This window comes from Protopterus annectens, chromosome 3.part0 (assembly GCF_019279795.1).
Source record: "Protopterus annectens isolate FY-2018-M chromosome 3.part0, PAN1.0, whole genome shotgun sequence".
In the NCBI taxonomy this organism is placed as follows: Eukaryota; Metazoa; Chordata; order Ceratodontiformes; family Protopteridae; genus Protopterus; species Protopterus annectens.
The window spans coordinates 531,533,392-531,605,480 of NC_056731.1; the positions used below are offsets into that span (position 1 = coordinate 531,533,392).

Here is a 72,089-nt window from a genome sequence, read left to right on the forward strand (position 1 = left end):
GAATTTATTTTTTGAAAAGACATACTATCCCTGGGAATTAATGCATCTCTCATGGCAAAAATGACTACAAAGGCCAACCTCACTCAGTACATTCACCTTCAATTGTTTTTTTTGTGTGTTTGTTTTCCATATTTCTGTTTCAAGTTTAAACTTGTCATAGAATCATGTTAACTTACATCGCTGTGTACTATAACGTACACCTCTTTTATTAATGTATTTTATTCCAGAAATTATTGACATGAAGACCCCAGACAATGATGTTGTTTACCCTTGTGCAAGACATACTTGTAAATAGTTTGCATGCATTTCCAAAAAAAAAAAAAAATAATGACGGAGAGGATACATTGGAGGAGCAGTGACTGGGCTGTAGCCATCTTTGCAGATGTTTGTTTTGCTCACTATTCAATTTACAGGAGACTTTTGCACAAAAACTTGATAGATAAATGCGTGTCCCATTTATAAACTGAAATGTATAAATGCCTATAGTAATGCTGTTATCATACCTACTTATGCATTATTTAATTCAAAAGCTGAATACGACAATTTCTGTTTTAATAGTGAATCAGAATATATTGATAAAAAAATAAACTATAGAGTAAAACAACACAAAAACACACTTGCACGCATACATAAAACAGAAAACAATTCAAAACACAAGTCAGGTGAGTTCACCATATTACAGATCAATAAGCTATGCAGTAATTTCTACACTCACAGCAAAACAGTGAAATAAGTAACATTTACTTCCACTTATGCAGTCGAAGAGACATTAATGAATCACAACATTTGGCAATACACCATAGATGTTGTAGAATACTGTCTACAAACTTTTTTCATTCTTGATAGTTCCCTCCATTGGGGATCTGGCTTCTATTTTTATAATACATACTTCACTAAGAACAATTAGAAAGTGAAGTTTGATCACTGGAATTCACCTTACATTTCCTTAAGTATAAATTCTGGTTATGATACATTACATTGAGACAGCACAGCATTATCAAGACAGCAATAGATGTACCATCTGTCCTAAAGGGACCTGATATTATCTTCAGCCAAAAACATGTAGTGCATCTCTTTTTTTTTTTTTTTTTGAAAAAGTCATAGTTGACATTATCCTTTTCATTCTCCCTCAACAAATAGGTTATGGATCCAATCCTAGATCCAACTCTGCCACATACTTCAGACTTTGGATCCAACTCTCAAGCTCCCAGGACTTCTTTGAAACCATCTCCTACAGTTGCAATACTATCAGATCCGACTACTTCTGATCCAAAAATATGTACACTGGATCCAAAATTTTTGGATCCTAAACCATTGCATCAGATTACCATATCAGCAAGACCTACAACTCAGATTACGGATCCCAAACCCTTGCATCTGAAGCCTGCTACATCATACACTCCTACAGGTTGTACCCCTGATTTTCTTTCAGATCCGATCTCCTGTAGGCTCCATTCCTCTTTCATGCAAACTCACAAAAAGCACTCCAGACCCCCAGACAACCACATCAGCTATGAGGTCCTGCAGAAGTCTTTCCAAAGCAGATGTGGACTGGATGATGCAAAAGTTCCTCACAGCTCAAATCCAGATGGGGATTATCTTGGCTCCATCCCTTACTGGACCCATGAGTCTTCCTTCCACTACTCACACATTTGTAATGCCTTCTATGATCCATCCTTCAGTTTCAGAACCCCAGGATCCAAAAGATCTGTGAGCTCCAGAGTCAGATCTGAAGAGAATTACTTCCTCAACTCCAACAGCATCCCTGATTTGTTCTACTTCTATGCCTTCAGATCGGAATGGGTCCCGGAGCCAAAGCGTCAGATCCATGGGGCTAGGATCAACTGCATTGTTGTCAGATCCATCCCTGCCCCTTGGAGCCTTGCAGCTGGACAGCTTGGGTCTCATTTCCTCCTTTAGGCATGGATCGAATCACAGTCATGATCTACCTGTATTGGAACACTCTGCTCAGGTTCTGATGGTCATGGCTTCTCTGGATCCATCTGCTTTCAAGGTTGTGGAAAGGGCTTTTTCGCTTTTTAGAGATCCAGTCTCTCTCCCTTTGGATCCTTCCCTTATTCCCTTTTCGGTTCTGAGCTACGAGTCCATCAGACCTATTCCACAGTGATAGCCAGTTCCATCTAGCTTCCAGTTGATTCTCATTGAGAAACTCCTCTCATTGGACACCTTCCCAAACATCCCCCTGAGGAGATACATTGGAAGAGAATGTAACAGAGGAGGCATACAGATTCCTCACTGGAGTCTCAGTGAAAATACTGATTTCGAAGAAGGGTCTCCCAGATCGCCACCTGAAGACATCTCCTTTGGAGACATGTTAGAAACCCCTAAACAAAAAAGTGGCTAGTCTTCTGATAATCCTTCTCCACAGGAATCAGTATTTCTGGAGGCCTTTGGTTCCGGCTCATCTAAGTATTTGGTGAACTCCCCGTGGATGATCTAGTCAGCCATGGAAGGAGCCGAATTTCACTGAGCCAATAGCATGTCGTCCCGACAAGTTCTTGGTCCCCTAAAAGATAAACCCCACTGCAGCAAAGGAATCCCCTTATTTGCAATGGTAGTGGAGGCAGCAACTAAAAACAGCTAGCAGAACAGAGCTCTTCTGTCCACCTCCCAGAGAGTCTACAGCCCTGGACAGATTTGGAAAGTGAGTTTTTGCCTCAGCTACCTTTGCTCTGAGGTCTCAACTATCTGACATAGTTTACAAGACTATAGAGAGATTTGACCAAAGAACTGTCAAATTCGTTCTTTCTGAGTTTGATTTCAAAGGATCATCTTCTCAGTTGGCCACTCTTTTGTCAGTGTCCAACTCATCCATAAGGCTGAACTCTCACGCAGCTGAAGGATCCTCACAGGCAGCTGGATCAGGCATTGCCATAAGGAGACATGCCTGGATGCAGCCATGTGACTTTGTGGTCTTTCAATACATCTTTCATCAATGCTCCCCTTGAAGGAATATCTTTGTTTGGTCCATCTGTGAACGAAACACTTACCCACAGTAAACAAGAAGAAGACATTGGCTGCCATAGGAATCAAGTTTTCTACCTCTTAATGAAATTTCTCTAGAAATCAGTGAGGTGGTCAGAAAATGTGGTTCCATAAATCTCCTGGACTTTTCCAGGATTCTCATGGAGACAACTCCTTCAGAGACAGAGGAGGCAGTTTTAACAGTAAATGCCACCTTTGAGGCAGGGAAGGCCCACAAAATCAAGGTCTCCTTTATTCTTTTCTGGATAAATTCTTTCAGCACCCCTGAAGTGCTGCCCAACTACCCACCTCTGGAGACATTTAGGGGACACTTCTCTGCTATAACAAAAGATACCTGGGTACTAGGAATAATATTTAGAGGTTACTTCACACCATTTTCCCAGCTCCCAATCTACAAAAGAAAAGGTTCCCAATGTTCCACCCAGTCAGAGGAAGGCAGCAGCACAAGAAATTCAAAAGCTGCTAGACAAAAGAGCCATCCAGGAGGTCCCACCAGACAAACAGGATTCAGAACTTACTCATGTTTCTTTTTAGTGCCCAAAAAGACAGGGGACCCGAGACCAATATTGGATCTAAGCAAACTAAATCAGCACATGAAAAAATCAAAGTTCTGAATGGTCACAGTCCAGTCTATTCTGCCATTTCTACGCAAGGATTATTGGATGTACTCCATAGATCTTCAGGATGAGTACTATCACATCAAAATAGACAGGTGCTCCTGAAGACACTTACACTTTTGGCTGGGAGCCAGTCATCACCAATTCAGAGCCCTGCCCTTTGGACTCACCACAGTCCCCAGGGTGTTCAGCAAATGTATGACAGTGGTGGCAGCTCACTTGAGGCTAAAAGGACTTCAAGTGTTTTCATACCCAGACAACTGGCTTTTCACTGCACCTATCACGCATCTCCTACAACAATCCAGGGACTATCTGCACCAGATTTGTCACTCACTAGGAATAACAGTGAAGTATCAAATCCGACACTAGTACAGATCCCAGAGTTTATTGGTGCACATCTGAATGGGACAATACAAAATGCCTCTTTACCTACTCATCTCAGACACACAGATCTTAGGTTCATCAGACTGTATCCCATCCATCTCCTCCACCCAGATTAATTCTTCAAGCTTTAGGGTCTGTGGAACCAGAGATAGTTCTACTTCCTTTAGCATGCTACTCATGCCTTCACTGGACTCTAGCTGTTCAATGGTCTATTTTTCAATAGGCCCCATTTTTTCCAATCAGGTTTACAGAAATATGCAAAATATGACATTCACACTAGTGGATCCAGTCAGACAATATTTACCTAGATTGACCCTTTGTTTTACCACCCCCAATGGCCACAGTGACTAAGGACACCTCCCAAATGAGGTGGGGGCATTATTTGTGAAGGAAGGTCCAAGGCACATGGTCCCACCAGACACCAATTCACATATCAACAACCTGGAGATGACAGCAGTCCTTTTAGCTTTGTAGACATTTCAAAATACTCTTCCTCTAGGGACTGTTGCAATTCAAACTGACAACATGTCTGTAGTCTGGATCATCAACAAGCAAGAGAGATCTCAGTATTACCCCCTCTGCTGAGAAGCTATAAAAGAATGTGGCAACGGGCAGTCTCCTCCAACCACTTTCTAGTTGCAATCCACATTCTAGGGCAATCCAGCATACTAGCGAACAAACTCAGCAGGTCCATTCTAATACCTCACGAGTGGTCTCTCAAACATTCAGTGGAGGAGAAACTTTTCCATCACTGGGGCAATCCTTGCTGTAACCTCTGTGTCTTCCCACAGCAACAAGGGCATCAGGTATTTTGCCCAGATCCCCCATTAGGAGGAGTCACCAAGAGATGATGTAGTCTCATTTACACTTATCGTCCACTTCCTTTGATCCCCAAATTTCTACAGAAAGCAATTCAGCTGAAAAGGCCAGTCATCATCATTGCTCCATCTGGCCTTTTCAGGTGTGGTTCCCCTTCCTTAGGTCTCATCTTCATTATCCTCCCTGGACACTGGACTCAACTTCACATTTGCTCTCACACTCCTCAGGGATGTGTTCTCCCAATATCCTAGCACTCAAACTAACTGCATGGTTTCTCCAGTTCCAATAAGAGCCAGATAGCCAGGCTTTCTTCCCCAGCCCAGTGCATACCATGTTATTATCCTCACAAAAAAGACTCCACCAAAAAGGTTTACAAGAGCAAATGGAAAAGATTTTCCCTTTGGGCATTAAGAAAGAACAATGACCCTTTTACTGCCTAAGTCTCTGCTGTTATTTATTTTTCTGGCTGCGCTTTTCAAAGAAGGAGCTAGTTTTTCTACAATTAAACTACAGTTGGCATCCATATCAAACTTTCATACAGGAGATAAAAATTATTTTGTTTGTTTTTGTCCAAGTTAAGCTTTCATGAAAGGCACCTTCCTTCTTAGACCCCCCCAGTAAAGGATCCTTCATCTCCCTGGGATATGACTGTGGTACTACAAGGTCCGACTCAAAACCCTTTGAATTTTCAGCAAAAACAAGTTAAAGTACCTGTCATGGAAAACAGCCTTTTTAATAGCTATCACTTCTGCAAAAAGAATTTCAGAACTGAAGGCTATTTCATCCAAGACTCTGTACATTATTTTCCATAAATACAGGGTTACTTTAACAACAGACTATTCCTTTTACACCTTCTGAGTGGCTTCTGAATCTAACACTAACCAATCCATCCATTTACTGGTTTTCTTTCCATTTTTTTTTTAACAAAGAAGAATATATGCTACATCTTCTGAATGTGCACAGAATTATATTTCTATCGACACAGAACTAAAGAAATCAGAAAATCAGATCAGCTGTTTGTATCCTTGTCATCAAATCGACCGAGTTATCTGGTATCTAAAAATTACATTTGCTAAATAGATAACTAACTGCATTTCTTGGATCTATTCCCAAAAAGGCAGTTCTCTAACACCACCTCCTAAAGCCCACTCAGCTAGATCCATGGCCACGTCATCTGCCTTTAGGTCAAGAATTTCTATTGATGATATTTGCACAACGCTCACATGGTCCAATGTTCATATCTTTGTTACTCATTACAAATTGGACCCAATATCCAGAAGCAGTGCTACCTCCCGTTCAGTGGTTCTCCAGAATATCCTTCCATGAAGGCCACCCAAAATTTACATAGCTGCAGACTCTGTTCCATTCACTGAGGGAGAATGAAAAGGACATCATCAAATGTAAAAAGTATGTACTCACCATAACTAGGAATCTGTGCTGTCCATTTTCATTCTTCCTCAGCTTACCCATCCACCCTTCTTCAACTTACCTATCCATCCTTCTTTCTAGAATCTTCTGGAGTGACCTGTTGGTTTTCTTATTGGAACCTATAGTTCCGAGTTTCAACCCTATTCTTTTATCTATCCATTTCATTAACATATTAATGGGGAATGTATGGAAACAAAATCAAGCTGGGGTATTGGGGATGGACTACGACATTATGGGTAGAAGGAGGAGCTTGAGAGTTGGCTTCCAAGTCTGAAGTATGTGGCCGAGTCGTATCTGTAACCCATTCATTGAGGAAGAATGAAAATGGACAACACAGATGCCTAGTTATGGTCAGTACATCACTTTTAATTCTGTGACTGTATACCAGAGGGGTTAGACTCTATTCTCAGAAGGATTGTCCTTTCTTCCACTAGAATTTAGTCTTTTCACATAAACTGTGTTGGAGACCTTAAAATTATTCTCACTGAAATGACTGTAGTACAGCTGTTTCCTTAAAAAAACACCACAGATAATAGAATCTATTCACAGAAAGACAGTACTTTTCTCCACTAGAATCACACCTTTTCACATAAAGCAGCCATGGCAATCTCTTTTCAGCCAAAAGAAAGCAGTGCAGTTTTCTCTAAAAAAAACAAACAAAAAAAATCTATCACTGTACACTAGATAGACTCTATTCCTAGAAAAGACAGTCATTTCCTCCATTTGAATTTAGCTTGTTCACATAAACTGTGCTGAAAGGACCTGAAATTATGCTGAGCCAAAAGATGAAGTGCATTTCTTCCTCCCCCACCAAAATAGTAATTTCTGCCACTGTACGCTACAGGGGTTAGAAATGAATCCCAGAAAGACTGTGTTGAATGAACCTGAAATTATGCTCACAAAAGATGAAGTGCAGCTCTTTCCCCCAAAAAATTGGTCATTCCTGCCATTGTACAGTAGAGGTGATAGAATCGATTCCCAGAAAGACGGTCCTTTTCACCACTAGAAGTTGGCGTTTTTAAATTAACTGAGCTAAAGGGACTTTAAATTATACTCAGCCAAAAGATGAAGTCCAGCTCTTCCTAAAAACAAACAAAAAACCAAAACAAAAAAAGGTAATTTCTGCCACTATGCACTACACAGGATAGAATCTATTCCCAGAAAGACAGTCCTTTCTTTGTTATTTCTGCCACTGTATATAAGAGGGGTTAGAATCTACTCTCAGAAAGATGTCCCTTATGGTCCTTAGCTCCATTAAAATTTAGCCTCTTCACATAAAGCAGGCTAGATTCCATTGGTTGAAATGACTTGAGTCCTTCAGCAATGGCAATCTATGTTGAAGAGACCTGATGCTATGGTGAGCCAAAAAATGAAGTGCATCCTTTTCCCCCCAAAAATGGTCATTTCTGCCACTGTACACTACAGGGAATAGAACTGATTTCCAAAGAGGCAGCCCTTATCTCCACTAGAATTTAGCCTTCTCATATAAACTGTGCCAAAGGAACATGAATTTATTCTTAGCTAAATGATGAAGTACAGCTTTTTCCTTAAAAAAAAAAAAAGTTACTTCTGTCACTGAACATCAGAGGAGATAGAATCTATTCACAGAAAATGGTCCTTTCCTCTGCTAGAATTTAGCCTTTTCACTTGAAAAGATATGGGTCCTTTAGTCATGGCAATCTGTGCATAACAGACCTGAAATTATGCTGAACCAAAAAGAATGCTGCACAGCTATTTCATAAAAAAGGGTCATTCCTGCCACTATCTACTAGATGGGCTAAACCTACTCTTTTCCCAGGAAGAAGGTTCTTTGATCCACTACAATTTAGTCTTTTAGATTCCCTTGGCTGAAAGGACCTGGGTCCTTCAGCCATGGCAGTCTGTGCATAAGGGACCTGAAATTATACTGAACCAAAAGAATGTAGTGCCGTCTTTGCTAAACCTAAGGTTCAGTCCTGTCACTGTACACAACAGATGTTAGAATGTATTCCCAGAAAGGCAATCCTTTCCTCCACTAGACATTAGCATTTTCAGATGAACTGTGCTAAAAGTACCTAAAATTACATTTAGCCAAAAAATGAAGCATGGCGGTTTCAAAACAAAAGCAGACACGATCTCTTCTGCCAGTGTACACTAGAGAGGATAGAAAATATTCTCAGAAAGACAGTCCTTTCCTCCACTAGAATTTAGTCTGTTCACATAACATAAAGCAGGCTAGACTCCATTGGTTGAAAGGACCTGAGTCCTTCATTCATGGCAATCTGTGCTGAAGAGATCTGAAATTATGCTCAGCCAAGAGTGTAGTCTAGCCCTTTCCTAAAAATATGGTCATTCCTGCCACTGTACACCAAAGGGGTTAGAATCTTTTCCCAGAAAGAAGGTCCATTTCCCCACTAGAATTTAGTTATGTCACAGAGAGCAAGCTAGATTCAGTTGGCTAAAAGGACTCAGTCCCTTAATAATTGGAATCTAAGCTGAAAGTACTTGATAGTGTGCTAAGCAAAAAGAATGTATTGGAGTTCCTTCCTGAAGAAAAACAGTCATTCCTGTCACAGTACACCAAAGGGGCTAGAAACTATTTCCAGAAAGTAGGCCCTTTTCCCCACTAAAATTTAACCATGTCACACACACACACGCACACAAAAAAGGCTAGATTCTTCTGATTGAAAGGACCAGGTCCCTTCAGTTATGGGACTCTAGTCTGTAGCGACCTGACAATGTGCTCATCCAAAATAATATAATCCATCACATTCTTTAAAAAAAGAAATCATAATTCCTGCCACCGTATATCAAACAGTTAGACTCTATTTCCAGAAAGGAGGTCCTTTTCCCCAGTAGAATTTAGCCATTTCATCAAGAACAGGGTAGATCCACTTGGCTGCCAAGGAATCTGCACTGAAGAGACTTAGTAGTGCACTTCCAAAAGCAGACTATGTATTTTACGACACAGACTCTGCTTATAGAATTCACATTCTTTTACAAAGTTATTCCCCTGTCCTTGCTTTAACGATTGCAGCATGTTTTACATAAAATATTAACTCGAGTCACTCTCTCAGGTGAGGAGGATAAAGTGCAAGCTAGAATCTTTTTTTAATTGTTTTTTTTCACAATGTAATTTACTCTGGTTTACAGGAAAACAGGTTAGGAATTATTCCTTTAAATAAACTGTGACATAGTTATTAAGAGGTTAAAATATGTTTTCTAAACCATAGTCCCTTCTCCCCAACAATCTAGGGCTTTGTATTTGAACATTACCCCACCGCGATTTTAGCTCAGGAATGGGCATGGTCTGCATGATTGACAGGGCAGTCCTTTGTGATGTTGCATGGTAATCATGGGTGAGTGACAAGCCAGGCAGATTATCAAGTGGCCTGGTGAATATTCATCATATGATCATACTTTGGTACATACCACTCAACCTGGTAGAGCAAGAAATCTGGACAAAGCCACCAGTAATGGGGGGACAAAGTCCCCAAAATATGGACACTTTTTAGATATTGCTCTTATAAACTTAGAAAATTGCTAGAATAACAGGTTTTGCATCGGCATGAATTTTACATAGGGTCTGAAACTCAAATGTCTGTTGTTATTTTCTGACACTAACCCCAAATAATTTTCCAATGATTTGCCAGAAAACCACTGTGACGACCGTGCCCTGGCCCAGCAATCTAGGAGCCTCAATCCTCACCACTAACACCAGGGAGGTTGTGTCATGGACGAGGAAAGGATAACTAATACACACAGTAAAGTACAATTTCCCTTAATGCACACAGAGATCACAGTCAGTCTGGGGCTGGTTGCTCCCTTGCTCTCCAGGTCCCCAATAAGACTCCCCACTGCCACAGCTATAGGGTCCAGATCTCAGCCTAGCTGGCAAGCTAACCTCCAGTACCCTCTCTGTCCAACCAATGCTTTGTGTCCCTGCCCAGGTAGCTGACACACCACACACACACTTTGAGAAGAGGTTATACAACCACACAGACCATCCTGGGAAAAAGGCTGGCACAGGTTCTCCAGCTGTGCCCCTTTACCCAGGCTATATGGTAGTAATTACTGCCACCACCAGCTAATAAATATCAGCTACTCAAAGGCTCTTAAAAAAGCGTCCAATTATTACTGTGCAATACTGTTATCCAATGGTAGTATGACTAACAGTCAAGGCTTACCCTAGAGTGGCTTACTACAACAACCTCTATAAATATGCAATGCACTCTAGAGCTAATCTCTACACAAATCAGCCACAGGTAGAAGGTTTTAAAAATATTTAATAATAATTAATTAAAACAAGACAAAACTACTACACCACAAATATATCTAAGAGTTCAGAGATCACACAGAAACTTAAAATAATGCAGTAGGACAGGTCTGATTTGAAAGAAAAATACCTAATTAATCTTTACTAGCTTTAACTATTCCTACAAGAAATCACAGTGCTAAAACTTACATGTGAGCATAGGGCAGTATGCTGGTAAGTTGGATATCAAGATCAAAATGCTCTCAGGTCTCTTGTGAGAAACAGTATTTAAACATTACTAACAAACACGTCTCCAAGGCCCTCCCAAAACATTTTTGACACTTAGGTTTTCCCAGTATTCATATTGCATCATCTTAACACCTGGTCTGAATTCTCAGGCCACAAACTGCATTATTTAGCAATCTAACACCTCCTCAAAAACTTACAATACAAGGCATTTCACATGTATATTCTAACAGACACTAGAGCAATAAAGCACATTCCACATCTAAATTCTGGTCATAAACTTTAGCATTATAACAATAGACATGAAACCTTCATCCAGGCACTGGAGCAGAATTCTAATATGAAAGGATCACAACATGCTTCATTGGGCCAGTAGAGTGCAATGTTGTCACATATTTGCAGTTCCACATTTCACAGTAATCTTTTAATCACTCAACAAAACATGCCTGTATTTTACATTTGTTTACAAATGCCAGAATATATCAAATTCTCTTTGACTAGGCTGGCAACCTTCGCCCATCTCTCCCCAATCGTCACAACCACAATTGTATGACAAACAGAACAAAAGTATGAGGCAAAAATCTGCACACTTGAGAGGTATGCTTTGGCGTTCTTGAAATATGGCCATTGCAAGGGTTTTTTTCAGTATGTAGTTAAACTCAGGTACTATATGTACAGGAATTGCCTTTTTTGGGGGGGGGGGGTCAATGCTTCTGTAATATAGTGTTCAGCAGTAAGGGGGGGGGGGTGCTTGCCACGTTGCAACATGAAAGTGCAGTTTTGTATCAGATGTCACAACTGCTTAGGTTCGTGCCTCCTGTGAGTTGTATTCAGGTGTAGTCAGAAGCGTGAGGCATTTAGTGTTTGCAATGTACAGTATTGCATAACATAGGTGCAGAGTGAACTGTGCTAGAAAGGCAGCTGAATTATTGTTAAAGTGTAGTTTTTATAATACACTGCATTGCGTTTCTGTTTTTTTTATTTTTTCTTCATATGTTTAGTCAGAGTAATACTAGCAAAAAAAAAAACAATATAAGCCGCGGTGGTGCAGCAGTAGCGTTGTTGCCTCACAGCAAGAGGTTCTCCTAGTCGATTCTCGGCTGGAGTGCCTTCTGTGTGGAATCCGCATGTCATCGAGTGGCCTCCGGAAAACATGCGTGAATAGGGTACCTTCGCTGAAGATTGGGCGTTGGGCTGGCAACTTAGCACCATTAAAATCTACTGCCAATCATTAGCGCACCATTAAAATCTACTGCCAATCATTAGCGGACCAGAGTTCCACTGTGGCGACCCCTAACCGGGAAAAGCCGATAATACATATTAGTAAAACAATCATAGGCAGAGTAGCGGGCGGAGTTTGGGCGGTCCTTGCTACTACGCATCTGGTGGGATGGTGTTCTAATACAAAACCCAATCTAGTGTATGACGTGAAATAAACTGAGTGACATCTTCACAAACGAAGTTCAAAGCATAATCAAAACGCATATTTACATTCACTGACGTGCAGTATATTTTTATGATCTAATATAATTCAATATTTTTTCAACATGGTTACCCGTCAAAAAAAATCAACGTACGACAGACCGTTCCGCTATAAGACAGTCACTTGACAAGCACACTTTCAACAATTACTAACAAAAAGCAAACTACTAAAACTTTCAAACTGTGTTTAAACTCAAGATAAAAAGAGTAAAAACTAATAGTAATACAAGTAAATGATAAAATCAGTATAAGAAGATCGAGGGGGGGGGGCACACATGCATTTCATCACTACTTAGCGACGGAAGTTAGTATCGCACAGAACCGGAAGTCGGTTGATCTTTTCGGTTGCCGATAGCCATAATGGTAGGTGTTTTTAGTGCTCCTCTCAATTTGGGTTTTTATAAATGCTTTCAGTTTTAGGTTATTTTTGCCTGTTAGATAACTCAGGACGCGTCTGACATGATTGTGGAATTAAATTACACATTACTTAGTCGTAATGTGTTTTCTTAGCGTCGCTATTACTTTTTATTTAGAACCATTGTATTTCATTGGTTGTGGAAACGTGGTGTATTGCTGAGGAGGTTTAATGTGAAGTAAAGTATGCTTGAGGCGTGAGACGGATATGTGAATTTTAATTATGCTGAAGGAATGCTTGCAGAGTTTAATAAAATGCATAGCTTTTAATAGCCGTGATCGTGATATATTTTAACAGTTTATTTTATGATTGCTGTTTAGTTGCTTGCTTGCGGGATGGGGTTCGTTATTAATGTTCCTGGGTTAATTTTAAGGAATACTGTAAGTGCTGTCATTTTTTTAATGCTAATGTGTAATAAGTTGTTTCATGCCTCTTAAGTGTCCCTGATTTTGGCTCTGAATGCTGCTCTGTCCTTCCCAATCCCTTCCTAAGCCGGCGATTTGTATGGAGAAACGGTGGTGGAATGAGAATAGAAAAGCTTTGTTTTGAAAAGTGCATCTTAATTTTTATAGTAGTTTGTCAGTTTCTCAAATTAACGGTACCATTTTAATATATTTTGATATGTCCCTCATGAATCCAGAGACGCGTCCAAAAGTAATCTGGGACATTTTTATTACTATTGATTTGAGACTTTGGTAGAGTAATAAAAAGTGAATTAACACGAATGATCTGAAGTACAGTAGAATGACTGTTATTAGTGTGATTAACTACATTTTTTTCCAAAAGTCGCCAGTTTTGGGTGGGATTAAAAGGGACAGAGCTAAAACTTGAGTCCTTGAAAATATGGGACAGTTATTTGTAATTCATAAGGAGAGGTTGGGGTATGACTTGAAATGTAATACGCAGTTTTTAATGCCTTCACTGATGATCATTGTCTGTTGCTGAACCATTGTTCATGCAGAATGTGGTATTCACATTAAAATGTCTAAATTATGCATTAGTACAGAGTTTTGTCTGGTTATGCATAACTTGGAAACTCTTTTTTTTAAATACTTTTGATCATTATGATGAATTTTGTACAAGTAGTAGTTAAACTTTTTTACAAGCAGTTTGTGTGTTTTGCTGGAAAGCAATACCTCATGGAAGTAACGTACAAATGTTTTCACACAGCTTGGGGCAGTTTTTCGGTGACCGAGACTCGCAAACTACTGGTGCATGCACTGCACAGTTTATACCAGCCTGCAGATTAGTACTCCACTTTAGACTGTCCTGAATATCTGTAAATACTATGTTCAATTTTTTGGAGTAAAACCACGTCCAAAAAAATCACTCCACTATTCGAATAGCCTTTATCAATGCAACAATTTGTAATGGCCACAAAGTAACACATTACTGAATGTCAAGTGGAAGCAGGAGGTTTGGGGTTAAGGTCTATGCTTTTAATATTAAAATATTGCAACCAGTCTGCTGGTAGAGTCGTTTAGGGTCTTTGATTCCAGTGAGTGACAGATGGGAGGTGCTTGGGGAAAGGATTGAGTGCTATGTCTAGTCTTTCTCTTGGGGGTGGAATTTTTCTTCCTTTGTTGCAGATCTTTAGACTGGGGTTTCTATATGCGATACACTGTGCAACAGAGTTTCACAATGGTTGACGTATGATTGGATAAAAGCAGCAGGTTACAGCCAGACTGACATGAGTGGCTAGAAGTGGCAGTTTACAGCCAACTAGGCTGATTACACATTCTGCGTGCATGAATTTGGGCATGTCTTAAATGGCTGATTTGCATTCAGAGAAATTAATCTGGAGATTACTAGTGATCCTGAGTGTTGGGGGGGGCTTTTTTTAAGATCACGACAGGTGGTCTAAACAATTGGGAACTGCTGCTGTAGGAAATACTGTAGTCTTTTAATGGTGACGGTTGTTTGCTAAATTTTTGGCTTATAGTGAGCATGTTTATTTTTAGTGTCTGAGGTGGGACTGTTTGAGGGGGCGGGCTTTTTTTAAGATCACGACAGGTGGTCTAAACAATTGGGAACTGCTGCTGTAGGAAATACTGTATTCTTTTAATGGTGACAGTTATTTGCTAAATTTTTGGCTTGTAGTGAGCATGTTTATTTTTAGTGTCTGAGGTGGGACTGTTTGAGGGAGCCAGCAATCACTCTAGTTGTCATAAAGGTTATGATTTAAAACAAAACTACTAAAGTTGTTCAGGGGAAGTTTAGTTTTTTCTGAATCGGTGTAGCTTGTCAGTAAATTGAAAGATAAAATCCCGAGTGTGAAAAAGTTGGGAAGAAAAATTAATTTCCTCAGGTTTGATTTTTGTGGCTCTCATTATGACTTTCTGCAGGTACTGGGGAGCAACTGACACTTGGTTTAACTTGCTTGGAGGGTGTCTTTCACAAGAGTGAATGCTGAGGAGAGACTGGCGGTTGAGTAGGTGATAAAGTTCAGCTTTGTAAGTACTGTAGGTGTTTTAGCAGTTGCATTCAGGATGGTTACAGTCTTAAAAGTCCAGATCTGTCACTTGCAGGAAAACAGAGTTGTATCATAGGTTCATACTAGGCTTTCTGCCCAAGGGCATTTATAAGCCTAGCCCATAGTTATGTGGCTTTCGCCACCCCTTTAGTTTGAACAAAAACTATGCCTATCCTCTTGCTGTGCCTCTGTCAAGCAGTGACACTGAAGTAATCCCTGGGGTATATCTGCGATCTCCCATCCATTGGTCAAGATTCCTTTTGAACAAGGCCAGCGAGGTGCTCTGCCTCACATGTACCGGGATTTTGTTCCACAGCACATGGAGTCTCTGGGTGATGAATCTGTCCTTCCAGCACGTTCTGTTTATAACAGTGTCAAGGTTTAAGTCTCCCACCCTTGTGGTTCTGAGGGATCTAGATTTTTTGAGGTGAAGCATATTCATCAAATCTGGGTTTGACATGGCCTTATATGTCAGGCACAGGTCACCTCTGAGCAAGCGGTGTGAGACTGAATAGAGCTGGAGTTCTTTCAGTCGGGCAGCATAAGACATATTTTTGAGACCCTTTATCCTTTTGGTGAGGAACTTTTGGGGCCTTTCAAGCTGCAGCAGGTGTCTGGTCAGATACATTCCGAACGGGGCATTGTACTCAATCATAGGTCTAATGAGTGATGAGTACAGGGGGACGATGACCTCCCTTGATCTAGATGTGAATTCCTTCATGATCAGGTGGGTGATATAGAAGGTTTTCCTAACTACTTTAGCAACATGAGTGTCAAACGACCTTGTTTTTCCCGAAGGGTATGACTATGCATTTTTTGGCGTTTAACTTCAGGCCATGGCTCTGGCACCAGTTATCCGTTTCTGTGAGGCCCTTCTGGAGGATATCTGTGTCAGATGTGTTTTCGACTATGCCGCCCAGTTTGCAGTCATCTGCAAACTTTGTCAGCCATAACCCTCCTGTGTTTGCTTGTACTTCAGAAAAGTAGATGCCGAACAAGAGTGGACCCAGGACTGAGCCCTGTGGGACACCACTTGTGACAGGCTTAGAGTCTGACATGGCTCCAGCAACTCTGACCCTGTGGGTTCTGTCACTTAGCCAGTTTGCAACCCATCTTGTGATGTATGGGTTTACATTCAAGCTGATGAGTTTTTCGATGATACCTGAGTGGGGTATTGTGTCGAAGGCCTTTGCCAGGTCGAGGTAGGCTGTATGGACTGCCTTTCCCTCATCAATGGCCTTGGTGACTGTCTCGAAAAAGTCAACCAAGTTTGAGGCAGGATCTGCCTTTGACAAAGCCAAACTGGGTTGGATCCAAAGTCTGCAAGTTCCCTATGTCTTTATTTATGAGTTCCATTATGATCCTCTCCATGGCTTTGCAGATAAGGCTTGTCAAGCTAATGGGGCGGTAATTTCCAGGGTCTGTGGAGGCACCGCCCTTATGAAGTGGGACCACAGTCACCGTGCGCCACTCCTTGGGTACGTATCCTGAGGTGAGGCTAAGATTAAACAGCTGTCCTAACTGGGTTTAATTCCTCGTTGAGTTCGTGAAGCACACAGCCGGGGACACCATCCGGTCCCATGGATGCTGTGTTTTTTGCCTTAGTGAGGGCAGTTCTTACCTGGGCGTTGGAGATGTTTGGGGGGCTACAATCCTCTGGAATAGATAGTATCCTTCCACTTCCCTTGCAGCATCCATTGTGGTGCCTGTTCCAGGGACTTTGACATGATTAGTGCACAACTTCTTTGATGTGCTATAGTGTAGTTGTGAAGAAAAGTCTAAAGCTATAACACTAAGATTGTAGGACAAAGCTTTGGTCATGATTTCATTCTTGTGTGGGTATGAGCTGTGGCAGAGGTCAGACGGATTGGCGTCATGGATAGAAACATGTTCCCTTTGCAGATAGTGGGTGCTTTCCAGGGGTGGTGTACCAGGCATTGCCCACTGAGAGGAGAGCAAAGGGCTGATACCGGACATGGCAGAAGGACTTCACCTTTTGGCTTTTATGTGGATGTTTGGGGATCGTAAAGGATAAGTAGTCATTGTTAATAAAGGTAATATAGATGTATTGACTTAAACTAGAAATCTTTATCAAATTTTTCTGTAGGGGGTTGTGCAAACTGTGCATGTATACTGTGTAGTATATGCTACCTTAGGAAGCTGGAAAATAGAACAAGACAAACCATTTGGTATGAGGATATTCCACGTGGGGGGGGGGGTGTTAATCGTCTTTGATAGCTGGTTTAAAAATTGTGATACAGAAACCTAAACTGCAGTGGGAGGTAAATTTAAATAGCGAGGCAACCAAATACAATTTGCTACACCAGTAAATAAATTCAGTGAAAAGTAGTATACATTAGTGGACATAGGCTCTATGTAGGAAGCAACAAGCTAAAATGAACAAAAGCAAAGTTAGAGGGAGACATAAAGCACCTCACTGATCTGTTCTAAACACCATTCTGTTGGTCTGCAGTTGGGGGGGGGCATTAACTTGTTAAACTACACCCGAGTTTTATGCAGATCACTTGTAAAACACTAAACAGTATCTCTACAGTACTAGATATGCTGATTACTATCCTGGTATGAGAGAGAGAGAATGTGTTGGTGTCCAAAAGGCATGTTTTTAATGCGCTGATATTAGTTGACAAAATATGTGGCGGATCCAGTCTCTTGCTAAATATGCAAGAGTATGAAATTGTTATACAAATCTGCAAACTTGTTCATAGAGTAGTCTTGTGCTGAAGCATTCCCATTAGTCAGACACCACCCACTGAAAAAATAATGGGCTGATGTCTGACCCTGGTCAGATTGCTCTGCCGTGTGCAAATATCCATTAAAGTTGCGACCGGCAAACATTTGGGCTTAACATTTGCCAAAGAGCACAGCTTTTGTGGGGTGTAGATGCATTTTATGGTAGAGAAATGCATGCATGTCTACATGCAGGTTCGTGCAGTTATGTTGCAGTTTAGAACCACTGCATAGAGATATATTCTCACTGTATGCTAATTCAAAAGAAAAACATTTGCAGTAGTGTCTGAATACTACTGGGAATCGGGTGCTTTAGGTAAGCCACTGGGTATACTGGCTTATGTATGTATTGGACTGGTAATGTCTGCAGCCTGAAGTACAGAATAAGGAAAATGTGATTGAAGCACTCTGTAGAGCCGGGTTAAAGTTTTGTGGTTAGCAGAAAGCAAGTTAAATTTCTGGCAGTGTTGTATTTATTACACATGCTGTAGTAGCACATCTATTCCTGATGGTCACTGTCATTTCTTGGTGTAGAATGATTTTCTATTGATATGTTTGCCCCACTAATCCAGAAATGGTATATCTGGGCTGGTTTGACATTTCCTTTGCATCAGTGTATTTGTAAGCTGTGTCAGTGTGAAAAGTTGTGTAGTCTTCATGCATACATATATTTTTGGTGTGTGTGTGTGTGTGTGTGTATATATATATATATATATATATATATATATATATATATATATATATATATATATATATATATATATATATAATGTATATATTTGTGGATTTTTATAGCTTTGCTATTTGCAGCCTATTAAGCCGACTGACTGTTGTGCTGTGTCAATAGTTGGTATGCAATGACTGCATAAACTAATATTCTTAGGTTGTGTATGCACTTAGTCGATGTACTGAGTGCGCAAAGGGACCTTTGAAACACTTTTAAGACAGATTTTCAGTGTAGTAAACCAAAACTTCATTTACAAAAAAGTAGTTGGGTGTTTGTAGTTTGTGTCTTAGGTGGGGAGCATTAATTCATGTTCATTAATGTTAATCTAGTGCTTTTATAATTTTGTAGTTGAACTGAAATTTGTCTTGGGTGGGCAACGTGAATTAATGTTAACCCAGTGCTTTTATCTTATAGATGAACAGGTATTTGTAGGGAATCTGATTTTTGAGCTTGAATGTTGCCTTTAACATTAATAAGACCAGGGTTGTAAGAAGCCTAATTTCCCCCATTCACACTATCCTGTACGTGGTTGGCATTGGGATAATGGTGGCTTGCAAAGTGTGGTCATTAGAGCAGTGTGTGTGTGTTGTGAAAGTATGTACATTTTGTGGTGAATTTTGTCAACCCCCCCCCCCTCCCAAAAAAAAAAAAATTGCCAATTACAGACTTAAAGTGGTGGACATTTGAGTTACCCCACACAAATGTGCAGTATTTTTCTCCTTGTGATCAAAGAGGAAGTTGCAGAGATTTTGTGTTTCTGAGATTGTTTAAGCAGAGGTGATGGGCTTGTCTGACCCTGCACTGCCCAGTAATCAAGGGGCTAGGGGATGTACACATTGGGAGGGTGACAACAAGTACACACACAGACCACGGTCAGTCTGGGGCTAGTTTCAAAATCCAAATAATTTTCTTGGGGCACAAAACATAAGAAGCTTGACCTTTTATTAAACCCACTGAACAAAAACAATAAAATACCCAGTAAGCGCTTTCACATTCTCTCAAATGCTTCATCATACTGTTAAAATAAAAGCTAAGCCATTTCTACATTTAAATACCTTAGCTGTTACTTCATCAGCTAATCATTATTGTTCCTTACTTGATGACATCAGTGCTTTAATTGATTAAAAAATTAACTAAAAAATTGCTGGCTGAAATTCAAAAACCTGTGTTATTCTTTATATTAAAAACAAATATTTCATTTATAATAGATTCTTCAACCTCATGCAGCTTAAAAACATATATACATATCTCAAGCTATATGTTCCACTAGTTAAAATGTTTATGTATAAATGTAAACTATAAAAATATATATGTTTATTAATAGATTTGTGAGCCGTCCTGAAAAACGCTAGACTAATAGCTTATAAACAATGTTAATGCTTGTTGTCCTTTGCTATCAAGAACAGTTTCATGGACACCCTGTCATTCAAACCCGATAGTCTATCTGCTTGTAGCCTCATGATCTACCTAGTCTCTCTTTGTTCAATGTAGTTTCTATGATCACCTAGCCTAATGTTCTTGTATACAAACCCAATCACAGTAAATTTAAAACCATGTGTACTCCATACATTTATAACATTCCTAGCTAGGGCATTGCTGTCATCTTCCTGTTTATAGCATAGACATGTTCTCTAACTCTTTCTCGAAGGGTCCTATTTGTCTTTCCTACATAAAAATGACTACATTTTGTGCAGACCGCTAGGTGTATTAAATTCCGTGACTTGGCAGTCTGCATAAATTGAAAAATTATACGGTCTTCCACTGTCAGGATGGACAAAACTATTGCTATTAGATATGTAACTGCACTGGTTACATGTCCTATAAGCATGGGTCCCTTTTCTGTCGGATGTTAATACCAATTTATTATTTCTCTCATAACATAAGTCGTTTGAGTGATTTTTGTAGTCTTGTAAGTAAATCTAGGTTTATCACCCACAAGTCGCTGTATATCATCATCTATTGTGAGAATATTCCAATTTCTGTGGAAGATCTTATTTGTATACGGTATTTCTGGCTGTTGTGGCCTGAATAAGGTTCTTCTTTCATTTTGATGATCTGTCGGTCTACCTCCTGTATATGTAGGGTTTTTCACTTACTCTATCTACAACCTCTTCCTGATGCAAACTCCTTTCTTCTGATGTATACCCTCTCTTTGAATTCATTAGATGAGGTCTCTAGGTTTCATAGTCTCATCTGTGGCGAGTCTAGAGACCCTAAGTGCTTGACCCTTTACTATATTGCGATAGATATGTGGGGGGTACATACTAGTGCGGTGTAGCAAATGATTTATTCTACATTCTTTTCTGAATAACTGTGTAAAGTATGACATCCAAAAAAATTCTATTTCGTGTAGTGACAATTTCCCTGTGAAAGGAATATATATATATTTGTGGATTTTTATAACTTTGCTATTTGCAGCCTATTAAGCCGACTGACTGTTGTGCTCTGTCAATAGTTGGTATGCAATGACTGCATAGACTAATATTCTTAGGTTGTGTATGTACTTAGTCGATGTACTGAGTGCGCAAAGGGACCTTTGAAACACTTTTAAGACAGATTTTCAGTGTAGTAGACCAAAACTTCATTCACAAAAAAGTAGTTGGGTGTTTGTAGTTTGTGTCTTAGGTGGGGAGCATGAATTAATGTGTTAATCTAGTGCTTTCATAATTTTGTAGTTGAACTGAAATTTATAGGGGATCTTTGTCTTGGTGCTTTTATCATCTTATAGATGAACAGGTACTTATCTGATTTTTGAGCTTGAATGTGGTGAATGTTGCCTTTAACGTTAATAAGACCAAGGTTGTAAGAGGCATAATTTCCCCCATCCACACTTTCCTGTACATGGTTGGCATTGGGATAATGGTGGTTTGCTGGGTGTGGTCATTAGAGCAGTGTGTGCGTGTGTTGTGAAAATGTGCACATGTCAACCCCACCCCCCCCCCAAAAAAAAAAAGAAGAAAATTGCCAGTTACAGACGTAAAGTGGACATTGAGTTACCCCACACAGGTGTGTAGTATTTTTCTCCTTGTGATCAAAGAGCAAGATGCAGAGAGATTGTGTTTCATGGATTGTTTAAGCAGAGCTGATGGGCTTGTGTGACCCTGCACTGCCCAGTAATCAAGGGGCTAGGGGACATACACACTGGGAGCATGACAAGTACACACACACCACGGTCAGTTTGGGGCTGGTTTTGCCCTCTTTCTCTAGATCCCCAATAAGACTCCCCACTGGCACAGCTATAGGGTTGAGATCTCAGCTGAGTGGTAAAGACAAAACCTCCCAGCACCCTCTCTGTCCAACCAGTGCTTTGTGCCCCTGCCCAAGTAGCTGACACATTTTGAGATTGTGTGTGTGTGTATAGGTGTGTGTATATATATATATATATATATATATATATATATATATATATATATATATATATATATATATATATATATATATATATATATATATATATATATATATATATATATATATAAGTACCTGGGAAATGTTGGCACATGTTTACTAGCTATCCCCCCTTCTGCACAGACTATAAGGTAGTTATCACTGCCATAGGCCCTTAAATGGTGTCCAATCCTACTGTGTAATATTACTAATAATCCAAATGGTAGTTTTGACCAAGTGCCAGGCTGTTAGGAGTGGCCTGTACAATGTCACCAAATACATATGCAAGTACACTAAGAGCTTAAGTGTCTCACGAATATCAACCACAAAGATAGGTTTAAGTATATTTAATAAGTAAAACAAGAAGATAGTACTCTGAAAACAAACTGTTACTTCAGAGTTCAAAACGCAGCAAATATTTTTAAACCTTGCAGAGCAGTATCAAACACAGAAAACCTCTAAACTAATCTTTATTACCACATAAGTGGCAGCCCCCTTAATACAGAAGAGGAGATAACAGATCTGGGGACCCAGGTAGATAGTAATCTCTCCTTTGACAATTATATTGCCAAAGTAGTTAGGATTTCCTATGTGGCCCATCTAATTACTAAAGGGTCGCATCTAGAAATAAGTTATAGTGCCTCTCTACTCATCACTCATCAGACCCATCATAGAGTACAATGCCTCTTTTGGGATGTACCTCACAAGACACTTCAGCTGGAGAGACCCCAAAAGTACCTCACAAAGAGGATTACTGGCCCCAGACATATGTCCTATGCAGCCCGACTGAAAAAACTCTGGCTGTACTCGGTGGCATATCGCTTACTCAGAGGTGATCTCTGCCTGACTTACAAAGCCATGTCCAACTCAGAATTGATGGACATGCTCCACCTAAAGAAATCCATGTCACTGCGAGCCACGTACTCTAGTGAGCTAAACCTCACCACAACAATAAATAGAACATGCTGGAGGGATAAATTCCTGTCACAGACACTCCCCATGCTTTGGAACAAAATTCCAAACTACATTAGGTAGAGCCCCTCACTAACATTCTAAGAGAAACCTTGATGAGTGGATGTGTATACACCCCTGGGATCACTTCATTGGCTCTGCTTGACTAATTAATCAGTGGGACAGCAAAAGCTAACGCACTCTGGCTAGGCTTATAAATGCCCTCGGGCAGATAGCTTTCTACCTACCTATGAACCTATTCCTAACTGTATCTAAAAGAAAGTACTGTACCTTAGATACTATTAGCAAGGCAAGTGCAGTTGATGGTTGTTCTTGCTAGGCCCAAGACAAAAATGCACAGTCTCTCTGGGTTCCCGAATTAATGTCAAACATTACTGCTGGGTCAGCTTGGATGACATCACTTTGTCACCTGACTTCAGTTCCCAGGCTAAACAGAAGCTTAACAGAATTTATCGTCTTGTGTGAGAAATGCATATCTCTCAGATCTTGGAAGTCATAAAACAATAAAACGCTTTTACATTTGAAACCTAGAAATTACTTCTCCCAAGACGACACAAAAAAACTTCCAGCTCTAGACATTGTCTGCTACTTAAATGAAACAGAGAGAACAGCTTTTGTTTATGGCCCAGCTATAAAGTAACTTTAACCTCAACTATTCTTACGTTTTGAAAATTAATCTTCTATGTTCCAGCAGGGCACACTGGCTACATCTTGGCTCAGTACACAACATACAGTTCTGTAGAAGTTATCAGTATTCACAGATGACATAGAATTATTTACAAAATTTTAGGTAGCTTGGCTGGCAGCATGACAGCTTGCTCCCCACATTTGGTTGTAGCTGTATTATACTAATATGAGCGTAGTCTACTCATTGAACCAAACAAGAAATTAAATGAAATTCAGGTCAGTCTGTAGCTTCGAAGGCTACTTGCTGAAGTTAATGTATTGGATTTCTCTCTGCATAAAGTGATAGTTTGACCTTAGTGTCTGTGTCCTCCACTCTGTTTATGTATTTAGTAAATTGTTGTCACGTTTTTACAAAATTGTCTAATTGGGTGTTCTCCCAATTATTAGCAAGTCCGTGTCTTTATTGTAAAGCTAGGTGGTGGTAAGCTGTTGTCATTGAGAATCTGTTTAGTAACTTGCTGTTCCCTTAAAATGCCTTGATTGCTGCACATATCTCTTGGTTGTAGGAAGTAATCATTTTTTGCATGGTTATTTAATTCAAGTTCAAGGCTTTAACAGGAAATGGTTACAGACTCCGCCTCCTCGCATTCTTATTCTACTAGCAAGTTGTGATGCTGTGAAATTTATTTGCAGTGTTAGCAGTGAATGTTAATATTAATTGAATTGCTTTTTCTTCTAGCAGTCCTAAAGGAAGATGCACACCCCATGTCCTTAAGTTCTGTTTTGCCTCCCTAGCCCCAGTTTCTTTTTCTTACAGCATTTGAATAAAGTGTCTTGTTGCAGCACAGTATTAGTTTATTGATTTTTGTTTTTTGCAGGTGTTCAAACGCTTTGTCCAGATAGGCCGTGTTGCCTACATTGCTTATGGTCCTCATGCAGGCAAGCTGGTGGCTATTGTGGATGTTATTGACCAAAACAGGGTAAGTCAGTATATGGTATGGTGTGCTTGTGTAACACAGTGAGTGGTTCTTTCTGTTTGCAGGTTCCTCAGGATGGGCCACAAAGGAGTTTGTCTAAATGTTTTCTGGCGCTTATCTTTAGAGATGTGTATTTGATTTAATAAGGCTAATTTTCTTTATTTTAGAATCCGTGATAGTGGTTGTACAATTTGTCTAGAGTTTTTGATCTTGGCTATGGAGATCGGTGCTAAGGTCTGCTTTTAAGAAGGTTAAAGTAGGAAGCGCAGACTGAAAAGGGTAGCAAGGATTCATGCATGAGGTTTTTTTTAGAAAATTGGTCTGTTTCCAAATGTTGATATCCTGTTTGCAGATCTCTTAACTGTTTGAAATTGGCAGCTTAAGCAGTTTCTAACTTTGTAATGTTTTGTAGGCACTGGTTGATGGTCCTTGCTCTGGTGTAAGAAGACAAGCAATGCCGTTTAAATGCATGCAGCTGACAGACTTTGTCATTGATGTGCCACATAGGTATGTGTCTGGCTATAATTTGTAGATTTGTTATGCATTTATTACATCCTGCAGTCTCTCGTTCCTGACCTTGGTGTTGTGCAGTAACAATGGCTACATTTAGGTAAAGCTCTGATACCTGTACTGTACATAAGTTAGACTTTTTTTTTTCACATTTATAGTATTCATTGAAAAGTAAAAGATCTTGTTCATGTGCTTGCAGCCCTCAAAAGTTCCTAGAAAGACTTAAACCTTGACACGGTTATAAATAGAACGGGCTGGAGGGACAGATTCATCACCCAGAGACTCCCTGTGCTGTGGAACAAAATCCCGGTACATGTGAGGCAGAGCACCTCGCTGGCCTTGTTCAAGAGGAATCTTGACCAATGGATGGGAGATCGCAGATATACCCCAGGGATTACTTCAGTGTCACTGCTTGACAGAGGCACAGCAAAATGATAGGCATAGTTTTTATTCAAACTAAAGGGGTGGCGAAAGCCGCATAACTATGGGCTAGGCTTATAAATGCCCTAGGGCAGATAGCCTAGTATGAACCTATGAACCATGAAGGAGCCTGTAGCACCAATATTCTGAAATGCATGTTGTGTTTTTGTATGTAATGAGTATTAGAAATAGAAGTTGGTTTACACTGAAGTGATTGGTAGCATTTCAAAAATCTGCCTTTAAACCTAAACATAATCTGCCTTTAAACCTAAACATAATCCTAAAAGGAGACTTTCCTTTCTTATTTGGATCACTAAAATCCATTCAAATTAAATGTTGTAGAAAAGGTCTTGAAGGTGTTGGGTGTCCTGTGGTTGGTAGGTATTAGTATGGTGGTACAGAGGCACTTTCTGCCCCCTACCATTTGAAAAACCTTTAACACTGACTGACTAATAGAGAGCTTGAAAATCAGCAGCACTGCACTGAATTTGTGCCTTCACTTAATCCTAATCTAACCTGCTTACATTCACACACATACTCTTGCCAGATAAATCTTTGGAATTGTTTTCCTTACCTACACCTATTCAGTATTCCTTTCATCCAAAATAGTAAGATTTCAGGGTGTGGGTGGGGTGCACAAACACGCTGCTGCTTTTAAATGGGTAGTTTTTGTGAGAATTTCGTCAAGTCTCTGAAGGCTTTTTATTTGACACTTTTCCTAAAAGTTCAAACAACATCAAAAAGGAACATTAGCTGGAACACCACTGATAAGACATGTAATTCTTTTATTACGTTCTGGTACCGTGGCTTTTTGCCTTCTATTGAACAATTTAAATCTTCCAAATATGTCCCTTTTTTATATACAGTTCTTTCCATCAGTTATTCAGTTAATTTCAAATACAATTAAATGGTTAAATGCCTAACTACGAAACCAGCCTTAAAGGTTCTAACAGACTGATGGAATACTTAAGTCACAATCATTACATCCATATTATGCATTTTCTTCAATCCATGACAAATATACAAACGAATAATACTGCGTTTTCATAAATGTTTTAAATACATCTACTATTTTCATATTATAAAAGCATTTAATATCAAACTATATTCTACATATATTTTTTGTCAGCATTATATATATTTTTCATGTAACAAAATCTAAACTTAAAAATGCTTCGATGCACATATGACAGTTGATGAGGTTTTTCTGTTGGTGAAATGTCTTGTAACAGATTACTTGTAAAACAAATTGCGCTATCATTTCTACCAACCATACCAATGAACACATTTGTGGTTTAACTATTAGTATAATTTCTTCTCATTTTCTCCATGTTCTTTTATACAAAAAATTTATAACAAATCTGCAAATACAAAGATACTCATCCGTGCAGTGTTGCTGGGATATCCCCATAACACTAAACTATACAAGGAATATCAGTACAATATGCATTCTCCAAATGTGTCCATTCGTATGATGAGTGTTTTATCTACTACACTAAAAGTTATAATATTGTGCTACAATGCTTTCAAATTTCCCTCAATTTAACATTCTAAATATTGATAGCTTTAACAATAATATGCCCTTGTGTGCATTCTTGGTATGACCTAGATTTTTATACTTTTACTAAACTACTCTAAATATTCAAATTATATCCTCGGGGAATGAATTTGGAAAATAAAGTATGAAAAATAGTGCTCATTCGATTCTCCGTATTTTATTTTGTACCGTTTTATTTTTGTATTTGTAGATTTGTTATAATTTTTTTGTATAGAAGAACATGGAGAAAATGAGAAGAAATTATACTAATAGTTAAATCACAAATGTGTTCATTGGTATGGTTGGTAGAAATTATACCACAGTTTGTTTTTACAGATCTGTTACAAGATATTTCACTAACTCATTAAATGTCATATGTGCATTGAAGCATATTTTGAGTTTAGATTTTTTTACATAAGAAAAGTGTGTGTGTGTGTGTGTGTGTGTGTGTGTGTGTGTGTGTGTGTGTATATATATATATATATATATATATATATATATATATATATATATATATATATATATATATATATATATATATATATATATATATATATATATATATATAATGTGTATGTATGTATATATAATATAATGCTGATAGAACAGACCTAAATTATATATAGAATATAGTTTACTATTTTCATATTAAAGCATTTAATATCAGATGTATTTTAAATATTTATGGAAGTGCAGTATTATTCATGTTTTTATACTTGTCATGGATTGAAGAAAATGCATAGTATGGATGTAATGATTGTGACTTAAGTATTCCATCAGTCTGTTTGAACCTTTAAGGCTGGTTTTGTAGTTGGGTATAATTTAATTGTATTTGAAATGGAGTAATTGGAAAGAATTGTATATCAAGGGACATATTTAGAAGATTAAACTGTTCCAACAGAAGGCAAGAAGCCAAGGTGGTCCAGCAGAAGGTGAGAAGCCAAGGTGGTCCAACTCGTGTTCCTTTTTGACGTGGTTTGAAGTTTCTGTTATTTGTTTGTGTGAAGTTTTCTGAAGTCTCTGAATAGACTCTTGACTGTTGGCATATGAAATGTAGTCCACTTACATGTGTAAGATGTGAAATTTTTTTTCACCCTCATTATTACTTGAGTGACCTATTCATTTAGTGTAGCTAAGCATTTTTCGAACTCCACCTTGTGGCTTGTGCAAACCAGTTAACTAGTTGTCCCCTGTTTTTCTTGTATAGCATAGCTGGTGCATTGTATTTGTTTTTCTTTAATTTTGATTCCTTGTAATCTTCTGTACTGAATTTGTCAGCAAACCGGAGCCTTTTTTATTGTAAGCTCTACCCTCATCCTGGCTGTAATGTAGATACATTTTTGGGGGTGGGGTGGGGGGGGTGTGCCTAGCTTCTTGGGTTTGCTCTGAATTTGTCATGCAGTTGAGTAAGATTTGGAGAATTACTAGTGAACTTTTTCAAATATTGGCAGTCCTGACACTTTCATAAATGGCAGTGTTTTAGTGGAAAAAAAAATAATGTAATGCCGCATACATGTTGATGGAGCAGAAGGCTTCCTGAAGACTTAACTATGCAAATGGATGGTTTTGTTGTAGCTTTTGTCATGAATACATAATTGGGAACATGCCATGTATTTGTATTGCCAGTGATCCCTCTCAAAAGTAATGTCCTAGCATTTATTCCTTTGTGGTGGATGTTTTTTCTTCTGGGGGGTGTATGAGATTGGACAGTGTAATGCTGTAGTAATAAGGCAGACTTGAGCTGTGTGCTTTGTACATGTGACTGAACTCTCACTGTATGTTTTCTGGTTTAGGCTGCCGGCTGCTGCTGATGTAGTAATGTTTAAGTGAAGTATGAGGTGCTAAAGGACTGAGCAAAGTCATATTGACATTGCATTTTAAATCTGTAATTCCCCCAACAAAAAGTAATTGATATCAAAACAATAGAAATACTACGATTTTCGGTATAATGCAGTGCCATTGATTTCCCAACCACCTTTCAGCTTGGGAGGAGACCACACATCTACATCATCGGTACTGACTTCTGAACTGGTTTCAGTTGTACAAGGCTTCATAATCTTCAGTATTGGTTATGTATATTGTTTTTACTCGCAGCTGTTACTGGAAAAAGCACACCATCTTAAAATTTGCATTCCTGCACCAAAGGGACAGCTATACAGGAATGTCTAACATTAAGTTAGTGGTTGTGTAACATTACAGTGAAAATTAAATGGAAACAGAGCATTGTAGGAGGAAATTATTGCAGAAACGGATAATTAAGACCCTTGCATAGTGAAAGCTTCGACATGGTCTGATGTATGAGAATTTTTCAAAAAGTGTTCCAAGATTTTTTTTTCTGCAAGTCTCATCTTGACAACTAGAATTGCAGCAAATTAAAACTACAGTTTTTGTTGGAATCTGTCTGCAACGGGGTTGTAATCTCAAAGCTGTGAGAGGTTTTCAGATATGCATTTTTCTAAAGCTTGCAGTGAAGATGTCAAAACAAATGGTTGTGTAGATTTTATAAATTTGTTGTGATGTATGACAGCATTTTAACATAATTTGGATTTTTTTTAGAATATGGAAAATAAGCTTTTACCAGTGTTAGATGTTGAGTGTCAGTGATAAATGTAACTTGTCAAATGGCATAATTTGTGTTTTTCATACCAAGTTGCATATGAATTCCTTCTTAAACAATGAAACAAACTTACAGTCTTTGGTTGTGCTCTTGTTATGAACCTTTAACTACCACCATGTGATGGGATGTGCCCGGATTTAAATTAATGCACCCAAGTCTAATAGAAAATGAGAAATGTATTTTCCCAGGAGTCTGCACAAGTAATTTGTTTACATATTTTAGTGCAGCTATACAAAGAAATAACAGTAAGGTGTTCAGCCATCATTCAGATGGCACCTTGATGCCTGGTGCCAATGCTGCCATTCTTGAGGTATTGATGTTTGTAAATAGTATCTCTAGCTGTGGAAATTCACAAAGCTGTATAGCACAACCTCCTCTCTTGTCATTTAGTGTGTTCCTTGTTTTTATGCATGTGTTCCTTGTTTTTATGCATGTGTGGTGCACTAAGTCCAATAGGTCATTACTACAGGAAATGCCTAAATGACAGTTCAACTTTGCAGGCGGTCTTTAAGATTTTGTGATCGTATTTTGACTGTTGCATACTGAAGTAGTCTCGTCTTGCAATTAAAGCTTTGCTTGTCCACTGTTAAGATTTTTACATTGCTATGCCAGTATTAATATTTGTAACACTGGGGACAAGTAAAGCCATGTGCTTGTTACCAAATGACATCATCTCTGTGCTCCCTTAGTCTAGCTGCCAAGTCCATTAATGCTTAAGGAAAACCTTTTATGATTTTATAACTGCATAGGAAATGCTGTCACTATGCCATATCTTGTGGCTGAGGACTTGATCCCTCGTAACATTGATGTGTTGCTAGTAAGTTTTGTGTAGTAATGTTGATGATGAATAAAAGCTGTAGAGCTCAGGATGTGTGCATAAGCATCTAATTTATTGTGATGCTTTTTTCACCTTGTGTGGTTGTAAAGTGCAAAAGTAGGTAAATAACCAACTGCCCATGGAGCTCAAGCCCTGAATACAGCTGAGATCACCAACAATACTGTAGTGGCATCTGCGCTGTGCAAGCTTTCTGTGAAAGCTGCCTTCTATGAGCAGCATCTCAAAACACCCAGTGACCAGTCTCACTGGGCTGATAATGGAGCAGTCTTGCCAACTTGCCAATAGTGAGGAAAAGGGGTCAGCAGTAGAGAGATGGGCAGTAAATGCAGCCAGCCACACCCCCTCCTTCCAGGAGTGAATCCAGGAATTAATGCATATTTGAGATGCGAGTATGGTAAGATACCTCTGCTTGCAGGTTTGTGTGATGTAAGGGAAGTTTTAAATGTTGGGTTTTTCCTAGATTGAAATGGTGATGACAGAGTAATATCTTAAGCTACAAGTGAGACTGGGAAAAATTGACTAGAGTAATTGAGTTGGCACAACCCCTGGAGAAACAGATCGGGCAATATATTGAATAAGTGTTTAAGTTTAACACTGCCACACAGAAGGGATGACATTGGAGTGGATGGGAAGTTGGTCAACTGAGTGGAAGAGGTATCGAGGGTACCTTTTTAAGCACCAAGTGTGGCGCTATATGGTGTTTGGGGAAGTAGTGTGTTCTTGTTTTTTGGCAGGCATAACACTAGAGCTTCAGAACGAAATAACTGTCTGCTGATTAATTGCTGGGGGAGGGTTAAGGGAGGAGTTAATAGACGTTTGCTGAGGAGGGTTAATCAAGATGCTTGTAACAACTGTGCAGTTTTTTTGTGGGATTAAGAGAAAATCTGAAGTAGTTAGGTTATCAACCTATCAGATCTGAACCGACAGCTTCCAACAGCTAATATCCGAGCTCCAAGCTCCTCCCCCTTACCCATAATCCCCTGCTATCCCTTCCTGACCCCAGATCTAGTTTGCCGCGAATCTCTCAGCAGTTGATCGAGCTTCCAGGTTGCCGAATTTGAGAGAAAAATCTCCTTTTTCCAGGTTTTAAACAGATTTTTGTGTGTGTGATTTAGCATAGTTCCCCAGTAGCATTAACGTTTTCTCTACCTGGTGCTTAGTTATCTTTTTAGTGTTACTCCCTCCCCCTCATGTGCACGTTAGGGTGTGTGGTTTTGGGGCCTAGCGGGTGTGTGGTGTGTGTTTTTTTTTTTTTTTTTTTTTAAGGTATGGCGGAGGCACCCAAAACATTCTTTTCAAAGTGTACCGAGCGTGGCCATAAGCTGTCCCCAGCGGATGGCCACACTCTGCGCGTTTTATGCCTTGGGGTTGAACATCTTTCCACCGGCTGCACTATTTGCACAGTGTTCAACCCCAGGGCCCTCAAGGACCGGTGGTTGAAGCCGATTCTGGTGGGACTTCTGCCCCTGGACCCGGCTTTGTGCTCCGGTCCTTCCGTGGCACCTGCCACGGCTGCGCCACCTGCTATTCCCCTTCCCCTGGACAGGACTCGACCTCCCACCTTGGGCCAGGAGGAGAGGGAAGCTAATAAGGAGAAACGCCAGGGAAAGCACCACAATCGATGGGTCGAAGCTTCTGCATCTGCCCCGCCAGCCAAACTGGTTTCTCCTTCCCGGCTCCCTTCACCTCACTTTTCGCCGGGGCGTTAGGGGGAGACCCGGTCACAGTCGAGGTGGCACTCCTCGCCCGATGCAGACTTGGACCGGATGATGCGTAGGTTCCTCCAGGCCCAGCGTCTGAGCCGGGGGACTATCGGCGCCGATAGTACCTTCGAGTCTGTCGGGTCCCTTTTTCTCCAGATTCGAGCTTTTGGAGCCGAGAGCGGGGCTTCGGATCCGGAGGTATCGGTATGGCTTCGGCTCTCTCGGTCTGAGCGTACTGGCCCTTCGGATCAGACTGCGTCGGTGCCGGCTCCGATCCGCATGTCTGATCCGAGGGAGGGTCTGCTCTCGGATCCTAGGGAGCAGCTCTCCTTCGGCATTCGATGTCGTGGAGAGGGTTTTGTCGAGGGATTCCAGGCCCCCGGCTTCAGCTACAGCTCCACCCTGCACTCCCTCAGACGGGTCCGCCTTCCATCACTCGGCCCTAGGGACAGCCTGCACAGACGTCCCAGATACATCCCTTGCTGGAACAGGATGTGGTTGGTGAGTCCTCTTCAGACAGCCCCCCCCCCCCCCCCCGAGGAGGTCCCTCGCAAGTGCAAGAGGAGCCATTTGGACTCCCCCGAGTCCTTGACAGAGGACGCAGACTTGGAGGAAGGGGAAGGTTCCCCAAGGTCACCCCCGAAGACGTCTCCTTCAGAGACACCATGGAGATGCTACAGATCAGAGGGGGTTGGTCTGCCCCAAAACCTTCTCCTGACGAGTCTGTGTTTCTGGAGGCATTTAAAGCAGGCCTGTCTACCTCTTGGGAGTCCCCTCCCGCCGATCCCCTGGTAGACCTGATTTACTACCAGGGCATGGAAGGAACCGGACACTGTGGCGATTCCAAAGAGGCCGGACAAAATTCTCAGCCCCCCTTCAGACAAGTCATGTTGGAGCAAGGGAGCCCTGGTAGATGCCGTGTTGGTGGCGACCGCCACCATAAGGGAACTGGCCCAGGAGAGTTCCTTGGTCCATCCTCCAGATGAGTCTCGGGCGATGGACTGTATGGGGAAGCGGGTGTTCGCTTCAGCCACCTTTTTTCTGTGAGGTCGCTGAAATATATGGCACACATGATACGGCTCCAACGGGATATTATCAAAGAATACGCTGGGTCGCCCCCAGAGTCCATGTCGGCAGAGGACAAGAAAGTGTACTCGACCCGAATGGCCACACTCAAATCTATCTCCAATACATCTATGCGGTTACTATCCCATGCCACGGAAGGAGCTGCTAAAGCTAGCGGAGTGGGTGTCTGGCGACAGTCGTGGCTCCGTCATTGTGATTTCGCGGAGTCCTTTAAGGCGTAGTTCGCAAATGCCCCGTTTGATGGTTCTTCCCTTTTTTGGCAAGACCATACTCTACACACTGGTCCAGAGTGAGAAAGATTGGAAGACGTCTGCCGTCGGAGTCCGCTTCTCTGCTCCCCAGAGGTCCTTCTCCAGGAACCAAAAGGGACAAGATGTGGTTCCAGAAGTCTCGACATTCCCAGGACAGGGTGGACGCCGCCCTAGAGGCAGAGGGGCCCCGAAGAACTTTGGGTCCAGAGAACCTTTCTCTGATCGGCCCATGCAGCAACCCTGAAGGGTTACCTGACTGCTCCACTTTGGAGGCAGTCTGGGTGCATTTCTCGAGGCACCTGGCAGCTTTGTTGTAGTCCATTACAACAGATAGCTGGGTGCTTCCGATCATATCCAGAGGCTACAAGATCCCCTTTCTCAATCCCCCTCTCAGTTCCTGAAGCCTCCCCGATGTCCCACCCAATCAAAGGGAGGCGGCAGCCGAGGAAATACTCCGGCTGCTAGAAAAAAGAGCAATCCAGCATGTCCCCCCAGACCAGTCCGGATCAGGCTTTTACTCCAGGTTCTTCTTTGTGCCAAAAAAGACTGGGGACCCAAGACCAATCCTCGACCTGTCCTTCCTAAACCTGTCAGTAGCCAAAGAAAAGTTCTGCATGGTCACCCTTCAATCCATTCTTCCCCTTCTGCAGAAGAACGACTGGATGTGCTCATAGACCTCAAGGATGTGTACTACCACATTTTGATGGACAGACTGTCCAGAAGGTTTTTCCGCTTCCGGCTGGGAGCCAGCCATTACCAATTCAGGGTCCTTCCCTTTGGTCTCGCCACAACCCCCAGGGTGTTCACCAAAGTGTTAACTGTTGTAGCAGCCCACCTGAGACTCCAGGGAATTCGTGTCTCTCCGTACCTGGACAACTGGCTCCTGACCGCCCCCACCAGGCATCTACCATGCACTGCCGGGGATTACTTTCTCCATCTAGCTCCCCGGCTGGGGATCACAGTAAACATCGGGAAATCCCCCCCCCCCCCCCTTCCAACTCAAATCCTAGATTTCATCGGAGCCAGATTGAACACAAACCAGCTTCGAGCCTTCTTGATTCTGGACTGGCTACGAACTTAAACTCCATGTACTGGCCCTTCTAAAATCCCCAGCTCTCCCTGCGGAATTGGTCCTGAGGGCTCTAGGCTCGATGGCTGCAACCATCAACCTACTACCCATGGCACGCTTAAACATGAGAGTTCTTCAATGGACTTTGCAAGTCCAGTGGTCCTTCCTGCGACATCCCCTGAGCTTCCCTGGACCTCCAGAATGGGTGCCCTTTGTGTCCCCTCCTCTAGCCACGGTGACCACGGACGCCTCTCATCTCAGTTGGGGGGGCGCTGCTTGGGCAGGACTGTCCAAGGCATGTGGAACCGTTCGGAGACCTCAATGTCTTGGGAGATGAAAGCGGTGCATTTGGCGTTGCAAGCACAGCCTTCTTCCCTTGGGGACAATTGCGATCCAGACGGACATGTCAGTCATCTGGTATATCAACAAACAAGGGGGAACCAGGTCCTATCCACTTTATCGGGGGAACCAGGTCCTATCCACTTTGTCGGGAGGCCATGAGAGTGTGGGAATGGGCGATGTCTACCAACCGCTTTCTCATAGCGACGCACATTCCGGGACGATCAAACATCTTGGCAGAGAGACTTGAGTCGAACCATCCTCTCGCCGTACGAGTGGTGGAGTAGCGAAGCAGATCTTCTCCAAATGGGGTCAACCTTGTTGTGATCTTTTCGCCTCTCCGAACGCAAAGTGCAGCGACTACTTCGCTCTAAATCCCCCAGAGACACTCTGGTGCATGTTTGGCCACCCGGTCTACTTTATGCTTAAAGTTTTACAGAAAGCCAGACGGTTGGGGAGCAGAATAATCCTCATTGCCCCCATTCTGGTCTTGTCAAGCTTGGTTCCCATATCTATGGTCTCATGTAGTGAATCCCCCATGGATTCTAGATCCCATCCCGGATCTGATCTCTCACCCATCAGGCCTGTCAACCCAGAATCTGGACAACCTCAAGCTCACAGCTTGGTTGATCCAGTTCCAGTGATAGCTAGGACTCCCGGTATCTCGTCCCCTGTCAAGGCTATTCTAGTAGCCGCTCACAAGCCATCTACTAGAAGAATTTATAATAGCAAATGGAAGCGTTTTTCTATTTGGGCGGAGCATCAGAACTTGGATCCCTTTACAGCTCCGTTGCCAGCAGTACTACATTTTCTGTCAGGATTATTCGACCAAGGGCTAGCTCTTTTACGGTCAAAGTCCAAAGACCTTCCTAAAAGGCACTTTCCTACTAAGACCTCCGGTTAAAGATGCAGTCCCTCCTTGGAATTTAACTCTTGTACTTCAGTCTCTAACAGCTCCTCCCTTTGAGCCTGCAACTTCAGTGGATCTGAAATACTTATCTTGGAAGACAGTTTTTCTTGCCAGAGGGTCTCAAAGCTTCAAGCCCTTTGCTCCAAGCCACCGTATTTGATTTTCACAAAGATAACAGTCTCGCTCAGGACCAACCCCTCTTTTCTGCCCAAAATTGCTTCGGAGTCTAATATCAACCAATCTATTTATCAGTCTTCTTTCCAAATTATCAGAACAAAGGTGAGTACAAGTTGCATTCTCTAGACGTACATAGGCCACTAAGATTCTATTTGCACAGGACAGCTGATCACAGGAAATCAGACCCGCTTTTTGTATCCTTTGCTAAATCCTCTTTGGGAATACCTGTATCAAGTCGCATTGTCCAGATGGATTTCCCAATGTATGCTTTTGGCATGAGAGTTCTGGCCGGCCTGCACCTCAAGGAGTCCATGCCCATTCTACTGTCTATTTCTACCTCTGCTGCTTTTCGATCTAGGGTGTCGTCGGATGACCTTTGTTCAGCAGCCACTTGGGCTTCATCTCGTACATTTATAAACCATTACAAGTTTGGTATTGTTTCCAGAGGGAGAGCATCCTTTGGCTCTGCAGTGCTCCGGAACATCCTTCACATGAGGACCTCCCAAGAATCAGGTAGATGGGGACTCTGTCCCATAGGTTGGTGGACAAATGAAGTTAGATTAAGAAGTTATGTACTCATTATAACGTTCCATCTCGGTATGTAAACTTCATTTGTCAGCAACTGTCCCTCCCTCTGTCCCCATAACCTATGTGGATGTTCAAAGGACTCCTGCTTTCATGGCAGATTGTCTCTAGGTTAGAGTATGGAGGTGGTTCTTGGTATTGTATGGTTTATGGGTAAGCAAACTCTATCTGAGGTCAGGAAGGGATAGCAGGGGATTATGGGTAATGGGGAGGAGCTTGGAGCTCAGATCTTGGCTGTTGGAAGCTGCCGTCTCTGGTCCGATACGGATCCGATAACCCATAGGTTGCTGACAAATGAAGTTTACCTACTCTGATGGAACATTATGGTGAGTACATAACTTCTTATTTTCTTTGCAATTAAAAAGAAAAAAGTTATTGTGTTACTGGGCATCATGGTGGCATTGACTAAACTCTGCAGAATGCTACACTTCAGTCTGTAAGTGGACTCCAGAGATGCTGATATTTTTCTGTTGTGAGGTGCACTAAAGTGGCTTTGTGTGAAGATTGGATGTGCTATATGGCAGGATGGACTCTGCAGCAGTTTCTTATGGGGGGGGGTTAGTAAGGGAATTTCAGACTGGGGGGTGTCGCAGGACTGGAAAGGACACTCAAATGTAGAGCTGTGTGGTGCAAATGTAGAGCTGTGTGGTGCTGTACCATAATCAAACTTGTTTGTGTAAGTTGGGGGGGGGGGCAGGAAGTTAATGGTTGTGGTTGAGTGGAAGGGAGAGAGTTATGGCAGACTTTAAAATTAAGGGGAGAACAGAATGCTTTTAAGGGGAGAGATAATAGATATACGTAATGGTTTTCAGTGGCTTTGTCATGGGTAGAAGAGAGGTTAGCTGCATAGGGCTAGAATCTCTACATTGATGGGCTCTCCTCATTTTCATACATATGCTTGTAGATTAGTTGTACTGTGCAGAATATGCCAGTGTCAGACTGCTTATATTTGGTAGACTTGCATGAAATGTTGGGAAGATAGTGTAGTGGATGACTTGAAGTACAGAAAGAGGAAATGTCAATTTAAAGCCAAAATTAAAAGGGAATACTTTTTAGGACAAACAAAACTTGTTGCTTGCGTGCAATGTTTTTATGCCATGAAATATTTATACTGTTGGGACAGACCCAGCTGCATTTATCATTTGACTATTTTCTGATGTCTTCCACTCTTGCCCTGTTTCACTGTATTGCAGTGATATATGCATACCCTGTTTTGTGTGTTTAAGGAAAGTGAATTGGTGAGTGTGGTATACTTTGCCTTTAGGTCGACAAATTTGTTTCTCCATGTTGGATTGAAAACCTGTAGGAGGATTGCTACAGTAAGTTGGCTAGGTTTGCCACAAATCACCCAGAGAGGTCACACCACTGCTTGGCACTAAAAAAAACTAAACTGGATTAAATACGCCAAACTTCTTATCGCTCAACCAGCTATCCATCACTCACTCCACTGTTTACCAACATGAAAACTGCTCCGCACTCAAAACTTGGTTAAACCTTACCATAACAGTTGGGCGCTGTGATCATCTGAAACTACTAAAGGTGACCAAGTCTAACAATACTTTACGTTCCCTGTTTGAGACAGATGTCAAAGATTTGGAACTCTTGTCCCAAAGACATACTCAACAGCACCAACCTTCCCATGTTCAAACTTCTCTTCAAGGTACACCTAACTGAAAATTTGTTCTGTTCCTGCTCTAACCCAGGATGACGTGCTACTAAGTCACTCTAACTCCACTACTACATATTAATTTCATCTTCCAAGTCTAACACCTCTCCCTAACACTTGCCCCTTGTATATCTCACTATTGTACTAAACTTGTATGCTATTACTTATAATACATTTATATTCTCCTCCTAATCTACATTGAAACAGACTGTTATCTTTTTTTTTTTTTTTTTTCACTGCTCTGTTTGCCATCAGATGATTTCATATGTGCATGTTCTGTATACTTGCCTCATGTCTGTAATAACGCTGTCTACAACTGGTGCAATGTACAATGTTGCTGTGTTTTGCTTTAATGATATTGGAAGCTTGGAGCTTTTCTCCCTGGGGCTCTGCTGAAAAATGGGTTCCTGACTCAAGTCAGACACTCATTTTTGCTGTGTTTTGGATGCCATCAATTCTCTTTGCCTGTATACATCATCACTATTTGTCAAATTTCTCCTGAAATGTTCCTGTGACTGTTTGTTTTAAAATGTACTTCTGTTATTCTTGGGCTTTGGATGAAATGGATCCACTTTGCAGTTTAACCATGGTACTGGACTGATTAGGTAAGCCCACCTGTGTAGCTGGCAAATCTGCTACACTCACTTGACTAACACTGAGGCCAAACAATTTCTGAGTTTAACTGTCTCAGACTGCAAGGACAAGCCAATGTCCTACAATTGTAGGAAAGCACAATACTCCTGGAAATTGTCCATGTGGAGAATGAGGGCTTCCTGCCATTTCTGATGCCATAATTGTGATCCTTGGATTAGCAGAACTGCAGGTGTAAACGTTGAGGGATATAACTCATTTCTGAAGTAGCTATGAGTACAAGCCCTACTTTGGGGTGCTGCCGTTGGGTGGTAAGGGATTTTGTTGTGCAGTCGGAGACTGTTGCAGTGGTAAGTTGTGGCATTTAACAAAGGGGTGGGTCCATACAACCAAAGCCAGAAAAAGCACCATGCAACTCCAGCAAGGAAGCCAAATAAACACAGTAGTCTAAGCTAGATAAGTAAAAGCAGACTTTTTTAAACAGTAAGGATAGTTTAGCACCAGAGTAATTAATTACAGCATGCATGCATGTTTGTCCCATATAAATTACAAGTTCTATATAAAAGTTCCTTGAATAGCTTCTGAAATTGAATGGTTTAAGATGCAGTTTTCTAATGGTGCTATATGAATTCACCCATATAAGAAACTGTTGTATAACTGATTTCATAAAACAAGAAACTATACTAAACTAAATTAAGAATTTTGTACATCATAAATACGGATAGAGCAAAAACATGTACCATAATCTTTTAAAACAAACTATAAAGGGCTGCTAAGTTACAATACTTGCACAGTTCTGTAAACCTGAACTAGAAAAGGTTGGGGCTCTGTAAATAGAGTATTCAAAGCTGTTAGTAAATTTGAAAAAAGGTGGTCAATACAAAAAATCGTGCAAAATTTTGTGCCATCCTGTAAGATAAATACATCATCCAAAAATTTCAAGTTGAAGGCATGTTTCTCTTCCCAAGGCAGCTGCACTACATTTGCATAACATGGTTGTGCTGCTCCCATGGCCACCCCCTTTAATTTTTTACCTCCTGAAATGAAATTTTACTCTTGTCCAATATTGATATGCTGATTCTGAACTTTGTTTCCTCAAAATTCAAATTGTCACTCTTGACTGTACACATGGTTTCCTTTTTGAAGGCAGAGACCAAAGGAATGGAGGGGGAGATAAGTGTACTTTCCCATTTAAATGGTTTTGTACTGGTGTAATTTGTGCCCTAATCACTGTCAAAATACAAGGGTGTTACATTTTTCAAACTGTCTGCCACTTGCTTCCTTTTTATAGGGCAGGTTAAAGCTTATTCAATGAAAGTGGTTTATATTGAATTCTGGGTGATTCTAGTTTAACACTTTTTTAAAACCATTATTTGGGGAAAGAATTCCATCAAAATTAAAAATTCCTTTAAACACTGTTTAATTCAGTCCCCTTTTGCATTTTCATCTGTTTGTTCTCCCTTTCTTTGGGGGGGGGGTCTGTAAATGATTGAGTAAATGCCGATTGTTTTCTGCTTCGTTGGTCTTAGAAGCCAAATGGTCGACCTGTGGATAATCTAAAGTCAGGGTTAAGTATCCCTCACAACTATCATTAAATGGTCTATCCCAATTATCATTTTGTATTAATGTAGTTTGATTCCATCTGCTTCAACATTATTCAGATTACGGTGTACTAAATTGTTGGAATGCAGGGTTACTTGGGCCACATCTAAATATTTAGCGTTCCTTTCAGTTTAATTTTTCTGTGTAACTGATCTGTCTACTTATTAACATACAAGTCCTGCAAGTTTGACTAAATTCCATGCACTAAATAATTCTGTTAGACTGTGCCTTATTAATAGTTCCATTAATTTGCAGCCTTGTCTGGTGAATAATTCCACCAGTTAAACAACTGTGAGGAGGAATCACATGTTGGGGAAACTTCAAATACCTGGGGCTTTTGGTACCCTTTTAATTCAGTAGAAAACAATTCTCCAACTGCTTTTGGTACCCTTTTAATTCAGTAGAAAACAATTCTCCAACTGTAGACCATGCAATTTCAATAACTTGTGAGTTCATCCTAGTAGGTGAAGAAATTTACTATAGAGAACATTCATAGTAGTAGGGTGACATTGAAAAATTGAACTAGTAATACAACAGGACGTGTCTGTATATAGAATCTAAATATGAATCCTGCCTTATTTCTACATGGGATAAACAGATTGAAGTATGAGCATTGCTAAAAGTAAGCCTTTGAATGCATTATTTTACATTTTTAAACATTGAACTATATTAAAATGTATTTGATATATAGAAGATTCTCCCACATCCCCAGGGATTGGATGGTACCGAGTTTAGAAAATTATTTGGCAACTTTTGTTTAAATACATTATCAGGATTAAATGTTTGTTTGGCTGTAATTGCCAGCATTACTGTGCCTAGCATTTTTGATAGTGAGGAGAGTGCACAGTGTGTGCAGAATTACACATACAGGAAATGGAGGTCAAAAGTGAACACTGAAGATAAAAACTTATCCCAGTGTCTGATTCAGCATGCACTGTTCACAAGCCAAGTACAATGGAGAGTCAGGACCATTATGTGTGGCTGGATCTGGGACCGTAATCTACCTTCACATTTTCAGTAGTTGCCACTTATTGCCATGGACACTTGTTGGCTGATTACAAGCTGCATGTTGGTGTAATATCTGTAAGTGTGTTGTGTATTGCAAGCTGTTTTGCTTAAGATTTCTATCTGGGGTTAGCTTTGCAGTGTAGCAAACCTGCCCTTCACCCCATGGTGTGAGATGGCTGATCCCGCCTTTTTCATGCTCTGGTCAGTGATGACTCACTGGGGAAAACTTCCGTCAGCTGGCCAGATTGAATGTGCTGGGTGTTGCGCTAGAGTAAAGATTGGCAAGCAACATGTTATTCACCTGAGTGTTTCGTAGAACACCAATGCTTTAATCAAGACTTTCTCTTTGTTTCTATTTAAAGAAAATGGGACAGTTTGATTCATTCTCTCTCTCTCTCTCTGTCTCTCTCTCTCTCTCTCTCTCTCTCTCTCTCTCTCTCTCTCTCTCTCTCTCTCTCTCTCTCTCTCTCTCTCTCTCTCTCTCTCTCTCTCTCTCTCTCTCTCTCTCTCTTCTTCTCTCTCTCTCTCTCTCTCTCTCTCTCTCTCTCTCTCTCTCTCTCTCTTCTCTCTCTCTCTCTCTCTCCTCTCTCTCTCTTCTCTCTCTCTCTCTCTCTCTCTCTCTCTCTCTCTCTCTTCTCTCTCTCTCCCCTCTCTCTCTCTCTCTCTCTCTCTCTCTCTCTCTCTCTTCTCTCTCTCTCTCTCTCTCTCTCTCTCCTCTCTCTCTCTCTCTCTCTCTCTCCTCTCTTCTCTCTCTCTCTCTCTCTCTCTCTCTCTCTCTCTCTCTCTCTCTCTCTCTCTCTCTCTCTCTCTCTCTCTCTTCTCTCCTCTCTTCTCTCTCTTCTCTCGCTCTCTCTTCTCTCGCTCTCTCTCTCGCTCTCTCTCTCTCTGTCTCTTTTGGGGTGAGGGGGCAAATCTACAACACTTGAGTACATGCAGGGAGTCCAGCTTCTCCACTAGATCTTGAACTATGTGCCAAATCCTGGGGTCTAACTCTCTCGGGCAGTAATGCTTGGACTCTGCCAAAATCTAGCACTTCTAATGAATGCAGTCGATGTAGTTTTGGCATAAGCCCAAATGTTATAGTAAAATTGGTAGTGCTTCTATAGTAATGCATAACATCAGTTTTGTAATTGGATTCATATTAAATTGATTTAAACGTGTTGTGTTTCAAGGTGACTTGAGTGTTTAGTGGTTCATTTCTCTCGTCTGTTCGCTGTGGTGCTTGCATGGACTTTGCCCCCCCCAAAAAGAAAACTTGCCAGTATGAATACGTGTGTTTCCTTTACCTTTGTGCAATGGGCTGTCCTAAACCATCAAGAGTGGTGACTCGTCTTATCAAATCCATTCAAAAACTGTTCAGCTTCTGTTTTAGGGGGCGAGTACAACTTGATAGCTCAGTTTAAACTTGTGCATGTTGTTCACAGGTAGTCTTTGAATAAACAAGAAAGGGACCTGGAGATCTAATCATAAGCCAGTAGTTGATCTCTGCAGTGGTAGGCAGGGGGTAAAGTTAATTATTGGTTATACAAATACCATGGCTCAAGTAGAATCCCAAGTTTTTTGCTAATATTGAACAGGTCCTGAATTGTAATACTTTCTGCACTTCTTATTCGTAGAAGAGAGTTTGTATATGGAAATGGACAAATCTGTCCCTGATTAGGGTGTACACTAAAGGAAAGGTATGTTTTACAGATTTAAAAAAATGGATTTGGGGTGCACTGGAATATGCCATGCAACTTAAGACATTTGATAAATTGTGTATTTGGTGTTGGTGTCAATGTTTCAAATCACCCGGTGCAAGTATAAAGGAATTCATAATGCTAAGCAGACCAAGTATAAAATAATTCTTAATGCTAAGCAGACTACGAAAGTCTATATGGTGGAATCTTTAAGTTGCAATTGCTGTCTGTAGATAGCAGGTCTTGAGTCTGTCCATAGAATTTGTTGAAGTTGTTATGGCTGTGATACTTGCAAAACCTTATTTTTATAGCTGCTGTCTTATTTCTTAATTTAGCCTGCGTGACTGTTTATAGTGTTGACTTTTTTTTTTTTAGTGCTCGTCAGAAGTATGTCCGCACTGCCTGGGAGAAAGCAAAAATCAGTGAGAAATGGGCCGCAACGAACTGGGCGAAGAAAATTGAAGCCCGCCAAAAGGTACCTTGCTTGTGCTTTTAACTGATTAGATTTTTCTGGTATGGTAAACATAATATTGAGTCCTTGTTTTTCATCCCCAGAGGGCAAAAATGACTGATTTTGATCGTTACAAGGTTATGAAAGCCAAGAAAATGGTAAGTGCTAACCAGTTTTGTCTGTCTTGTTAGTTTATTTAGGATTAGTTTATTTAGGATTAGTAAGAGGTTTGTAGAATGTTGGGCACATGTTAAAATTAATTTCATTTAATAGGCCAAGCAGGTAGTGCTGCGCCTAGAATGCATTTAATTTGTGAGAATATTCAGGAGCTGATTTTCGCTGAGGCACAAAGTAATTTCAGTAAGTAGAACATCTGTTCTAATTTCAAAACTGTATTTGCTGTTTCAGGTAGAAAAAGGACTTGCCATTCTCATTCCCCATTTCCCACTGGAGTCCAGATGATATGTACATGAAATTGACCTTTTTATTATGAAATTAACTGTCATGTTTGAGAATTTGTCCCTCCTTGAGATTTGCTAAATTGTTTTAGAAGCCATTCAGTCACACAGGATGTTGACTACGCAATATTGACAGTATTTATAAAGGTGCAACAAGAAATGTTTCTTGCCTATTCCCCTGCTGGTGCCAGGACAGGCAGAGGTGCTTTGTACTTGCTATCCTTTCTGCCTCTTTAGTTCTGTTCACTGCCCCTCATTTGTTGCCAGGTTCATTGAGGCTAGATGCAAACCTGCAGGTGTTCATTTACCTATACAGGTGTATCTAAATGTGATGTGGTTTTTAGCTTCGGGATTGCAACATAATGGACTTTTGACACCTTTTTATGTCGACAGTGGTGGTGCTAGTGCTATCTGTTTCCAGGGTTGCCTTTATCCCTTGAGCTGGGGGTAATGTGTGTGTATATGTATGCATATGTGTGTGTGTGTGTGTGTGTGTGTGTATATATACAGTGGGGTTCATGTTGTTGAAAGATAACGTAATCGAACGCTCAAAGCATAGAAACGGCCGCACATCAAAGATTTTATTGTGGGGGGGTTGTGCCCCCCACTAAATATGTATTCCACCTCCAAGATCGCACTACAGTGAGGAAAGGGCAAATATCCCAATCTTCACTGTACTATGATCCCACAATGCGATCTTCGAAATGCGGCCGTTTCGAAGTTCTGAGCATTCAATTACGTTATCTTTCAGTAACTTAGTAGGAACCCTATACTGTGTGTGTGTGGTATAAATGTATGTTTTAAAATGAGCAGTGTTTCATTTATGGCGGTAATGTCATTGAAGTGGGTTGCAAGGAAGGTTCAGTCAAGTTTGAGTTGCTTTTGGCATTGATGCACAGGAGAGTGTAGAGGTGTGGGGGAAAGGTTTGGATGTTGAGTGACAGGAGGGACCTGGATTGAACTGAATGTTTGCTCTAAAAGTATGAGCAAGATAGTGGTATTTAGAAATTGAGGTGGAGTTGATTGGGTTGGTAGGATTGGAGGAGATGAGGTAATGGGTTGGTAGGATTGGAGGAGATGAGGTAAAGGGAATGCAGAGGTGAAGTTGAGTGGTGGGTGGAGAGTGTTTCTGGTGGTTTGCTTCAGGGCTTTTGATAGTGAAGGTAAGGTTGAGAGATGGGAAAAGATGGTTATAGATAGTGTGGGTCAGAGGGTGGAGTAAGATGGTGAGGTGAATTCTGGCAAGGTAGTGGTAGGAAGGAAGTTCTGGAAGTGGTAGCATCCCAAGATGTTGGGATAGAACTAGAATATGGGGAAGTGGGGGGCTGTAAGTATTGGTATTTAAGGGTGGGTGGTGAAACTGGATCAAATTTGAGTGGTATCGTACTAAAATAGTAAAAATGGATGACCAGCTGGCTTAGTGGTTTAAGGTCTTCGCCTCCCATGTACAAGGTTCAATCCTGACCTCTGACCAATGCCTGTTTGGAGTTTGCATGTTCTCCCTGTGTCCCTGTGTGGTTTCTCCCATGTCCGAAAACCATGCTGAGTGTTTCCCTGTCAAACTCACCAATGAAGGGAGCTGTGGGCCGCAGCACAGACTCTACATGGCCCCCTATAGGGGGAAGAGTTGTACAGACCAACCGCTTTGGGCATCTGCTGTGGTGTGCAGTATCCTCAAGATAGGAAAACACAGATCACAGACTGCGTGCCGTAGCAGGACTAGCCACTCGACAGTGTAAAATGTCTCTAGGTGATTTGATCACGTTGACCAATGTCTCCAAAAATGGGCATGGGTAGTTACTGGTGATAAGTGGGTTGAGGACCCAGTCTACTGATCCTACTAACCCACGCCAGGGACCCGTCCTAACGATAGGAGGGGTATATGTGCCCTTGTTGGCCAGTGTGTGCCCACCATACAGCCCAGTAGCCCTGGGTCAATAAGCTACTGGCTGGCTGGTGTCTAGTTGGCCCATCCTGGTTTACCTGGGATAGCTCTGTGCAAAAGCTTGACGTAAAACCAACCAACCTGCCAAACATGAACTGAGAATTGCTACGCTTAATGTAGGCTCACTGACAGGACGCAGCTTGGAAGTGGATGAGGTGATACGGAGGAGGATGGACATCTCATGTATCCAGGAGACCAGATGGAATGGCAGTGCAGCAAAGCCACTTGGATTGGAATCCAGTCTACTACTCAGGTGGAGGGCAGGCTAGAAATGGTGTAGGAATTGTGGTGAGAGAGTGAGAAGGCAGTAAGAAATCATCAGAATTAATGACAGACTCATGGCAGTCAGACTCCAGTGTAATGATTAATAATCTCAACTTATGCCCCACAGCAGGGTTGTGATAGTGAGGAAAAGAGTGCATCCAGGCAGCAGTTGCAGGACCGACTACATAAAGCAGGACAGCATGAATTAGTGTTAATAATGAGTGACTTTAATGCACATATCGGACAGACAGAACAGGATATGAGGACTGCCTGGATCCACTTGGGTGAGGCAACGGGAACAAAAGCCATTCTAGACTTCAGTCTGGCAAATGGCTTGGTAGTAGCCAATACATGGCTTGGTAGTAGCCAATACATAGTTCAGGAAGAGTCACAAGATCACATACAGTAGTAGTCAGCATGCAGCTCTGATAGATTTCCTCTTAGTAAGTAAAAGGCACTGGGGCAGAATAAGATTGCAAAGTCAGCCCCAGTGAAACAGTCATCCCACAGCATAAACCACTAGTTGCCACAATCGGCTGCAAACAGTGGTAAGAGAAGGCTCCAAGGTCAACAGAGACCAGGTGAAGACCTGGAAGTTGACTGGAGAGAAAGTACAACAGTTGAAGGAATTACTCCGGCCTCAACACCCCAAGAAGAGGAGGAAATAGGTGAAGTTGGAGAGTGGCAGCACCTAAAGACAGCATGTGTTAGGACTACAGAAATATATGTGGCCGAGCCAGGTATGGAAATAAGGGGGCAAAAAGAAACTATATCCGGTTGCAAGGCAAAGACGGAAAGGTAAAGAAGATAGTCTGACACCCTTCATAAGGGATGCAAGCAACAACCTGCTCACCAGCCCAGAGGACATCAAAGGCAAATATGGGGTATTTCCAGCAGCTTCTGAATGAAGAAAACCCCCACAGAAGCTGTACTGCCCCAGAAACAGAAGAAAACCCCACAGAAACGGCCTACAATGAGAGAAGGAGTCCACCCTAGAAGTAAGAACAGCACTAAGGAAGAAGTCAGGGAAAGCAGCAGGCTCAGATGAGGTCACAGCAGATATGATAAAGATGATGGGCGAGATAGGGGAGAAATGGCTCCCGAGGGTACTAATAGTGTGGAGATAAAGGCGTATCCCAGATGACTGGAGAATAAGCGTACTCGTACCATTGTACGAGATCAAAGAGGACATCCACAACTGTGGGCAACACAGTCATCAAATATCACATTGCATGAAAGTGCTGGAGAGGGTGATAAACAGATACGCAGAGTAGTAGAATGTAAGATGGGCGATTTTTAGCAGTTTGGATTCAGATCCGGATGCAGCACAATTGACCCGATGTTTGTATTGAGGCCGATACTTGAGAAGAAGCTAGAGATGAGGCGATAGTCCAACTGGGCATTCCTAGACTTGGAGAAAGCATATGACAAGGTCCCAAAAAAGCTGATCTGAGCAGTACTGCGGTGGTTTGAAGTCCCAGAAACATTATTAGAATTAGTGCAGGCTATGTACAAAGACCCAATGACTCGAGTCCGAATGGTGTTTGGCCTCACAGAGGGGTTCCCAGTGGGTGTGGGTGTACATCAGGGTTCAGCTGTTCATACTGGTGATGGACTACGTTAGTAAACTGGTTGGAGCAGACGGATCAACAAAGCGATGATGTGGCAGTACAGGCAGACTCTGAGCTAGAGCTTCAGCAAAGGATAGGAGAATGGAATGCAAATCTGAAGGCACATGGGATGAAACTAGGCACAGCTAAGGCGGCAGTAATGGCAGCAAATTGGGGAAATCAGAAGAAGCTGAGAATAGAGATAGAAGGGAAGATGATGGAACAGGTAAACGGTTTCAAGTATCTGGGAGGAGTAGTTTTAGGAGAAGAGTGGTCTGAATGAAGAGGTCAAAGCTAGAATCAAGAGGGGCTGCAGCCAACTGGCATAGAGTATTGGGGGTAGTCTATGACAGAAGAATGCCAAAGAAGCTGAAAAGTAAGGAGTACAAGACAGTGGTGTGACCAGTACTACTGTATTGTACAGAAACCTGGGCAATAAAGGCAGAGCAGTTGAAGCTAGAGGTGATGGAAATGAAATGCCTGAGAAAGGTGATAGGATGCACACTGTAGGACAGATGAAAAAATGTGTACATGAGAGCAGAAGCCAGAGTAGCTCCAATTGCAGAAAAGATATTAAAGAGAACAGATTACAGTGGTTTGGGCGCATGTAGAAAAGCAGAAGACAATCTGGTGAGGAAGATTTGAGAGAGACAGGATAAAAGTAAGAAGAAGCGAGGACATCCAGAAAAAGGTGACCCCATATAGAAAAATGGGGAAAAGGGGGGCTGCTGCTGATGATATCATACTAAAATAGTTGAAGTTGGTTGTAAGTATTTAATGAAGTGTGTACTGTAATTGGTGGTCTGAGGTGGTTGAGAGGAGCATGGAGGTGTACCTTTGGAGAGGCTGGGGAACTGATGAAAGGGTGGCACAGTGGGCTACACCTCCACAAGCAGGAATCATTATGAAGGTTTGCCTGGTGGTTGCAGGGAATGTAGAGGTAGAACATCCTAAGCACAGAAATGAACAGATAAAAATGAAAAACTGTCCCACTTGGGTGTTTAAAGATCAGAAACTAGTGTGTAAATCGCTTCTGATTAAAACGGGCAGACTGAGAAGATGCACAGTGTTTCCATGGGTAAGGAATATGAGCTATTAAACTGCTCTCTGAGATGAGAGGCGAGCAAGTTGTTTGTACAGACTTGCTTTAAATCATGGGATAGTATTTCGGTAACTTTTTGTAGGTGAATACATGCCGTGACGGACTTGCCCGGGCATCGACTTTGCCTCTACTTTATTTTGGGTGATATGTCACGGCTTTTAAGTTTTTTAAAAGGGGAGGGAGAGTATGACCAACATGGGATCCCTGAAATCACCCAGGTAGATGTACTGGGGACTTTGTCCTAGTGATTTAGAAGATTGAACCAGACCATGTTGGATTCAGATGGTGCATACTTAAGAGCTGCATGTTTGTAGTTCATCCTTTACAGAATTCCTGATTTGGTGGAAAGTGTGGCTGGTGTCCCTGAATTGGTGGAAAGTGTGGCTGGTGTCCCTGAATTGGTGGAAAGTGTGGCTGGTGTCCCTGAATTGGTGGAAAGTGTGGCTGGTGTCCCTGAATTGGTGGAAAGTGTGGCTGGTGTCCCTGAATTGGTGGAAAGTGTGGCTGGTGTCCCTGAATTGGTGGAAAGTGTGGCTGGTGTCCCTGAATTGGTGGAAAGTGTGGCTGGTGTCCCTGAATTGGTGGAAAGTGTGGCTGGTGTCCCTGATTTGGTGGAAAGTGTGGCTGGTGTCCCTGATTTGGTGGAAAGTGTGGCTGGTGTCCCTGATTTGGTGGAAAGTGTGGCTGGTGTCCCTGATTTGGTGGAAAGTGTGGCTGGTGTCCCTGATTTGGTGGAAAGTGTGGCTGGTGTCCCTGATTTGGTGGAAAGTGTGGCTGGTGTCCCTGATTTGGTGGAAAGTGTGGCTGGTGTCCCTGATTTGGTGGAAAGTGTGGCTGGTGTCCCTGAATTGGTGGAAAGGGTGGCTGGTGTCCCTGAATTGGTGGAAAGGGTGGCTGGTGTCCCTGATTTGGTGGAAAGGGTGGCTGGTGTCCCTGATTTGGTGGAAAGGGTGGCTGGTGTCCCTGATTTGGTGGAAAGGGTGGCTGGTGTCCCTGATTTGGTGGAAAGGGTGGCTGGTGTCCCTGATTTGGTGGAAAGGGTGGCTGGTGTCCCTGATTTGGTGGAAAGGGTGGCTGGTGTCCCTGATTTGGTGGAAAGGGTGGCTGGTGTGTATTCTACATGAAGTGTAATTGAGCTGAGAATGTGTGGTGCTCCACTTGAAGTATGTGTAGTCTTTCACTTCGAGTAAGACAGGAGAAATATGGTGGGATTGATAAAGGGAAGGATTTGAAGCCTTGGGAATTCAGTGTTGAACAGGCCGATAAGTGGCATTGTAGTCTTAATTGTAAGCACAACCATTGCAGACCTGTTCCGGTAGGTGCATAACTTTGTAGTATTGTATGTGGAGTTTTGAACCCAGTTTCGCAGTTTAGATCAATCTCTGTAGTGGCTTGTTTTACTGTTATGCCAAGTAGTCCATTGCTGCAGGGGCTGTAAGCAGTTGGTTTGAATTTGTGTTTAGCTGTCTTTTGGTCCTGTAATGTCATAGCGTAGCCTTCGGAGTTGACACAAGTGAAACGTTTTAGGGGGAGCAGTGAACTGCGGGAGTTGTTGATGCTTTTTTTTTGGCTGTTATTTAATTCCTGGTAAGTTGCATCTTATAGCCAACCAGTACTGCTTTGTTGTCAAAAGACATTCTAAAAATCTTGTGATGTTGCATGTTTTTAAAGTTTTGTGTAAGAGCCTAGAAAATGTCCGCATCCTTAACTCGTTACATCAGTGATGCCTCCAGTTGCATTTGCAGTTAACTCCTACTGACTCCTCTAGGTGTCGGATATTGCTTGTTCATATTTTCATCCATTCCAAAACCATGCTATGTACAAGGTTTTAAAAGATTTCATCTTAAAGCTTGCACAGTAGCAAACTCAACTGCATTAATATTTGACCTCTGTTGCAGCAAAATATTAACTACTGCTTTTATCATATTAATTTGTATAGATTTCTGAACTCCTTAGCCTGGTATGAAAGCTGTCAGCAAGAATATAAAAATGCTGCTTGGTAGTATGTGTGGAAATTGAGTGGTTGCTGAGATGTCACCACAAAAATAGTTTGTGCTGAAGAGTTTGCCATTTATATATTTTTTTCACAATCCCTGTGGTTCCAAAGATACGAACATTTATTTGAAATGTGAGCACAATTTCATTCCGTCAAAAGGCTGAGGCCCATTGGAAATTACAGTGCAAACTCCCTGAGCTCCATTGGAGTGAATGAGTTAACTGTCAATGGTCTATTTTCTCCAAAGAAAACAATGCTTTAGAGTAGACTTCAGATTGATCTGCATCCTGCATTGTACTGAGTTTGGACGAGTTGCATCAGACTTTACAGATTAATCTGTGCTGTGACTCTTCAGTATAGTTCACTGCAAGAACAGTACAGATTCTTGCAACAACTGTTAATGTATGCATCATAGGCTGCCTCTTTAAGAACACTTTTGTATATATTTTGGTCAGGTCAGGTTTTTCATTATTTTTGGCCGTTTCTTTGTGGCTAAGGATTTCCTTTAGCGTGACTGCCAGAATTTGCCCTTTTTTTCCCCCCTCTAAATCGGTAACTTTTTTTTTTTTTTTTTTTCTTTTGTTTGGCCATTTAAGTGTAGATCATTTTAAGAACTATCCTTGCTACCGTTTTTGCATGCACACAAGATGAAATATGACAAACACGACTTCCAGCTAAAACTACACCTCCAAATATAGCCTGCAGCTCTTTCATCCTACCTCTGTTTTCAACTTCCATATTCCAGGGAACCCTTTTTCTTTGAGACATTTCAGTGGTGGGGGTGAAAAAAAAAAAACTTCCCAAGATCTAATGTACATTTTAATGTTGTCATTGTTTAATCGGATGAGACTTTCTATTTAAAAAAAATGCATCTAGGATTGGCTTTAGTGTGGGAATTGACATAAGTTTTGTGCAGATGAATAATTGCTACTGATCACATCTTGCTGTGTTGCTGTTAGTTGCAGGTTACTGATCTTTTGACTGCCTTGCGTCACTTCACTTAAGTGTTTTTCTTATTTTCTTGGTTTTGTAGTACTTTAAATGTTTTAATTATATAAATTTACATGTTGAATATTTTTCTTTTACAGAGAAACCGGATCATTAAACATGAACTTAAAAAGCTTCAGAAGGCTGCAAAGACTGCATAATTGGATAGAGTTTGACAATAAACTTTTGTTTAATATACTTTGATTGTTTTACTTTGATTTCTTTTAGTAAGTTTCTTTGCTAGGTTAATTTTGACCTGTCATTTTCTACTGCATTCTGTACTATAAGTGGTGGCTTGCACTCTGACCTTGTACATATTTATTAGCTTTCTTGTGCAAGGTGTGCTTTGCGTGTTTATAGATCCAGTTTGGCATTTATTTGACAGTGGGTAATATGAAAATGAATAGCAGGGAAAGCAAATTTCTAATTGCTAAAAGGAATAATTGTATGTACCTTTTAATCTAGAATCATGTTTCAGTAATGGCGTTTGTAGTTTTGTAAGTGGAATATCATAACCAGCATGCACAAAAGTGTGTGCGTTTAGTTTCTTCAGTATCCTGAGTAGTCTACAAGCAGGAAAAACTGCAGTGCTTCTATATGGCTTCTTTCCAAATGCCATATTTGGATCCAGGCACGGGTGGAAGTAAACTTCTAGAGAAATTGGACACACAGCTGCAAATTGATAAATGCAGAACAAGAGGTAAAAAAAAAGCAAGATTTGTTTCTGTATGGCTAAAATGTTCAGCATTTTCCGTAACGTTAGAAGGTTGAATCCCATTGAGCAAAAACTACATGCTGTGCTGCATTTTGCTTCTGAATTTTTTTCATTGCCAAGATTGGAGTTGCGGGGGGAGGGGCTCCAGTTTTTTGGCAGAATGGATTTTTGAGCCTCCAGCCAGGATGCGTTTATTCCTGTGTGAAGTTTCAGTGACTTGGGTACAGAAACCCGCAAGTGCGGAGACTCTAACATGGGGGGTTTCCTAAACCCCAACGGCCTCCCTGACATTGCACTTGCTCATCCTCAGCAGCGTCAGAAGCACCCCACTAAAATTCCCACCATGGTGTATGCTGTGAGATGAAACTGCTCACCATATTCATGTGCAAATTTAACTACCCCATTGTAAACTGGGAATCTTATGGATTTTTGAAACTAGATTGGGGATCTTACAGCATATGATAATCTGTGGGAATTCCTGAAATATTCCCCCTCCTCTCTGAGCAATCAAATGTCAAGTTTCTGGTCTAGGACTACATTGATATAGCCTGCCACCAATCAACTTCAGTTCACTGCCTGGATGAGAGTATCTTTCTTTTAGGTACATGTTGAGGATATGCAGCAGGTACTACTGAAGGCAAGAAAGCCTGCTACTAGAAAATCCTTAGCAAATGGAAGTGCGTTTTTATATTTGCCAACAACATAACCAGTGCCTTTTCAGGGCCAGTTCTTAGCGTTTGAGTTACTATTTTATGACTTTTCTTTCTTTAAGGTTCATTTATCTGCCATTTCAGCATGTCTGTCCATGGATCCTCTTCTTTCATTGCATTTTTATGTTGAAAATGTTTTTGAAAGTGGGTTTGCACAAGAGGCCACAAAGTAAACTGGTGAACTCTCCATGTGATCTTAATTGTGTGTTAGAAGTTATCACTTGCTACATTTTGACCCAGCTAAACTGGCTGACTTGAGGTTCTTAACAGAGAAAATGGTTTTACTGATTGCTGTGACCTCTCCAGAAAATGGTTGAGTGGAAGTTCTTGACATAGCTATAGAAGGCCTTGTGGTTCTCTTTACTATCTGCTGCAATTCTGTTTTCATAGCTAGCTTTAGAGGATTTGAGGCATCTCCACTTTTTGTTGAGACTAATAAGGGAGTTTTTTCCAGTCTTGGGAATCGCCTTATTCAACATCAGTTTCCTCCTCCTGTTGTAGAGCTTTATGCTAGGGGATCATCAGATTGGCTTCCCTTTTTTGAAGGAGTGTGTCTTGGTTCTGGTATGGTGAGATTCGTGCATTTGTGTACATGTTCGTACAGTGCATTGGTGTATGATTCAGTAGTCATGCAACTATTCTCCATTTGCATGGGTGCCGTGATGTTAGCCACCTCTGTTCTTAGGAGCCCAAAGTTATCTTTGGAGAAGTTTTTCATGGTGGTTACCTTTGTGGGGGTGGGGTGTGGATTTCCAAGGTGGTTAGTTTGTGGTTGGATCTTACCATGGAGGATTTGACTATTGGTGTAAAGCAACAGTCGCCCATGTTAGTAATGACCAGGTCAAGTATGTCGCTACCTCTAGTGGGGATAAGAACGAGCTGGTCCAGGGCATTGCAATTGATGAATTCCAGGAAACTGGCAAGTGTATTGGTACATGAGTAGTTTTCCCCAGTTAATGGAAGGATAGTTGAAGTTGCCCAGTATGTGTGTGTTAGGTTGGACCCCAACATTCTCCAGGGTGCATAGGAACGTGGAGTGAGTGTCTTGGGACATGGTTGGTGACCTAGAACAGGCTACGGCCTGAATCGCTGTCTTATCCAATATTAGTTGCACCTGAAGTATCTGCATTATGTTGGGCTACCAGTCTGGAGGTGTGCGCCTCCTTTATGAATATGGAAACACCACCACCTTTGGAGCTTAGGTCCAAGTTTTGGGGCCGAAAGGTGTGTAATGAGTTGTAGTCTGGTAGTGCAGGGGTGCTTTCTGCTGCCTTGAGCCAGGTCTCTGTTACAGCAGAAATGTCTATGTTCTGCATTTTAAGGAGTGCTTTGAGTGAGGGCTTTTTGAGATTTAGTCTTCTACTGTTAAGCAGCAGTGATCCTCTGTTAACATTTGATCTGAAGGTAGTTTAATTCATTTGGTCTTCAACCTGTGGGAAGACTAATCCGTATCGGATCCGAGCTGGCAATTATTACTAGCATCAGCTCTGAGCTCCAGACTCCTCCCCTTACCCATAATAGACCTACACTGCCTTCCATCCCCAGATCTCGTTTGCTGCAGTTTGTAAAGCATTGTGTGTCTAGAGCTCCAGCTAGCAAGGTGATTCTGATTGTAAGCTTTTCTAAATTTTCTATTACTTTTAGCTGTTTCAGTTTACTTTAGGTACCCTTTAATTTGTCTGTGGTGCTCTCTTAGTCAAGTGTGGTGAGTGGGTGTGTTAGTCTATAGAAAGAAAGTTTTTGGTCTGTCTCTCTTTACGGCTTCTTTGATAGTATGGCTGAAAGGCTCATTTTTAAGTACTGCACAGTGTGTCGCTATAAACTCTCCCCAGCGGATGGCCACACTCGTGTGTGCTTAGGTGTGGCCCACCTTTAATATGGAGTTCTCCATTTGTGCGGGTTTCAATAACCAAGCTTTGAATGATAGGCCAAGTTGGCCCTCAAAGGTCTTCTGCTTGCCACTGATCCTCCTTCCTCGTCTGTGGCTGCCTCTCCTGCTTCTCTTCCTCTGGCTTCCCCTCCCTCCCAGGTTGGGACTTCAAACTCCTGTATCTAAGCCTGTGGTAGCGGATCAGAGTAGAGGTAGAGAGTGGGGGAGAGAGAGTCGAAGACAAAGGAAAAGAGAGGTCCCCGAACTCTCGTCCCCGAGCAAGTCTGCATGGACCCGTGACACCCCTCGGTTTCGATTTCTGAGGTTCTCTCTGGAGGAGGCACATTCAGTCTCCTGGCCCTCAGTTCCCTGACCGGCCATGTCTGAGTCTGTGGCCTTGTCTCCCTGACCGGCCATGTCTGAGTCTGTGGCCTTGTCTCAGTTGACCCATTCTTTATCAGACATGATCTAGATAAGATGATGCACAGATCCAGATGGGGGTCTTGTCGGTTCCCCTCCTTCAGGAGGGGAGAGCTCACTTCCCCAATCTGACCTTTGGCTTTGGAGTTCTCTGATCAGAGGTTGGCCATGGTCAGGGGGTCGGCGCTAACAGTCCTTGCATTCTCTACATCGACAGCTGCCTGGAGCATCTCTGATCGACCAGTTCGGATCTGAGCCGGAGCTTGGGTGCCTGATTTGAGGAAGTGGAACCTTTTTCCATCGGCTCTGATGTTGTTGGGCCAGGTTCCCTCCCTCTGAGCTCTGTCCACTTCGGGTCCAGCTCCGATTCTCGCATCTGGTCTGGGGAGACCAGCCTCCTTAATTAGCTTCCCAGGAGGTCTGCTGTTCAATGTGGTAGAATGGGTCCTCTCCATTGGATCGAGGCCCCTGACCACCCCCTTGGACTCTGCCCAGACCCCCTTGGCTCTGTCTACGGTCTCCATTGTCTTACCAGAGGGGCAACCTGTGAACGGAGAGCCCCACAGGAGATGTGCCTCGCAAGCATATGTGCAAGAGGAGGCACTTGGACTCCCCTGAGTGTCTAACAGAGGACAGAGATTTAGATGATTGGGAGGGCTCCCCAAGATCACCTCCTGATGTCTCCTTTGGAGACATCATGGAGATCCTACACTGGGGGGGGGGGTTGGTCTGACCCCAAGCCGCTCTCTTGAGTCTGTGTTTCTGGTTGCTTTCAGCACAGGCTTGTCCAGCTTAAAAACCTCAGCTTTGGCCGGCTAAGAACTTGGTTATATTCAACTGGACGTATAAGAGAATTTAAGTACCTTTATCTGCACTTTTTTAAAAAAAAACACAGCATTTAATTTGATTTAAACTGTGTTGTAGGAATATTAACTGAACTGGCAGTTTTAACTCTGCTCTTTTAGTGGCCTTGAAACTGCCTACCCCTCAGCCTGCCTCTGGGCCCATCTCATTTGCTCACTCAACTGAGTGCAGTGAGATCATATTCTGATTTCAGGCACTCCTACTGTGTACAAAGAGAGCATCTGGGAAATGGACAAAAAAAAATTAAGCTTATTTCCTGCCTTTCCTGTTAAGTGGTATAGACTATTTGTAGGCTTCTGAGCCCCCAAGCCCTTCTGTGTTTGAGGGAAGCCTTCTAGCTTGTTTTTTTCTTATAACTAGCCAGTTTTCTAGTTTCAGCACTCAAATCTGTTTCTTAGATCTCAGCACTTGTTCAGATTAAAAAAAAAAAGATTTCATCTGCTTTTATTGTACTTGTGTTTCTACCTACTTCATTTTACTTTTGCATCATCTTAAAAATACTCAGTTGTATTTATTACTGCTTGGTGTAACTCATTCTAAGCCTTTTGGTTTAAACACTTGGGCTTCGGACCAGCTTTGCACAGAGAGGGTTTGTGGTCTGCACTGTAGTGGCAGAACAGGTGGCTTACATCCTTCTAGGTTGGGAACTGCTGATTGAGGGCTCAGTGTCTGTTATTCTAAAAGTGTATTAATTCTGATTTAAGCACTTGGGCTTTCAGGCCAGTTATTTTACATTGAGGGTTCGTGGTCTGCACTCTTGTGGGAGGAGAGGCTGGACTCTGCCCTTCTGAGCTGGGAATTTCTGGTTAAAGGCTTATAGTACATGCATATCTGAACTGCTTCTTACTGAAGTTGGTGCGCCTTGTTTGCTGTGGCATAGACTGGATTCGGGCCTGCTGGATCTAGCTTTGTTTGTGTAACTTGAGCACTAATCCAGACATTCTCTAAAGTATTCAATTGTATTTACTACTGCTTGGTTGTAACTTGATTAAAGTGTAGCTATCATTCTAAGTCTTTTGGATTAAGCACTTGGGCTTCAGACCAGTTGTTTTACATTAGGAAGGTTTGTGGCAAGCACTGTGGTGGGCAGGACAGGTAGCTTTCATCCTAAGTTGGGAACTGCTGATTGAGAGCCCAGTGTCCAAGTGTATTAGTTCTGGTTTAAGCACTTGGGCTTCAGGCCAGTTATTTTACATTAAGAAGGTTCGTGGTCTGCACTCTTGTGGGAGAAGAGGCTGGACTCTGCCCTTCTGAGCTGGGAATTTCTGGTTAAAGGTTTATAGTGCCTGAATATTTGAACTATATCTTACTGAAATTGGTACACCTTGTTTGCTGTAGCATAGACTAGATCCAGGCCTGCTGAATCTAGCTTTGTTTATATGCTTGTTGTTTCCCTGGAACGCTAATTCCACCTAATACGCGGCTTTTCAGCGCTTCTGTGGATCACTAGTGATATCTGCATTGCTTAGTGTACTTATTTCCTTGTTTCACTTGAAAGAAAGTTGCTGTTTGTTGTTTTTGCATTTAGTTACTTGTAACACATTGCACTCAAGTTACCTGGCAGTTGCTCACTAAAGCAATTATATAAGTCAGCACTAAAAATTAAAAGCACTACACCCTCACTCCCCACTGGCCCTTGTTTTCAATTAAGAATTCCCAATATTATTCTAGTATGTCCAAAGGTCAGTTGTCAATCTCCTCTCCGGTCCAGCAGGTGAATCTGGGAATCTTGAGGCAATGTTATAACTGCCTCGTGTACACAGACAGCCCTCTCCTCCTCCCACATAACACAAATACTTGCGAGAGATGCAGCTATTTAGCCAAACTGGAGGCTGAGCTCTCTCAACTCAGGACTGGCAAGACCAGACAGGAGGAGAAGGCAACTACACACACGCCACAAAACCAGCCTCACATAATGCTACCACACCACTGAATCAAACACGTAAACACACAAAGACATACTCTGAGGCTCTGAGTAAAAATTTACCTAAACAGCAGAGGCCTCCAAAGCAGACACCCCACAAGCAACACATAAACCACAAAATCAGTGTGCAAAGCAGTCACAGCCCTTAAGGCCAAATACAACACCAAACATACTTGTCATCGGTGACTCCATAGTCAGACACACCGACGTCCCACTCACCAGGCTGAACAAGGAGAGGGTCACAGTAAGCTGCCTTTCGGGCGCTAGAATCCGCCACATAACACAAGCACTCGGGTCACTCCACGGCAAGTACAAATATGACACAGTCATTGTCCATGCTGGTGTGAACGACCTGAGACGTACCTCCCTGGACTACATGAAAAGAGACATAGAGGAGCTCTGATTATGTAGCCCAGGCAGGTATGACCCTGACCCTGAGCAGTATCCTTCCTTCACCAAGAATGATGCCACAATATTGAGACAAGATGATCGGCTTTAACAATTGGCTTAATGTCTGGTGTCATTCAAAGGGGATCCAGTGTCTCTGTCTTGCCTGGGATGACATGCTTGACAAGCCACGCTGCTTCGCAAGGGACGGCTTGCACCTGTCACCCCTGGGATTCCGGAAATTGGCTAAGGCTCTTGCCACCCCCATAGTGCCTTTTTTAGGCAAGGCTCAAATTCTAAACCTACCACCCTAGAAAACAAAAATGGGAAGAAACTGAGGGTAATGCTGCTCAATGCCAGAAGTCTAAATCTCAAAATGCACGCACTCGAGGCCCTTCTCAGTATGGAGAACATCGATGTCTGTGCTGTAACTGAAACCTGGTTCAAGGCTCCTGAGAGCACCCGGCACTATTAGGTTTTACCTCATATCATGCGTTCCGCCCCAAAACCCGGACCACACCACAAAAGGAGGGGGTGTATCCATATTCATAAAGGATACCCACACCTCCAGGTTGGTGGCAACGCACGAAGCTTCGGAAACCATCCAGGTGCAACTAACCATAGGCAAAACTGGTCTACAAATTGTAGCATGCTACAGGCCACCCTCTCAAACTCAGGAACCCCACAGCCTTCCTGAAGACACTGGAGGGTATAAATGTATCTCCAAACACCATCATATTGGGTGACTTCAACTACCCGAATATAGACTGGGAACATTACTCAAGCCCTAACTTTCTAGCCCAACGGTTTCTGGAGTTCATAAATTCAAATGCCATGGAACAGCTAGTCACTGTTCCCACGAGAGGAGAAAATATACTAGATCTCATTATCACAAACATGGGGACAAAATGCTCCACACAGGAAGTATATCCCTCATTGGTGAGATCTGATCATAAACTAGTCTCACTGGAAATCCACATCCTGCCCCCACCCCAAACAAAAAAGACCACAGTGAAGAAGTTCTCTAAAGCAAACTTCACACTACTCAAGACTGGTGTGGTATCCTTCAAGGCCCCTGAGCCAGTGGAAACCACAACCCAAGCTGCGGAAGCCCTTACAAGTGCCTTCTATGAACGCCTCCAGGACTGCGTGGATCGGGCAATCCCAAATAAAACCAAGACTCTTTCCACAAAGGGCAAACATTCAGTCTGGTGGACCCCAGCCATTAACAAACTTTACAATAAGAGGAGAAAGCTATTGCATGATAGAACAAAATCCATAAAAGGGAAGTCACCCTGATCTTTATTAGCAAAAAAAAATATGAGCACTCATAAAATCAACTAAGGCCAATTTTGAGAGAAAAATTGCCATGGATTCAAAGGACAATCATAAGGCCTTTTTCAGCTATGTTAGGAACCTGGGTGGAAACTCCCAGATATGCTCAGAATTAGTCCAAAATGATACAAAAAATCACTGAACCCACAGACATTGCCAACATACTGGCAGACAGGTTCAGTGCAAACTTCACCCCCCCTCTCCCCCCCTAAAGGAGAGAACTGTCCCAGCAGAGTGTAGCCTCCCAGACATCTCAAATGCGCAGGTGAAAGCTGCTCTCTCTAAAGCTAAAAACACAGCATCAATGGGACCGGATGGTGTCCCCGGCTGTGTGCTACACGAGCTCAATGAGGATTTAAACCCACACATAAGGCAGCTGTTTAATCTCAGCCTTATCACAGGATACGTGCCCAAGGAGTGGCGTACGGCAACTGTGGTCCCACTCTACAAAGGCGGTGCCTCTACGGACCCTGGTAACTACCGCCCCATAAGCTTAACAAGTCTAGTCTGCAAGGCTATGGAGAGGATCATAATGGAGCTCATAAACAAAGATATAAGGGACTTGCAGACATTGGACCCGACCCAGTTTGGCTTCGTCAAGGGCAGATCATGCCTTTTGAACTTGGTCGACTTCTTCAAAACAGTCACCAAAGCCATTGATGAGGGAAAGGCAGTCCATACAGCCTACCTTGACCTTGCAAAGGCTTTCGACACAATACCCCACTCGGGTATTGTAGAAAAACTTACCAGCTTAAATGTAAACCCATATGTCACAAGATGGGTTGCAAACTGGCTTAAGGACAGAACCCACAGGGTTAGAGTTGCTGGCGCTATGTCAGACTCCAAGCCGGTCACAAGTGGTGTCCCACAGGGCTCGGTCCTTGGCCCCCTATTGTTCGGCATCTACTTCTCAGAAGTACAGGCCAACATGGGAGGACTTTGGCTGACAAAGTTTGCAGACGACTGCAAACTGGGCGCCATAGTGGAAAGTGCATCTGAGACTGATATCTTTCAGAAGGGATTCACGGAAACAGATAGCCGGTGCCAGAGCCATGGCCTGAAGTTAAACGCCAAAAAATGTATAGTCATACCCTTCGGGAAAAACAAGGTAACCCCAAGCTACCATATAGGTGGCAATCCACTGGGACCTGGGGACCCAGGTTTGACGGTGGCCTTTCTTTTGACACTCGCATTGCTAAAGTGGTTAGAAAGACCTTCTACATTGCCCACCTGATCATGAAGGGATTCGCATCCAGATCTAGTGAGGTCATTGTTCCCCTGTACTCTTCACTTATCAGACCAATGATAGAGTACAATGCCCCATTCGGGATGTATCTCACCCGACATCTGCAGCAATTGGAGAGACCCCAAAAGTTCCTCACCAAAAGGATAAAGGGACTCCAAACACTGTCATATGCTGCCAGATTGAAGAAACTCCAGCTCTAGTCAGTCGCATACCGTCTGCTCAGAGGTGACATGTGCCTGACATACAAGGCCATGTCCAACCTGGAATTAATGGACATGCTCCACCTCAAAAAATCCAAATCCACCAAAACCGCTAGAGCAAGCGACTTAAACCTTAGCACGGATATAAATAGGACGTGCTGGAGGGATAGATTTATCATTCAGAGACTCCCTATGCTGTGGAATAAAATCTCGGTCCATGTGAGGCAGAGCACCTCGCTGGCTCTGTTCAAGAGAAATCTTGACCTGTGGATGGGAGATCGTAGGTTTACCCCGGGAATCATCTCTGTGTCACTGCTGGACAGAGGCACAACAAACTAATGGGCACAGTATTTTTTCATATAAGGGGTGGCGTAAGCCACAAAACTTTGGGCTAGGCTTATAAATGCCTTGTAGCCTAGTATAAACCTATGAACCTAAGTGTTGGTTGTCCCCTTCCTCTGATCCTTTAGTGGATTTGATCACCTCGCAGGCGTGGAAGGAACCAGATACTGTGGAGCCGATCCCCAAGTGACCCGATAAGGTTCCGAGTGCCCCTATTGACAGGTGTTCTGGGAGCAAGGGCTCCCTAGTGGACACCATGGTGGTAGCAGCCACGAAGAGGGAACCATCTCAGGAAAGTTCCTTCATCCACCCTCTTGACAGAGTCACGGATGATGGACCGTCTAGGGAAGCGGGTGTCTGCTTTAGCTACCTTCTCTGTAAGAGCACTGAACTACTTTGCCCATATCACGAGACTCCAGTGCGACCCAGTGAAGGAGCTGGAAGAGTCTCCACCCAAGTCCATGTTGCAGGAGGACAAAGCTTCGTTCTGGCCACTCGGAGAGCAGTATTAAATACATCCATGCTACTCCTGTCCCATGCTATAGAGGAGGGGCTAGGGCGGCTGGGTCTGGCATGTCCATGAGGCATAATGCCTGGCTGAGGTTGTGCCAATTCACCGAACCCTTTAAGGTATCCTTTGCCAATGCCAGTTATGATGGCTTGACTCTTTTCGCTAATACCGTCAAGGAGACACTAGTCCAGAGTGAGAAGGACAGGAAGGTGCTCTGCTGTCGGGATACACTTCTCTAACTCTTAAAGGTCCTTTTCCCGGAACCAGAGAGGGTAAAAGAAGATATGGTTCTGGAAGTCTCAGTATTCTCGGGACACTCGGGGCTCTTCTTCCTCTAGAGTTAGAGGGGGACTGAATGGATGCCGGCCCAGAGGCCAAGGGTGTTTGCGAAACTTCGGGTCTCGAACCATTCTTGGACATACCCGGGCAGCAACCCTGAGGGGTTGCCTGGCTGCTCTACTCTGGAGGCAGTCGGGGATGATTGCCATTGGACTGCTGGGTGCTTCAAGTTCTATCCAGAGGATATTCTATCCCCTTTGTGGGTTCCCCATACCTCCCAAATACCTCCCAGACTTTCCACTCACGCAAAGGGAGGCAGCAGCACAGGAAATTTCCAAGTTGCTAGAAAAACGAGTCATCGGAACCCCCCCCCCCCCGATCAGTCCGGATCGAGTTTCTACTCCAGGTTCTTTTTGGTGCCAAAGCAAACTGGACTTGAGGCCTATCCTGGACCTCTGAACCTGTTATTTGCAAAAGAAAAGTTCCGGATGGTCACACTACAGTCCATCATGCCGTACCTGCAAGAGAGCGACTGGATGTGCTCGTTGGATCTCCAGGATGCTTACTATCACATAAAAATGCACAGAAGCTCCAGGAGGTTCCTCTGCTTCCAGCTAGGGGTCAATGTTTATCAATTTCGATCCCTATCCTTTGGTCTCACCACAGCCTCCAGGGTGTTTACCAAAGTGATGGTGGTTGTAACGGCTCACCTGAGGCGTCAGGTCTATCTGTACCTGGACGATTGGCTCCTCATTGCTCCCGCCAAGCATCTACCTTCCCAAACCAGGTATTACTTTGACACTTGCCCTGATTTTGGGTATCACAATCAACACCGTCTGGTCTTTACTAGAGTCTGTACAGGTGATTACATTGGTGCCAGGATAGACATACTACAGTGCAGTGTTCCTGACCTTGGAGAGAGTTCAGTATCTCAGGATGCATGTCTCCCTAACTTACCGTTCTCGCCTCCTGACAGTGGAGTCTGTGTTAAGGGCCTTAGGCTCGATGGCGGCGACCATAACTCTCCCATGTTGTCTGCTACACATGCAGATTCTTCAGTGGACTCTAGTGGTTCAGTGGTCCCTGTTTGGATTTACCACTAAGCTATCCTGTCCACCTGAGTCAAGTGTGTTGGTCTCCCTCATATATGGTGGATGAGTTCTGGACATTTTGGAGGGACGATACTTTGTTCCAGCCCTGACCCAAACCACTGACCATGGGTGCCTCCCCAACTCGTGTGGAGGGGGCACTGTTCGGGCAGGACATTCCAAGGCCTGTGATCCCCCTTGGAGACCAGCTTGCATATCGGTGTCCTAGAGATGAGGGCAGTTCTTCTAGCGTTGCAGGCCCTTCATGCCTTTCTTCCTCTGGGGACGATTGCCATTCAATCAGACGACATGCCAGTAGTTTGGTATATCAACAAACTGGGAGGGACCAGATCTCATCTTCTTTGTCGCGAGGCCATGACAGTGTGGGGAATGGTCTCTCTCTGCCGGTCGCTTTCTCATCGTAATGCACATTCTGGGATGGTCCAACATTCTAGCGGACAGGCTTATCAGACCATTCTGATGCCTTGCGGGTGGTCCCAGAATCTATCTGTAGCGGAACAGATCTTCAGCGAGTGGGGTTAACCCTGCTGCGATCTCTTTGGATCTTCTGACGTGAAGTGCAGCAGATTTTTCATTCTGAACCCACTGCCGGCAGAGTCCCCCAGGGACGCTCTAGTTCATGCTTGGCCTCACTATCTTCTGTATGCTTACCCACCAGTTCCTCTCATCCCAAGGTTTCTGCAGAAAGCTTGTTGACCTGGGGAGCAAGGTGATCCTCATTGCCCTATTCTGGCCTTGCCAGGTATGATTCCCCTTCCTTTGGTCTCACCTTGCATCCTAGCTCCCATTCAGGACCTGATTTCACACCCATCAGGGGTGCCTCATCCATGTCTGGACAGCCTGAAACTCACTGCTTGGCTGCTGCAGTTCCTGTGATTTCTAGGACCCTCGGACTTTCCTCCTCAGTCTATTTTGGTAGCTGCTCATAAGTCTTCTACCAGAAAGGTTTATCATAGCAAATGGAAACATTTTTCTTTCTGGGCCTCTCAGAGGAGTTTAGATCCTTTTATGGCTCCTATTTTCCCCCTTCTTTATTTTCTAGTTGATATTTTACAGCATGGAGCTAGTTCTTCTACTGTCAAAGTTCAGTTTGCTGCCATTTCTTGTGGGTGGGAATTCTGCATCCTTGGCATCTTCTAGACTGTGTAAAGCCTTTAATAAAGGCACTCTTTTGCTATGCCTCCCCGGTCAAAGATCCTGTCCCCCCATGGGACCTCTGTGGTTCTCAAAGCTTTGCTTCTCAAAGCTTTGGTCGCTCTGCCTTTCAAGCCTGCCGCAACTGCAGATGTAAAATTTTTGTAGTGGAAAATAGCTTTTCTGGTGGCAATTACCTCTGCTAGAAGTGTTTCAAAACTACAGGCCTTGTCCATAAAATTCCCGTACATGATTTTTCATAAAGATAGTTTTCCTTTGACCCAACCCATCTTTTCTTTCTAAGGTGGTGTCACCAGTCAGTATCGGACCATACATTTGCCTATGTTCTTTTCCAATTTTACCAACAGGATGGAATACAAACTACACATGTTGGATGTTCGTAGACAGGTACGATTCTGTTTACACAGGAGAAAACATTTTCATAAATCTGATCAATTGTTTTATTCTATAGACCCTTTTTGAGCAAACCTATTTCCAAGGTCACTATAGCTAGATGGATTTCTTTATGCATCTTGCAGGTCTGTAAGGACAAAGGCATGTCTCCTCCAGGTCTGCTCATTCCACTAGGTCCATGGCTACATCTGCAGCTTTCTGGTTAGGGTATTTTTGGATGACCTTAGCTCAGCAGCTACTTGGTCCTCATCTCGTATGTTTTATTTCCCATTACAAATTGAATTTGACATCTAGAAGGAGAGCATCCTTTGGCTCCGCAGTGCTCCGGAACATCCTTCCATGAGGGCCACCCAGGAGTTTAGTAGCTGGGACTCTGTCCCACAGGTTGAAGTCCAAATGAAATAAACTACTTTAGGTAAAGAAATTATGTACTCGCCATAATGTTCCATCTGAGTAGTCTTAACTCATTTGTCTTCAACCGTCCCTCCCTCCTTCCCCTGGACCTTGGGGCATGTTCAGCTTATGGGCTGTAGTTTAGGTCATAATTATGTTATCAGGTCGGGTTCTAAGTATAAGTTCTGCAAACTCTCTCTGGGGATGGAAGGCAGTGGAGATGCATTATGGGTAAGGGGAGGAGTCTGGAGCTCGGAGCTGATGCTAGTAATTTTTGCCGGCCAGAATCTGATGTGGATCCGTATTCCCACAGGTTGAAGACAAATGAAGTACAACTACAGGGATGGAATGTTGTGGTGAGTACATAACTTTTTTATAGATGTTACGGTGGTAATTTGCTTCTTTGGAACACCACCTAAAAGGCACTATAGGGGTTGCAAGAGCCATGTCCAGTTTCCGGAAGCCCACGGGTGATGGATGCAGGCCATCTCAGGCAAAGCATTAAGGTTTGTCAATCATGTCAACTCAGGCAGATTATTGATCCCCTTAGAATGACACCAGAAACTGCTTGTACTGTGGTATCATTCTGGATGATGGTAGGATGCTGCTTAGGGCTAGGGTTGTACCTGCCTAGGCTGCATAATCAGAGGACTCCATGTAGTCCAGAGCGGTCTCTGGTCATTCACACCCACATGTTCAATGACAGGCATTTTTGTACCTGTTAAGGGACCTGAGTGCATTTAAGTTGTCTATCTCGCCTTCTTTCTTGCTGGTTGGGTTTGGAGCCAATCCTCTGCTCCGACTCTGCTATCTACTAAAGCTCGAGAGCTATTTACTGGCTCGAGGCCTCCCCGTATCCCACAATGCTTGGCACTAGATACCCAGATCTCGTTTGCCGCTTCAGCTACAAGGTTGTGCTTTTACTGGCTTGGGTCGTATTAATCCTTTTTTTCTATTAGCTAATATTTACCTTGTATTTTTCTTAGATACAGTTAGTTTAGCCTTGTAGTATAGTTAGACTGTGTATCCCCTAGTTTATCCCACTAAGGAAACTCGTTTTCTGTTAGAGAGTTTCTACCACCCCCCCCCCTTGTTGTTTCTCTATTGGTGGCTAACCCCACCCTTTTTTGTACCTATAGGAGTAGTGTTTAGCCTTGTACTGTGTGTGTGTGTGTGTGTATGTATGTATGTATGTATGTATATGTATGTGTGTATATATATATATATATATATATATATATATATATATATATATATATATATGATTAAGGATAGTTCTTGTTATCAAGTGTGGTGTAATGTTTTTTTGTAGTTGTTATTGTTAGCTTAACTAGTGTGTGTGTTTTTGTCTGCCTTTTTTAGCACTAGTTTAATTTTTCTCTTTAGTACCCCCTGGCCAGTATGTCCAAGGATACTAAAGTCTCAGGCTTCAAGAAGTGTGACTCGTGCTGTCAGAAGATGTCTCTGACAGGCGGTCACACTTCTTGCGTGTATTGCTTGGGTTCCCTACACCTGCAGGACTCCTGCTCTGTCTGTCACGCCTTCAGCCCGAGAGTCCTGCAGGAACAAGCTTATTTTGAGAGGCTTACTTAAGCCAGAGGGATCCCCGGCAAAGCCTCAGTCGGGGAAATCCTTAAAGCCTGCCAAGCCGTCGGCTGCCAGTTCGGAGCCATCGCCGGGCAGAGCATCTGCCTCCTCTTTGGTTCCGGCAGGAGCCGACATCTCTAGACCTCAGTCGGCTCTGACTTCAGTGTCGGAACCGTTGTTGGGTCAAAAACGTTCTAGGTCCCCTTCCCTAGAATCTGTTCGTTCAGCTCCGAGGTCACCGTTGCTTCAGTCTTAACGAAGCCATAGGTCCCACTCCTCTCAGTCCTCCAGGTTATCTGATCATGACTTGGAGAGGATGGTCAGTAGACTCAAATCGCAGGCCCTGGCCAAAATGTTAACCAGCCCTTCTCAACAGACTGTGGCTGTCCCGGTGTCTTCAGTTCCTCCCCAACTCCCCCTTTGTGTTCGGAGCCGGAGCTGGTTGGGGCTCGAATCTTGGAAATGTCGGAGCCGATACCACACCTTTCGGCTCCGATCTCTTCATTGGTTCCTTTCTTGGAGGGATCTGGGTGCCGGGACACCCTCGTCGGCTCCGAGGGGGGCGAGTGGCATTGGACCCTTGTCCGACCCCGTTCTCCCTCTCGGGGCTTCGGCGCAGGTGAGCTCGGCCCTGACATTGGCCTCGGAGCAGTCTCCCTCAGTGGAGAGAGGGGTTCATGTCTCTCCGGAGTGGGGACCCTCTGCTCTGCCTGATGGGGGCGCCTTCGAGGTCATGAGGAGCATGCTGACTCCTGAGTCGGCTCCTCAATCGGCCCCTGTGGCTCCTCCCCCCATGGTGCCTGCATCTGTCTCTGCCCACCCTCCTGACCCCAGGCGTGGAGAACAGACGCTCCAGGTCACCCCATTGGGTGTATCTTCCTCTTCAGAGGCCTCCCCTGATCATTCAGAGGAGCCCCCTCGGAAGAGAAAATGTAAGAGGAAACATGTCGACTCCCCCGAGTCAGTCACGTCTGATACTTGACTTGGAGGATTCTGAAGGGTCCCCAAGATCCCCCTCTGAGGATGTCTCCTTTTCAGACATTCTAGAGATCCTTAAGCAGAGGGGGAACTGGACTGCCCTTAACCCTTCCGAGGATGAGTCTGTATACCTGGATGCGTTTGGTTCTCACCCTTCCACCTCCTGGCTGTCTCCACCCTTCGACCCACTCATGGAAGTAGTGGCTCGAAGGGCGTGGTCAGCCCCGGACACACTGGAACCAACTCCCCGCAGGCCCACTAAGTTAATTACAGCTGCATTCCACAAACAATTTTTGACAAAAGGTGTCCCCGTTGATGCCATGGTGGTGGCAGCAGCCATGAAAGAGTTGGCTGACCCTTCGGTGCCTGTCCATCCACCTAATAGAGTCTAGGACAAATGGACAGGTACGGGAAGCGGATGTTTTCCTCAGTGACCTTTTCTATGCGGTCGCTGAATTATTTGTGCCACTTCACCTGCCTTCAAATGGATCTTCTCAAGGAACTGGGTGATACCCTTCAGGATCCATCAGCTGTGGGGGCTCAGGATAAGATTAACTCCCAGCTGGCGACACTTAAGTCTATCGTCAACTCCTCCATGCGGCTCATTTCTTATGCAGTTGATGGGGCGAGTAGGGCCGCAAGTACAGGTGTGGCTTTGAGAAGACATGCCTGGATGCGGTTATGTAACTTTGCTGACTACTTTAAGGCGTCCTTCACCAATACCCTCTTCGATGGTTCGGCTCTGTTTGGACCACAGGTGAAGGATACCCTTACCAGGTGTGAGCAGGAAGGCAAGAGACTCTGCTGTGGGAGTCCATTTTTCTACCCCCTCTAGACCATACCCTAAAGGTCAGAAGTGGGAAAATGTGGTTTTGGAAACCCCAGGGAGTCGTGCCTGACATGCATGGCGAGTTTCCCTCCAGGGGCAGGGGTGGGTACAATAGATGCCACCCTAGGGGCCGAGGGGGTCCGCAAAATCAGGGTAGCAGAGAATCTTTCTCTGACAAACCCTTTCAGCACCCCTGAGGGGCTACCCGACTGTCCACCTTCGGAGGCAGTCGGGGAAAGATTGTCACTGTACCCAGAAGCCTGGCATCTCCTCACACAAGACAAATGGGTACAGTCCATCATATCGGAGGGTTACAAAATCCCCTTTGTCCACACCCCTGTACAAACAACCAAGTCCCTTCCAGATGTTCCACCCGGTCTAAGGGACGAGCATTGCTAGAAATTTCAAAACCACTAGAAAAAAGGGCCATCCAGCCAGTCCTAGCAGACCAGCAAGGATCCGGAATTTACTCCCAGGTTCTTTTTGGTACCAAAAAGACATGGGGACTGGAGACCCATTTTGCATCTCTGCAGGTTAAACAAATCTGTTCAAAGAACGAAGTTCCGGATGGTCACGCTTCAGTCCATTCTACCCTTTTTGGGTAAGGACAACTGGATGTGCTCCATAGACCTTCAGGATGCGTACTACCATATCAAAATGGACAGGTGCTCCAGAAGGTTTCTCCGCTTCCGGCTGGGAGCTAGTCACTATCAATTCAGATGCCCTTTGGTCTAACCACAGCCCCCAGGGTGTTCAAGTGCATGGCAGTGGTTACGGCTCATCTGAGACAGCGGGGATTCCAGGTGTTTCCATATCTAGACCACTTGCTCCTTACTTGCTTCCACCAGGCATCAGCTACTGCGAGCCAGGGATTATACCATCCAAACTTGTTCAGTGCTAGGTATCTCAATAAATTTCAAAGTCTGCATTGTCGCCATGTCAGTCTATAACCTTTATAGGCGCAAGATTAAATACAAAAGATCTGTCCGCAATACTTCCTCTAGACAGTGTCTCAGACATTCGCCGACATGTGCAAGTCTTACTACAGTGCAAGAGGATTCAGGCCAGATTTGTACTAAAAACGTTGGGTCTCATGGCAGCAGCAATCCTACTAGTTCCCTTGGCTCGTTTTCACATGCGGATTCTTCAGTGGTTGCTTTTTACCTAATGGTTCTTTCAACAACTTCTGATGTCTCACAAGATAATCACTCAATCATGCAAAGACCACCTGGCTTGGTGGATGGTCTCCCCTCTAGTACTCCAGGGCAGGCCGTTTGTTCTTCCTTCTCCTGTTGCCACGGTGATCATGGATGCCTCCCTGATCAGGTTGGGGGGGCACTTTCAGGGCAGGACTGTCCAGAGCACTTGGCAACCTCTAGAGTACACCTGCACATAAACATCTTGGAGATGAGTGGTGCTTTTAGCGTTGCAAGCTCTTCAGGACTCTCTACCCACCGGGACTATTGCAATTCAAACAGACAATATGTCTGTAGTGTGGTACATCAACAGGCAGGGCGGAGCCAAGTCATATCCCTTATGTTGAGAAGCACTCTGGCAGTGGGCGATTTTCCTCTCAACGGTTCCTGATAGCAATGTACATCCCTGGGGAAGTCCAACGTCTTAGCGGACAGGCTAAGCAGAGCTATTCTCATGCCTCACGAGTGGTATCTCAGTCAGTAGCGGACAAAATTTTCCGCAGATGGGGTCAGCCTTGCTGCAACCTTTTCGCAACTCTCCTCAACAGCAAGTGACTATTTCTTCACTCTGTTCTGCCCAAGATACCTTCCGAAACAAACCTGGATCAGGCTATCGATCTACCTGTCTTTTTCCTAATTATTCGAACAAAGCTGAACAAAAGTTACACCAATCGGACGTTCATAGGCAATTACATTTTTATTTGGATAGGACTAAACAAGAAAATCAGATCAACTCTTCCTGTCCTATGCTGAGGGCAAACAGGGCCTGCCAGTTTCTAAAGTAACCTTATCCAGGTGGTTGTCCTCTATTATTACTTTAATTTATCAGCTGAGACATAAAGAACTCTGTACTAAACCTAAAGGTCATTCCACCAGAGCGTTGGCTACTTCGGTAGCTTTTCAAGCAAGACTACCAATGGAGTCTATTTGTGCTGCAGCCACATGGGTCACTCCTCATACTTTCATTTCACATTATAAGTTGGATATGGCCTCTAGGAGTAGAGCTGATTTTGGTTCCACTGTGCTCAAGAGTGTTCCGATGAGCCACCCAGGACTAAGGTGCTAGGGACACCGTCCCAACCAGTAAGAATGAAGGTGAGATAGACAACAACATTAAGAAGTTATGTATCTACCATAACATTCCATGTTGGTTGTCGTCTTCTCGCCTTCTTTCTTGCGTCCCACCCTCCATCCCCCTAGCCTGGACAGACTGAGGAGTCCCTTTTTGAGGCTTTCTTCCTCTGGCTGAGTCTTATCTGGGTTACGTCCTCTGTTTTAGTACTGTAGGTAAACCTTGTAGTTTGGAGAGGTGTCCTTGAAATTTTTCTATGGTGTTAGCTCTGCCAAACGAGATCTGGGTGTCTAGCGCCAAGCATTGTGGGATATGGGGAGGCCTCGAGCCAGTAAATAGCTCTCGAGCTTTAGTAGATAGCTGCAACCAGCAAGAAAGAAGGCGAGAAGAAGACAACTAACGTGGAACGTTATGGTAGGTAATAACTACTTCTTATATGGTGGATCCTGGCACCTGACAGGCAACTGAGTCTTACTTTCTCCTTATTTAACTTAGTGAGTGGGACATCAGTGTGCCTCACTATTGAGTCACGTATGACTAGCTTGCTAGGCATGCTGTTTTGCCTTGGGGGATTTTGTTGAGTGGCACACTGTTTAGGAGAGTTGTCTCTCGTGATTAGTGTTGTGTTGTG

General features: G+C 42.9%; 1 protein-coding gene and 2 non-coding genes across 4 annotated transcripts; all 3 read left to right on the plus strand.

Moving 5' to 3' along the window:
• Nucleotides 1–12,488: 12,488 nt before the first annotated feature.
• Nucleotides 12,489–52,141, plus strand: LOC122796462 (60S ribosomal protein L14-like). Of its 2 annotated transcripts, none has more exons than XM_044064945.1 (6): nucleotides 12,489–12,579; nucleotides 24,444–24,545; nucleotides 24,955–25,049; nucleotides 43,506–43,605; nucleotides 43,686–43,739; nucleotides 52,045–52,141. In XM_044064945.1, the coding sequence occupies exons 1-6, from the start codon at nucleotides 12,577–12,579 to the stop codon at nucleotides 52,102–52,104; spliced, it is 414 nt and encodes a 137-aa protein (XP_043920880.1). In that variant the 5' UTR covers nucleotides 12,489–12,576; the 3' UTR covers nucleotides 52,105–52,141. The 2 variants fall into 2 exon arrangements, with proteins under 2 accessions (XP_043920880.1, XP_043920879.1); XM_044064944.1 differs by lacking the exon at nucleotides 12,489–12,579 and adding an exon at nucleotides 12,952–13,011.
• Nucleotides 18,657–18,791, plus strand: LOC122797476. The gene has a single exon (XR_006364156.1). It is a non-coding gene; the product is annotated as a small nucleolar RNA SNORA70 (small nucleolar RNA).
• Nucleotides 20,992–21,126, plus strand: LOC122797477. The gene has a single exon (XR_006364157.1). It is a non-coding gene; the product is annotated as a small nucleolar RNA SNORA70 (small nucleolar RNA).
• Nucleotides 52,142–72,089: the final 19,948 nt, after the last annotated feature.

Bases quoted from the DNA above. Each gene is read 5' to 3' on its own strand.
- LOC122796462 (XM_044064944.1), top strand. From the start codon at position 12,967: ATGGGGTTCGTTATTAATGTTCCTGGGTTAATTTTAAGGAATACT. The intron at 13,012-24,443 runs GTAAGTGCTGTC...TGTTTTTTGCAG, and splicing joins GGTTAATTTTAAGGAATACT to GTGTTCAAACGCTTTGTCCA. The intron at 43,606-43,685 runs GTACCTTGCTTG...TTTCATCCCCAG, and splicing joins AAATTGAAGCCCGCCAAAAG to AGGGCAAAAATGACTGATTT.